General features: G+C 48.5%; 4 protein-coding genes across 4 annotated transcripts in view; 2 read left to right on the top strand and 2 right to left on the bottom strand.

Moving 5' to 3' along the window:
- Nucleotides 1–1,477: 1,477 nt before the first annotated feature.
- LOC123035060 (zinc finger protein 436-like) lies at nucleotides 1,478–11,391 on the bottom strand. Its single transcript, XM_044452901.1, has 6 exons — nucleotides 10,894–11,391; nucleotides 9,400–9,508; nucleotides 7,694–7,776; nucleotides 7,321–7,447; nucleotides 2,362–3,490; nucleotides 1,478–1,496 (listed from the first exon to the last, which is right to left on the bottom strand). Exons 1-6 carry the CDS (start codon nucleotides 11,389–11,391, stop codon nucleotides 1,478–1,480), a joined length of 1,965 nt encoding a protein of 654 aa, XP_044308836.1.
- A 7,612-nt stretch (nucleotides 11,392–19,003) lies between these two features.
- Nucleotides 19,004–41,325, top strand: LOC123035047 (endothelial zinc finger protein induced by tumor necrosis factor alpha-like). The gene is made up of 9 exons (XM_044452886.1): nucleotides 19,004–19,066; nucleotides 20,487–20,565; nucleotides 23,597–23,728; nucleotides 25,703–25,792; nucleotides 26,666–26,812; nucleotides 30,497–30,586; nucleotides 31,806–31,828; nucleotides 34,217–34,350; nucleotides 35,882–41,325. The coding sequence occupies exons 2-9, from the start codon at nucleotides 20,524–20,526 to the stop codon at nucleotides 37,312–37,314; spliced, it is 2,091 nt and encodes a 696-aa protein (XP_044308821.1). The 5' UTR covers nucleotides 19,004–19,066; nucleotides 20,487–20,523; the 3' UTR covers nucleotides 37,315–41,325.
- Nucleotides 41,326–50,421: 9,096 nt separating this feature from the next.
- Nucleotides 50,422–62,035, top strand: LOC123035043 (tigger transposable element-derived protein 1-like). The gene is made up of 5 exons (XM_044452879.1): nucleotides 50,422–50,533; nucleotides 53,204–54,090; nucleotides 56,284–56,404; nucleotides 57,484–59,228; nucleotides 59,852–62,035. The coding sequence occupies exons 2-4, from the start codon at nucleotides 53,322–53,324 to the stop codon at nucleotides 59,225–59,227; spliced, it is 2,634 nt and encodes an 877-aa protein (XP_044308814.1). The 5' UTR covers nucleotides 50,422–50,533; nucleotides 53,204–53,321; the 3' UTR covers nucleotide 59,228; nucleotides 59,852–62,035.
- Nucleotides 62,036–69,713: 7,678 nt separating this feature from the next.
- Nucleotides 69,714–69,740, bottom strand: part of LOC123035052 (zinc finger protein 239-like) — a 5,437-nt gene continuing 5,410 nt past the window's right edge. The window contains exon 2 of the mRNA XM_044452893.1: nucleotides 69,714–69,740. This exon is cut by the window's right edge and continues 1,741 nt beyond it. The gene's annotated coding sequence lies outside the window, so the exon portion shown is untranslated.

Raw genomic sequence — 69,740 nt, forward strand, 5'->3', positions numbered from 1 at the left:
TCTCAAAGCCCCCCTCCTCTCCTCCCTGTACTTCTGCGCTAGTCGTATTTGCTCTTCCGGGACCCGGGACCCTCAGGGAAGAATTTTGGCATGGTAGCCAGCGGGAGCGAGGAATGGGAATCCATTCCATCAGTGATGCCCATTCAGTTGCTGGAAAGCTGGTGCTGGATTTCGCCCAGTGCACTGGCTCCGGGACACGTCTTCTGTGAGATGCAGGAATCTACACGGAAACCAGCTAATTCCCGGGAATCCCCACTTCCTATCCCATTCAGCAGGACTTCCTTCCTCTGAGTAACATTTTCAGGAGGCTGGAGGGACTGCTAGAAGGAAAGGAATGATGAGGCCCACTTCCCACCTTTATAAATATTTTCCACAGTGGCTTGATCAAATCAGTTTAGATACCCTCATCCTAATTTCAGTATTTTGCCATGTTTATTTTTAGCTTTAAAATACAAAGGGAGAGAACAGTGAAATTGAACCACCGAGGACAAAGGAAAACCTACATCCCTCACATGGAAAATCCTTCATCTTCCCACAGGTTCTGTACAGCATACGTAGCCAAAAATCTCCTAATAGATGCTCTTCTACAGAGAATTTTACACTGGCTGTATGAAGTGCGTCGTGCAACATCTGGAGCTCATACACTTCCTGTTGTTAGTCTATTCCAAGATGGACAACCCATGGGCCATTGAGTACATTTAGCCGTCGACCTTGTCCATGTTTTCCCCCACATGGGAGATGGGAACCCACAGCAGCCTGACATGGAGTCTTCCCTACAGCAACATAGTGGTTAAGAGCACGGGACTGGGACTCAGGCGATCTGGGTTCCAGTCCCCGCTCAGCCATGGAGCCAACTGGGTGACTCTGGGCCAGTCACAGACTCTCAGCCCAACCTACCTCACAGGGTTGTTGTTGTGGGGATAAGATGCAGGAGGAGAGATGATGTAAGCTGTCTTGAGCCCTTTGTACAAAAAAGGCAGGATATAAATCAAAAAAGAAATAAATATAAATAAATAAAAACGGCCACGCTCTAAGGTTTCTTCCTTAAGAATCTTGTTCTTGAAAGAGGAAGCGCACAGCACCCTTCCAAAAGTTGTCTGTGCGCATGTGAAACTATGAGCAAATGTTATGGGAAATCCATCTGAGTTGATGAACACTGAGGACTGAATGTGTGGGCTGTGAAGAGGGAGGCAGTGTGTGTGTGTGTGTGTGTGTGCATGCATGAGAGAGAGAGAGAGAGAGCGAGAGAGAAAATGGGAATGGTGGAAGGGGCCAGAAAACCTGGCAAAAAATACCTCTCCCAGTATGACCCTATCCATATATTATAACCACTAACTGCTTCCTTCGAGAGGTTTGGAAGACGGGACCATCTCAATAGTAACCCTGATTGTGCCACGCGCTCCTCAGTGAGGTCCACCTGGCACCAGTGTGGTCATCTTTCCATGCCTGGTCAAGGTTTTCCTTCCATAAATGTCACTTAGATGAACTTCTTTAGTCTTTTCAAAAAAAAAAAAAAAAATCACCTTTAATGGAAATGGCAGTTGGCAACTGCTTTTGAATCATGAACCTTGGATGTTTCATAGATGAATCTAGAACTATCTTCTTAGATGAAAGGCTTTGAGACTTATCTAAAATAATCTGGGTTTCTTTCATTTGTGAACAATCGCTATTCATCAACAAAGCAGAATCTGTTTTGATATCAATTACAGTTAATGAATTAATTCGACCCAACAACGATTCTAGATCAACCTGTAGCACCTTCCTCCACTCCTCTGATGTTATTTTCTCTATTTTTTTCTCTATTTTTTATTTTCTCTAGTCATTCTCTATGTCCTAGATTACCATATATATTAACATCAGTTGTTTCTTTTATTATTTCAATATCTTTTCATAACAAAAGGTCATCCAATGCATTGTTACATACTGTCAAGTTGTTTCTGACTTAAGAATTAGTGCCTTCCTTGACAACCCTGCTCAGCTCTTGTACAAGGTTGTGGCTCCCTTTGTGGAATCAAGCCATCTCACATTTGGATTTAATGAATTATTGATATCTCTAATTTCCTGATTAATCAATTATTTTCTCTGAAGTTTTCATTACTTTTTCTTCTACCATTGCCAGACCTTTATCTAAATTCTTTTCCGCTTCTTTAACCCTCTTTACAGTTTCTTGGTATAGTCCCATCAGATTCTCTCTGCCAGAAAGTGGATTCTTTACCCTGTAACAATATGAAATCTCTTATCAATGTTGTTTTTCCTTCCTACGGAATGTGGTGCTTTCAAGAACATTGACTAGAATTATGCCCTAAATGTATTATTTGATGTCTAATGAATGCTTTTTTCTGAAGGAAGCTTTTCCCACACCCAGGGCACTCATAAGGTTTCTCTTCAGCATGGGTTCTTTGATGTCTGATCAGAGTATCTCGCCGAGAAAAGTTTTTCCCACAGTCAGGGCACTTGTGTGGCTTCTCTCCAGTGTGGATTTTCTGATGATCGATCAACCTGCATGGATGATTGAAACTTTTCCCACACTCAGGACATTCATAAGGCTTCTCTCCTGTGTGGGTTCTCTGATGTTTGATCAACGTGTCTCTCCGAGAAAAGTTTTTCCCACACTCGAGGCATTCATGGGGTTTCTCTCCTGTGTGGGTTTTCTGATGTTCAATTAAGTTACATGGATGATTGAAGTTTCTCCCACAATCGGGGCATTCGTACGGTTTCTCTCCTGTGTGGGTTCTCTGATGATTTATCAAAGTATCTCTCCGAGAGAAGCTTTTCCCACAGTCGGGGCATTTGTGTGGTTTCTCTCCCGTGTGGATTTTCTGATGTCTCTTCAAATGCAATTGCCACCTGAAGACTTTCCCACATTGCGAACACTGAAAAGGTCTTTCTCCCGTGTGGATTCTCTGATGACTCATCAGGTTCGTTCTTTGGCTGAAGCTTTTACCACAATGAGAACATTTATGTGGCTTCTCCTCAGTATGGATTCTCCGATGTCTCATTAACGTTGCCCTGTAGCTGAATCTTTTCCCACACTCCGGGCATTGATAAGGTTTTTCTTCCATCGGACTATTCTCACGGCCATCCCAGATTTCTCTTTGAGGAAAGGCTTTCCCACTCTGAGACCTTTCATATGGTTCTTCTCCTGTGTGGATTCTCTGGTGTGCAGCAAGGTAACATTCTTGCTGGAAGCTTTCCCCACACAGAGAGCATTCATAAGGATTCTCTTCGGCATTCAGCTTAAGTCCCAAGCCGTACTGGTCAATCCTTCCATAACTGGAGAGCAACGGCTTTTCTGTCCCGATGACCATTGTGCTTTCATGAACTGGAGCTGTAAGGCCTTCCGAATGGTCACAGCATTTGCTCTCCCTCTGTTGTCCTTTGGACTCAAATCTTTCCTCTGGGATTTCGGTCACCAGAGAAACATTCCCTTGAGAGATTCCATCCGGCCTCGTTTGATGAGAAGTCTCCATCTTGATCTCTCTTCTGTTACCTGGAGAAAGGGGAAAAGAGAATCAAGATCCAGAAGTGGTATCCGTGTTCTGGCCACCTTTTCTAGGATATGCTGCCACTTATTCCCGTTGGCTTTCTTTCCTGCCATATCTTTCCCCCAGCTGATTCATGCAGCTTCTTTAGGCTCATCTCTCTTATCTAGGCTTAGCTCCGTGTCGTTCTCGTTTCCGCTTCAAGATTCCAGCTCTCAGGCTTCAAGGCTTCATTTTCCATTCTGTAGGGACCCAGGAAGCAGTCCTGACACTCCTCCCGACTGATGGGCCACCTCAGGACTGGGGGCAAAATCTGGCCCTCCTCCGAAACACAAGGCCACAGTCCTTTCCTCCACCCACCACCTCTCCCCCAGCTACTGACCACTTGGGGGTTTCTTGTGCAATTTGGGGTGCAGTTCTTTCAAGGTGATCATAAGCCTTTGATTTGGGAGCGCACACACTTCCGATCTAGGGCAAGAGGAATAGCAAAAATGATTTTTGGCTCCCCACTCCTCCCAGGTTGCATTTTTGTTAGACAGCTGTTTCCGGGATCCAGAGATGGCCTCTTGAAAGAGCATGGAAGGAGGCTGGGGCAGCTTCATGATGGCTTCTGCCCTGGCCACTTCAGTCTCCTTCCCTCTCTGGCTCCCAAATGCCTTTTTACCCCTCTCCAGGGATGCCTTCCTGACCTCCAAGCACAGCTCCTGTACCTCTTTCTGCCCCAGAAAGGGCAGGGGGTTGGGCCCGATACAGTTTGGAGACCTCGACATCCAAACGCCGATGTACATCAGGGGGTGTCACATGGGGGTGGGTAGAGACCTGTTCTCCCTTACAGAGGAAGGCAGGACGTGCTCAAACGGAGCAAAGCTCAGGGAACCGAGGTTCAATTTAGATGCCAGGGAGTTCTTCCTGATAGTTAGGGCCCCCAGGGTATGGAACTGGCTTCCCCAGGAGGTGGTTGAGGCCCCATCGGTGAGAGTGTTCAAGGATAGGCTGGACATGCACATGGTGGGCATGTTGTGAGTGGAGCCGGCTGGAGCCGGGGGTCAGATTAGATGGCCTGGGAGACCCCTTCTGACTCACTCTGTTTCTATGTTTCTATGTCCCTTCCTCAGGCAATAGCTAAGGTCAGGGGATTGTTCCCTTATTTAATAAATATGCTAACATTCCCCAGAATCCTGGTTTCCAGTTGTGTACGAACATGGCTAACATGGATGCCATGATGGATTGATTTTTTATTTTACAAACTATCACTCAGGCTTCCACATTTAAGATCATCAAAAGCCATTCAGAGCGCTCCAGTCCCCAGATCAAGCATTCTTGCTGCTGTTTAGTTAAGAAAAATAGGGGCCTATAGCATTCTCTGAATTACTTCAACACCCCTTCACTCGAAGCAATTTGAGGTCCCTGAGGTGTTATCCTAAATCGCTCTCTTTGCCTAGTAAGCCCTGTGCTCTTGGTAAACACTATCCAGATGCTACAGAAGTCCCCCAGGAGTAGCAATTACAATTATGCACTAATTAACACCCTGCTTTCTTTTCTTTTTTTGGCGGAGCAGCAACCCTCACGCGGAAGGAGGCACCCAAAGCTCTGAACGCACCGTGGCCTCAGGACTCCAATTAAACTTCCCACAAAGAACCACCTGATGATTCAACCAACTTCCACAATTAAGAGATGAACTTTGAGTTATCACTGATCCATACCAGCAATTATGTTTTACAAGCCTGGGGACTTGAATTATGGAGTTTCTTCCCTAGGGGCACTGCTAATATGGCAGATCTCCAGCGTGCCTCATTGCAATTTCACCAGTGAGACTCAGTTTGCTGCAGGCACAGTTTAGTCAAAGTTTTAGGTTGCTGCTCTAAAAACAATGGTTTGGACTTTCTTCCAAACCAAGGTAAGTGCCGGATATAAGGAGCTGTTAATTCTAAGCACTGGAGTGAAAGTTCCCTATTTCAAGGGAAAGGAGTCCCAATCCGGTGGCTTTAGGAGCCAAACATTACTGCGCAAAGTCCACCTGAATGTATACACACAGCTGGCATTTGTGGGTCCACCGGTCCACCAACCTGTCAAATATTCCCAGTTGTCTAGCCAATTATCAACTCTTTACACAGCCAAATATTTCACAAAGTCACAGGACAGATAGATGCTGGTCTGCCACTTACTTTGCTTTAATTTTCTCTTTATGCCTATTTTAATTTCAAGAAAATTAAAATCTTGTAACTGCAGGCTGACCCTGTGTATCAGGATAAAAAGCAGAGTGAATTTTTTCAGAGGGCCATGAATTTTTTAGCATTTATAGGGACTTTTGCTATCATGATAAACATCAACCATAATTCATTACCATTTTTCTTCAACAAAAAGGATTCCCAAGAAGGCCAGCCGGGGCAACAAAATTGGGGCAGCAAGACACATTCTTACTGATACAGTGCATTTCACATCCCAGTGCTCCTCTGTGAGGGCGCGATGGGATCTATTGGCCATCCCTGGGTTTGAAGGAACCTCAAATCATCACCCTCTATCATCCACCCAGGCTTTGGTGGCCTGACCTGGCCTTGCACCAAGCCACTCATTTAAATGCCTATAATGCACCTGAGTGAAGCTAAAGGGAAATGAAAAGGGTGGCTGGACCCATCTGCCCAGCTCTGTCTGGAATGCTGGTCGAGAAAAATCTTCTTAAGACAGGTCGGGCCAGTGGTCCGAGGAGGGCAGCTTCTGGCACCAGGCAGCCTCCCAGGGCTTTCTCCAAGGGGAAGCACCCGCAAGCAGATTTTGCCTTTCCCATTACCTGAATCTGAGTCCCGGAAGAACATCTTGTCCCCTTTTCCGGGATGAAAGGAAAGGTCAAGTCTGGGAATCAGAAGCCCCTCTTGGAACAAGGAGAAAGAACAATGGAATTGTTATTCAGACAATTCAGGTCTAAACAATGTAGATTGCTCTGGTTTACTGCCAGTTTTTCAAGGGACAATTTCATGGAACTTTCAACATTTCCCCCCTCTTAAAAAAACAACAACTAAGCACTTGAGAAAAACAAGACAAAATTAAATAGGCCACAACACAAAATTGATCTAGTCATGTTCATAAGCATTAAACTGGGACAGTGGATTTAAAAGACATATTATATAAATGGAAATGCACGCATACAAGCAATATACACATCACACACACGCGCGCGTGCGCGCGACATGATCTGACAAGAGCAGTGTGGCCAAAATGCCAGCATGTTTGTTTATTTATTTATTCATTCATTTTATATGCTGCCCCATGCTAGCCATAAGTTCTCTGGGTGACTCACGTCATAATAAAATTCATACATTATAAAGCAGCATAAAACTATACAATGTACAACATAGCAACTGCCAGTTACGAAAGACCAATAACAATAAAATCCATAAGTAAACACCCAGAATTAAATAAAATAGGAATAGCAAAGCAATAAATAGAATATATATTATAGAAAAACTCCAAAAATCAAATTTGAATCAATTGAAATTAGGTTATATCAGTATCTAGCTTTAAAACTTATTGAAAGCACCATATAATAGCATGAATAATTAAAACCAAGATCAAAAATCAAAAATTCACCTCTTAAAATAACTATGGAACAAATACATCTGAAGTTGGAGCCTAAAGGCCAGCAGGGCAGGTGCCTCCCGTTTCAGCCTAAAGGTCCAAGAAGCTAAGCCTTGGGGGGCATTGAAGCCTTTTGGAACAGGGGAGAAAAGTGCAAAATCCAAACCTCAGTGGTTGGGGAAGGCAGGTGAGAACCGGGGAAGGGAGCACTCCTCTCCGGGAAGGCTAGATCATGTTCCCATTTGGGCTGGATTTGGTAACCTACCCAAGGACGGTTCGTTCCCACAGGTCTCCTCTTTGACTTGCCAGAACACGGTCCCTTGGCTCGGATGCGCTGAAGCTTGCTCTTCCTTCCGGAAAGAGGTCACCTTCTCCTCGAAGCTCAGCAGCCCCTGGAATAGACACACACCCCTCACCTGCTTTCACTGCCTAGAGAGTATTTAAAGATTCGGGCACACTTTAACTCAGGACTAAGGTGAAGCAAGAACCCTAAACAACAATCACTGAAAACTGGGCCAGAGGGTTGCCGTGATTGCTAAGCGGAGCTGGCCAAGGTACTCTGCACATGCTCCAGTGTACTCTGGCTCTTTTGTTAGCTTTGCTCAGCTTGCCTCCAAGCAAAGCAACGTCCCACATACCTCAGTCAGGCCAGCTTCGGCCATTTCCTGTCGCTCGGGGGGAAGTGACAAACAGGTCCGGCTTGGGAACGCTGCTCCACTGGCTGCGGGGACAGAAGGGAAGAAAGCACGGCTGTGGGAGCGCACGGGCAGAAAGAACGGCGTAGCAGGGGACGGGGATGGACCTGAAGGGACTGCCTGCACTGCAGCTCTTCTCCCAAGTTGCTTTTCCACAAGACTTTATTGTTCCATATCTCCGAGTTCACCCGGAGCGAGGCCTCTTTGACACCCTGTAGACTTCCTCCTCTGTATTCCCCTTTCGTGTACACAATCCCTGCGGGCGGAGCACCGCGAAGACCAGTCCTTCGGCAATCCTTTGGCAACTCCATTTCCTGCCTTTGCTCCCCCTGTGTCAGGCAGGCCGCTCAGCTCATGCTGTGAGACACGTTCCAGCCCCCGTCTCCTCCTCTTGGTAGACTGGGGCTCCCATCAGCCCCGGCTGCCAACTCAACCTCCTGTTTTGCTATCTCTTCATTCCCACAGGCTGGTTGGACATCACGCTCATCATACCGGTGTGAGAGCCAGTGTGGTGCAGTGGTTAAGAGCATGGGACTGGGACTCAGGCAATCCGGGTTCGAGTCCCCGCTCGGCCATGGAGCCAACTGGGTGACTTTGGGCCTGTCACAGACTCTCAGCCCAACCTACCTCACAGGGTTGTTGTTGTGGGGATAAGATGGAGGAGGAGAATGATGTAAAGCTGCCTTGAGCCCTTTGTAGGAAAAAGGCAGGATATAAATCACAATATAAATAAAATAAATATAAAATACTGGACTGGCAACTCTTCCACTCATTCCCCAGACATTTCCTGACCCTGGTCTGATTCTGGGGCTTGCTGAGACTCCCCAACTTTCTCGTCTTCATTGTCAGAGCTCATCAAAACTATACTCTGGCATGTACAAGAGGGACGCTGCCAACCAGAGTGGGCGTAATTGGGCTAGACAGACAGATGCTCCAATCATATAGTTGAAGGGCTGTCAAAAATCAGCAGTCCCCAACACGGCACCTCCAATGGCACCCACAAAACTCTCTACAGCCTCCCCTCTTCAGGAAAGGTTATTAATAAAAACCTTGGGAAATGTTTCAGTATTTATTATATTTATAGTCCACCTTCTTTTCTTTCAAGGAATTCAAGGCAGCTTACATAATTCTCTTCCTCCGCTCAGTCCTATTACCCAATGAGCTTCATGGCCACACAAGGACTCGAGCCCAGACCTCCTGGATCTTCACGTCACCACCCTGCCACATTCCCGTCCTTTCTTTCTCCCCTCGTACCCTCGCTGGTGGCCCCACCTGCTCCTTGGGACACCCAAAGAACTCCGTCTCTGAGGTTGGTCTTACAAGCTCGGAGCCACAGGTCACATGCTGGCCAAGCAGATGAAGGGCAGACATGCCAAGTTCAGAGTCCCAGCTCTGACCTTGGACTCTTTCCAAGGCTGGAACTGGGAGTCCAGATTATGCAATAAGCCCATCGAGACACCCTCTTGAGGCCACAAGATCATTCCCTAAATAAATAAGACATGACCATTGCACACGGCTGCTGCAGACTCTTGTGAATTGCACAAGTCTGAACAGATCACTGATGCCCGGGAAGATCAGCCCACCAACTTCTTCTTTGCCTACCCCATAAAAATTCACCCCATAAGCATGAACGAAATATAAACCCTCACCCAGCAAATTCATGTCTCCGTCACCTTTGTGTGTCACATCCGTGTAGACGTGTCTCTGATGGATGTCCTTGCCCTCTAGGGAACTCCCGATCACCTGCTGCAACGGCACCTGAAATAACAAAGAGGGTCCAGTTCAGAGTGGGGCCGGACATTTTGTTTCACAACCTAGAACCAGGGACAAGCGGCAGGCAAATGTGTTGAACTTCAGTTCCCAGCATTCCTGACCATTGGCTGTGCTGGCAGGGGCTTCTGGGAGCTGAAGTCCAGAACATGTGGCGAGCTACCTTCTGTGCAAGAGGCTTTCTGGTGCGGTGGTTAGAGTGCTGGACTTGGTTTCAGAAGATCCTTGTTCAAATCAGGCACGCTCAGCTCTGACCAGTCATACCCCCTCAGTCTGGCCTACCTCACAGGGTTGTTGTGAGGCTAAAATGGACAGGAGGAGGATCAGGTACGCTTAGATTACGTGGAAGAGGAAAACAGGTGGGATATGAATGGAATGTGCTAATAAAGGGAATGCTTCTTTCTGTCAGTATTTCCTTCTTGCACCTCCTCCATGGAGGTGATAGCCACTTCAGTACTCCCCTTCCTGCTCCCTTACAACATTCACATGACAGCCCTGTGAGGTAGGCTGAGAGGTAGTAGTCACTGGCCCAAGGCTGAGCAGGTATTGAAACAGGTATTGACCCATCCAAGTTCAGCAGTAGAACCGCCCCTCCAGCCTTCCTAGTCTGGTGTCTTCTGGATCTTTTAAACTGCAGCTCAACATTCCTGACCACTGGCCATATTGCCTGGGGCTGATGGGAGTTGGGCATCAGGTTGGGGAAAGCAAATTTCAGGATTCTTGAAATGGCTATACCCACTAATTCCACACCTTTCCTCTACCATCTTTGGTGGTTCCCCAGCTTTTGTCCTGGGGTCCCCCATTCCAGAATATCCAGTGACACTCGGGGTTTTAAGCTAAAACTAGGGATGGTATTTTGGCTTTTGGCCATATAAACACCACTGGAATGTGGCCCCAACTCCCCGAGCTTCTCTCGCACAACATCCGCCAGAGCCTTGCATGACGTCTCGTGTACGACATCTTACACAGGTGCTCAGGGCCTGCAGGAGCACCAGGCACTGTGGGAGATGCAGTTCCCATGATGCATCAGGAAAATGCAACTGAGACGAATCCCAGGGAACAGTTCAGATTAAAACCTTCCTCAAAGACAACCAGCAGTTCTCAAATGAAACATTTCCTTAGGAGAGAAAGGTGCTTGCAGTTCTGACCTGCCACTTCCATGCCTCAGCCTTCTGGCGACTGAACAGGAAGTCTTCCACCAGGGCCACGGCTTGGGTGCAGTTTTCCGGTCCCCCTTCCCTGGCCCAGCTCTGCAGGTCATGAGGCAAGATGGCCAGGAACTGCTCCAGGATCAGCAGCTCCAGGATCTGCTCCTTTGTTCGCCTCTCCGGCCTTAACCACTGATGGCAAAGCTCCCGGAGTTGGCTGCAAACCTTTCGGGGGTCTTCGACATCCGGGTAGCGATACTGCCTGAAGTGCTGCCGCAGTGCCTCAATTCTCAGGGCGTCCTCCCGCAAGATGGCGGCTTTCACTTTCCCATAATTTCCCCGGTCCCTGACTTCCAGCCTGCTCAAGGCCTGTTCAACATCCTGGCTGAGTGCCGGCAGGAGCCGGCCCACCCACTCCTCGCTCGGCCACTGACAGGCCTCAGCAATCTGCTCGAAAGAGGAAAGGAAGGCTCTGACGTTGTCACACGGGGGCGTTTCCATCAAGAATACGTGCCCCCATTCCCTCTGCGGAGAATCGGGTGCCCTTGGAAGCGGCAGACACAGGCCTTCTCCAGGGTGCTGCAGCGCTTTGCGCGGTTCCTCGCCGGCCACTCGCCATGCTGGCTGCTGTGACAGGCTTTCGGTGCGCCCTGCAGAGGTGGCGTCCTTGGACATATCCAGCCCCCCCTCCAGTTCGGGGCCGGTGGGAAGGGCAGCCTCCATTTTCACCCCCAAGTACGTTCACAAGCAGGAACCACACAACGGGATGGTCCCGGATGGACCCACAGGGTTTTACCGTGCTGCTTTTGCAAGGAGCACTTGGGGAGACCGAAACTCTGCCCTCTTGGTCCACACGTTGGTTGAGTCCAAACAGCTGACGCTGCTCCAGTCTGGAGGGGCTTCAGTCTGTGATCTGAGCAGGGCTGGATTCCCAGATGGACAGGAAGATGGACTTCTCTCTGTATGAAACATACGCGGGATAGTCAATAAGAATACTAATTTAAAATTATTCAGGGTGGTTTGCTGGAAGCTAGTGTCACGCGGTTTTGAGAGTGCTGGACCTGGGAGATGGGAGATCCATGTTCGGGTCCTCACTCAGCCATGAAGCTCCCTGGGTGCTTTGGGCCTGTCCTGGACTCTCAACCTACCTCACAGGGTTGTTGTTGTGGAGATAAAATGGAGCTATGTAAGCTCTCTTGGGTGCCTCAGAAGAGGAAGCAAGGCAGGAAATAAATGCATTGTAATAATAGTAATAGTAATAATAATAATAATTTTCAGGCCAATTCTATGGGTAGGACTCCCTCAAGGCAAAGAAGCTTCTGCTAACTGACAGTATAAACATGTAATAAATACTATTCAAAATTATGCAAAATCCAGTAGGCAAGCAATAAATGTTTGATTAAAACAAAAAAATGGAAAATCCTGCAGCCCTCATAATATGGTGTAATTCCCAAACACTAAGGGAAAAATGGAAAATACATTACAGTTCACGAAAATGACAACTCATATACAGAACTGCACCGCAACTACTGTGGTAAACCAGCTAGAGAGCTTCAGCTATGGTGCAGTATAGACATTAAACAGTAATAACAAAACTATGACGGTGTACGTGTTCTGGAACTCCAGAAACCAAAACAAAGTCCCCACCCGGGTTGTAAAGGAGCTCTGTTCCTGAAATCCTATTTAAGTCGATTTTGTGTATAAGTCAGGTCACGTAGATAAAAATAATATAAAACACGTAAGAAACACTTCTATTTACACTGAAACATTTTAAACACAATACAGCAGTTTAATAATCATAATACAGTTATAATAAAGTAACTACAGGTACCAAAGGGAAAGAAAGAGAGTCTGTATGTATGTGTGCAGGTATACACTACAGTTGTTAAGATGGAAAGATAGGGAAAAGAATGAAAAGATTATTAAAAGGTAATGCTTCTTGAGCTAACAGTGAGCCTAGCATTAACTGGGTGATGGTGGAGATGGAACTGGCGTTGAAGAGGATGGACCCCAGAGCATGAACAACTACTGTAGTTCCACTGCTGCTGTGGAACCAGTTCTGACTTTGCCTCTTGCGGCTTTTCTCATCCCTTTCCTTCTTTCCTTCCTCTCCTCACCACATGCTTGCTGCCCGCGGGTGTCCACTTGCCCCTGAAGGGTGAGGTGGGACTTCCAGATTTGCTTGTTCATAAGTAGGGGTTGTTCTTAACTTGGACGTTTGTAACTGGGGTACTGGGTGCACTTAAAATAAAAGAAGGAACCATGCTGGAGATGGTGGTGGCATTGTCTGCCCCCTCATCATGACTGGGGACAGTCTGGTACAATCATGCTTGTTAATGATTACTGCGGAAGATGGAGGGTTGGACTGAGGGACAGCAAATGAGGATTTACTCAGAAGTAGACCCCACAAAGTTTAAGATGCAGGATGAGCTGGACTATGCCTTCCATCATCTCTCCAATCCACATGACAGCGGGAGGCCAAATAACTACTTACAAGGAACAGTCCTCCATCTGAAGGACTGCTGAAGGACACTTCGGTGTGAGGGCCCCTCTGTTTGATAGAGGGTCCAGCCCAAGCACGGTTTACAGAAAAAGTAAGACAGGAGGGACAAACAGGGGCAATGAATTCACCTGAGCAGGTACTAAGGTTCTTTCTAAGAGCAACCTTGGACCAGACTAGAGGTCCATTCAGTCCCACCTGGGCCAATCAGCTGCCCCTGGGAATCCACTCCTGCCCATGCTCCCCAGCAACTGGTGCACACAGGCACACTGCCTCTGATACTGGAGAAAGCTGACAGCGCTAGCGGCCGAAGGTAGCTGTCTCCTCCAGGAATGTGCCCAGTCCCCTTCTAAAGCCGTCCAAATTGGTGGCTGTCGTGACATCTTGTGGAAGTAGATTCCACCATTTCACTGTGTGGATGAAGAAGACCTTGCTTTTCCCTGTCCCGAACCAGCATACTTCCTGGGGTGACCCCGTTGGGTTCTAGTATTATGGGCCAGGAAGAAAAATGTTTCCTCCCCACAGCAAGAGTAATTCTGGCCCCCTTGGCATGCCTCCCCTGGCAGTGATGGGCAAGCAGCCAGCTAGCCAGGGAAGGCTGGTCTTCCAGCCACAGGCTTCTAATGATTTTGGGAGGGGAGGCTGGTTCATCCATCGCAGCCAACGCAGGAGTGCCTTGTGGCGCCTTCAGCTCCCTTCTCCGACCCGGTGCCCTCCAGAGGTTGGGGGACTACAGCTCCCAGCAGGCCCCAGCCTGGTTCTCGGAGACCCCACACCTCTGGAGGGCATGAGACTGGAGAAGAGTGCCTTCAAGGCTCACCATTTTAAGGGGCCAGCAAAACTTCCAGTACAGGCTCCTCCAAGACTACCTCCTCCTGGGTTTGTTTATTCCCATTCTCTCATGTAGACCGGATCCTGCCCTACTCCATCACTAAGTTGTGAGTACTGAAGATCTACCAAGGAGTAGCACAATCAAGCACTCCAACTTCCCTGGAGAGCAGAGAGTCACCTGGAGGAAAAACAGATCAGATTTACTGAAGGGATCTCTTCGGTTGTGAACCAAACTAACCCTCTCCTTTCCTTCCGGGGAAAGGGACCCTGAAACTAGCTGCACGGACCCCACATCCTTTACGGTGCGCGGGTCCTTTCTCCCCTTGCTGGCCTCATTTCCTGGCTCTCCATCTTACACAAAGGCTTGCAACTAAAAATTAAAAGCGGCACCAACTCACCTCTCCTGCGGCCATTCAAAAGCAAAATTCTCTCCAAGGGAGGAAGAAAAGATGGAAAGGGGACATCTCCACCCCTTTCGTAAATTCCTCCAGAAGCCAGAGGGTTAACCCCTTCAAGTGTTTCAGAAAAATAAACCCCTTGGAAACCGCGACCATGTTTGGAGAGAAAAAAAATAAATAAAGGGTCCCATCATGCGCCCTAATTCTCATCACACTGTGATTTTATTATTATTTTTTCCTGGCATGAAGATGAGCTGAAGGGAGAAAGGTGACGTTTTCCCGTTTCGCTTCTCTGTTTCAGGCTGCTGTTAAAAGGCACAGGAACACAGACTAAGGGAAAGTTGGCATCCCCTGGGATCCAGGAGGCAAAAGAGGATACTGGATTGCAAAAGGAAGTTGACCAGGGTCAGAATTGCTCCAGCTTTGATATTTTTGGAAGGTTTTCACTTACCTTCGCTGTCTAACCGATGCTACTTGTTGAAGGGAGGGTAAAAATTGTACCAGGTGTAATTCCCTAACAGCCCTTTGTCTTTCTTCCAAGAGGATATCCTACTTTACTGCTTTCTGATTTTATACTCTGTTTTATTCTTATTAATATGTTTTACTGGTTTTATCTTGTGATTGATTAAATTTGAATGGCTGCATATGTTTTTAAATTTGTAATAAATTGTAAACCAGCCTGAGAGCCATTGTCTAAATTGGAACAGTACAAAAAATCTCAAATTAATAAATAAAGCATGTTGTGGAAAAACAGTGAATCTGGTTGGAGAAATCTTACTGTTTATCAAATAAATATTTGAGAGTTCTGACTATTGTAATAAAGAGCCAAAGAAATGTAACAAATGAATATCTCCATGATTGGGAAGCATGCAATACAGACTAGTCCAAAACTTATCTGGGGACACTTGGAGCTTTAAAGGCTGAATTCCTCTTCAAACTTTATTGTAAACAGAGAACTGGTAGCTATTTCAGCATTCTGGATCTTGGTCCGTAGTTTTGTTCTCTCTCATTTCTTTTGAAGAAATCAAAAGAGGATGGATGTTTGTCCTGATAATATGAGGACAAACATCCATCCTCTTTTTATTTCTCCAAAAGAAATAAAATGCTGTTTAAAAATTCTATTTGATTTTCTTTTGTGTTTGATAAGCACAGAACTGACCATAAGCTATCCTTTGTTACTGCTGAGAAGAAAGTTTGATTGCATTCTATGGAGCTGATTCCCAGATAAGAATGGAGCCTAAGGGTGCGATTCTATGGAAAGTTTTGAGAGAAAAAAGTTCCCAGGACTGCAGCAGGCAGTGAGTTGTACACCCTTTTGTTATGTCAACATGCAAGGATTGCATAGTAAACACATTATTTTTTAAAGTCCTATGCAACTCAAATTAGGAACAAAAAATAAAGACGTGGTGCCGAATTTGGCGTGCCTTCCCTCCACCCTTACAAACTGGTGCAGTTCTTCCCATGCTGGCTGAGGCTTGGAAGTCACAAAGACAGGTTTGAAGCAGGCAGGGGAGAGGAAGAGAGAGGTTTTTGTGGGTTGTAAAGAAACCCGTTGGTGCCTCAGCCCTTCCGTGCAAGCAGAGTGAAAACATATAGACAACTGCAATTGGACATCTAAGAGTTTTGGACAGCAAAGGAAGCATGGAGACAATTCTTACCTCCCCACAGCTCTGACTCTCCTTCAGATGCATGTAATCCTCCAAGTTCAGAGGGTTATGAGTGGCCACATTGAATGGCATCGCCTGTACATTATACCTCTCTCTGATTCTTCCCTCTGCAACCATTGCTTTCAAAGGAGGAGAGATCTAGCTTTTTTCACTTCTGTGCAGCAAGGAACACATACTAAAATGTCCTCTTCTTTCTCCAAAATTATGGAAGGTCCATCTTGTCATCAACCTCTTCCAACCAACCCAGCCAAGAAAATCATGACCTGGTACCTTTTTCTGCCCCTCATCAAATGGAGTTAAAAGTACATACTGTTAGGGGTCAGGTGCTCAAGAAGGCAGAATAACCAAATTAGGGTTTTATTTAGTTAAAACTTTTGTACCCCACCCACCACTGGTGTCTCAGGACAGCTTACAATAAGAAACAAATAAAATAACAAAACAGACACAGCATCCAGCAGTCAAGATGAGAAAACCCAGTTAAAACCATCTGAACATTTAAATAATGGGGAAATTAAAAGGTTTAATTTAATGATGCCAAAAAGAAAAATTGAGTGAGGCTTTCTGGGGAGCACATTCCATAACTGGGGTGCCACTGCAGAGAACTCCCTTCTCTGGGTAGCCACCTTCCTGATCTCTTTCAAGGAGGGCTCCTGGAGCAGGACGTCCACCTCAGATCTGAAGGGGTGGGAGAATACATAGGGAAGAAGGTGCTTCTTCAGGTACCCAAGCCATTTAGGGCTTTATAAGTCATTATCAGCATCTTAAATTGCCATCATTTGTCAAAGGCACCTTCCTAGTGCCTTTAATGTGACCCCAAAGGCAGAATTAGGCTGGGCCTGATATTGACATAAACAAACTAGGCAACATTTCCCCTGCCAAAACACCAAGCAGTGTGATAGCATGTTTTCAAAACAGGAGCAAAGTCAGTCTGAATAACAGGAGCTCTGACCCAAATAATAAATATATCTGACAAGTTGCCTACCCTTGACCTACGTTTCTAAGCTAGCACCCTCCAGTATGTCAGACTATAGCTCCCATCATCCTCAACTGGCATAACAGAGTTGATGGGAGCTGTACTCCATTTCTGCAGGGCACCAGGTTTTGGAAGGCTGTGTAGATCTTTCTTCCTATAGTGTCCTTATGAGACACATCCATTATTATGATTTTTATACTGATAATTTTAATTTTATATTTGTAAATCAATGTATTTTTTGTATTTTTGTATTTAATGGTAATTTATTATGTACTATTGTTTTTCAATGTATTTTATCATGTTGTAAGCCGCCCCGAGGTTTTGGCAAGGGGCGGCATAGAAATGTTATAATAATAATAATAATAATAATAATAATAATAAATACATATAATGTATATGTATGTGCATATTTATTTATTTAAAACATTTCTATGCCGCCCCATTTGCCGAAGCCTCGGGGCGGCTCACAACATAAAATTAAAATATAATACATTCAAATATACAACAAAATTAACAATATAAAATATTGTTTATATTTGATCCATACACCTTTGTATACCTTACACGTGCCTTTGGGCGTGCAAGAGCTACTTCTGAGTAAACACATGCAGCTTTGCATGACTGCGAATTGGAGCCCTCGTTCCCTGCGCACACTCAGAGGTTCAAACCACCAGTTCAGGTTCATCACTCCTGCTGTTGAAGAACACTTCCTGCTGCTGCTGCTATTATTATTACTAATAACAATAATAATTTTATTTCTACAATACCCTACAGGCAAGACTGGCATGCCTGGGACCTACTTTTAGGCCTCCACATTTTTTGTTGCCTTTTAAACTGTAGTTTGAACTAGAGACATTTAGCAGATTAAGTTTCTTCTTTTTTCCCCATGCTGTGTTCATACTCCAAAACCCCGAAAGCATCCTAGATTTAAGGCAGAGGAAAGCTGGGTTTTTTGCTTTTAAGGGCAACTTTTGACAAGAAGGACTTGCTCATTTTGAGCTGTATCGCAACTAGAACTTAACATCCTTACTGGATCAGGCCAAGGGTCCTTCTAGTCCTGGATTCTGTTCATCCAGCTGCTACAAGAAACCCTAAGTAGAACACGAGCATAACAACATTCTCCTGACCCTAGGAAGTAGCATTTCACAATGAGGACTAGTAGCCCTTGATAGCATTCTCCTCCCTGAACTTGTCCAGTCCCCTTTGAAAGCCACCCAAATTGGTGGCCACCATTACATCTTGTGAAAGTGAGTTCCATGGTTTATCTCTGTACAGTGTGAACAAGTCCTTTTTTTAATCCCTCCTGAATCTTCCACCAACCCAGCCTCATGGGATGACCCATTTAGGTTCTAGTGTGGTGAACAATATTTATTTGCTTTCTCCACATCATGCAGAATTTTGCACACTTCTGTCATGACTCTCCTTACTCACCTTTTTTCTAAGCTAAACAAGCCCAGTTGTTGCAACCTTTCCTCGTTGGGGAATCGCTCCAACCTGTTGATCATCTCAGTCGCCCTTTTCTGCATTTTCCCCACCTCTACAAAATATCCCTTTTTGTGACCAGAACCGTGTCCACTATTTTCAGTGCACTATCACTATAGTTTTGTCTGAGATTGGCAACTTTAGTATCAGATCCGTTCCTAACACAGACGTTGCCTTTCTGATAACAGCTGCGCACTGGGTTGACATCTTCGTCAGGGTGTCCAACCCAAAGACCTCTTTCTTGGGCAGCCCTGGTGAACACCCGTGTTTCAGGAAGCGTTCACAAGCAAGAGATGCTCGCTGGAAATGCTCGTCTAATGCTCGGCCAAGAAAGAAAGAAATTGGCGTCAATCCGATTTGCTTTGTTCTTATTCGCTGCCCGGCACGGCTTTCTTCTCGGCTGCTATTCCTGGCCAGCAGAGGGCCCTGGCTACGCGCTGAGGGAAGGCAGAAGCCGTCTCTCTTGCATTTGCGGGCTCGGTGTAACAACGGCAGTCACGCTTCTTTCGACACCATATTCCGTATCCGGGCACTGCCCATGTGAACGGTGAGTGCAAGGTCCATGACCGGCCCCATCCTAACAGAGGGATGCGAACGAGCTAGGAAAAGTCCTGATTTCTTACTCGGGGGAAGTCACCTGCGCAGCAAGAGCTTAATCCGGTTTCAGACCGGATTGTGATTTGTGATTCCCCTTCGCTCCTGAAAGAGACAAAACTCCAGGACAGGAAGCGGGTTGTGTGTATGTGTGCTTTAAGACTGCAGCACCCGGTAATGAAGAATAAAAGAAAGCCCCGCTTTGGTGGTCTCTTTAAAGGCTTATTGTTCCGAAAAGTGGTTTCCAAGCCAGGCGTTCGCTTAGAGCAGTTGCATGCACCAGGCGTCGTTGCAAGGAATGCTGGGAAATGTAGTCTTGGGGTGACAGGAGACTTTCCAAAGCGGGATCCTTTCCTGGTAGGCAGAACTACATCTCCCAGGGTTCCATGTTAGGGGAAGCCCGTGGGTGTCTAACCGGTTTAAGTTTGCAATATAGACATTCCTCCTAAAGACCCAAGGATTATTAGAGGCTGGACTTACGAGCTGCCTTGAAAGATTACATTTTTGCCTCCCGATCTCCCACACACTCCACCTTCTGATTATTTTTTTAAAGAAAACCTTTCTTTGAGGAAAGAACCTCCTGCCTGGAAATCTCGTTCAGAGGTAAAGGGTGGGAAGGACGGCACTCTGCACATGCTTAGAGGCATTTTCGAACCTTGGTTGCCGCCCCAGGCATTCTTCTTTCCTTTTTGTCCAAGATGGGTGGAGGAGGGAGGAATCGTTCTGCGTGATCATGGGGGGAGGGGCGGTGGTGCCCTTTGCACATGCTCGGAAGGTTTGCCGTCTTAAGTGTTGCATCACCCTTTGCCTCGTGAAAGGCCTTCACTTCGCCTCAGCCTCCAGATGGGCTTGGGGGAAAGGCTTCGCTTCAGCATTCGCGTGTTGATGCAGGAGGAATACTTTTTGCACATGCTCAAAAGCTTCGCTTTTTTAATTTCCTGTCGCTCCACCCGTTCCTTCCTTGGCTGTGCTTTCTTCTTTTTCTGAAGGCTGAGACGTGCTGCTTTCGCTTTCTGGGGAGGGGGATTGCACTCTGTGTGTGTTCAGAGGCACTCTTTCCTTCTCAAAATAGCCCATGTTGAGGAGCTGTGGCCTAGCGCTTCAGGTAGGAACCCTTCTCAGATTTCAACCCTGGCTGATACAGATTGAGCCTTGCGTGGGAAGATGGAGAGAACAACCCTGCTTTCTCCCCGTTTTTTAAAGCTTTTAATTATAGCCTAACCAAGCAAAACTTCACACATCTCCCACACTATTTCTCCACCTCAGTGAGAGGATTACATTGCTGCCTTTTCCCTTTCTTTCCTCTTAATCCCTTTCTACTAAAACCTCTCTTGTTTTCTTCCACCTCCTGCCATCCCTTCTCTCCCAGCCAGATCACAGTATTTTCTCAGAGACTGTCACACCTGGATCATGGAAACTGGGCTTGAAAAGGCTGGAGAAGAGAAAATACAGGTAGGACCCATTTTATGGGTGGAGAAGTAGAGGGCTAGTGGATGGTGGAGGAAGGATTTCAGAGACCTGCAACTACAGCAAAGAGAATCTCCCATTTACTCTGTACCTGAAAAAATAATGATCATGCAGGCAGGGAGCAGAAAAAGTCCGAGGTGGAAATTCCTACTGTGCCCATTTTAAAGGAAGGAAAAGAAGGATTTTGGGTGGTAGAACTTGGACAGCTGCAATAAGAAGAGGTGGAGAAGATGTCGCTATGGCCAAGCCTAAACTGTTCCTCGGTGTTAGATTATCTACAACTCGCAACATTCTTAGAGCTGGTGTGTTGCAATGATTAAGGGTAAGGGACTAGGAACTGGGGAGTCCTGGGTTCAAATCCCCACTTGAAGCTCATTGACTTTCAGCCTAGCCCGCCCTACAGGGTTGTTGTGAGGATAAACATGGAGAGCAGAGAATCCTGTCTGCTATTTGCCTGGAGTACCTCAGAGGGAAAGATGAGACCTAAATATAACAAACAACCATTTCTAGGGGGCACAAGGCTGGGAAAGACCAAGCCTTGTGGTGCTTTTGTGTTGAGACCAGAAGCTGTGTTGGGTGGAGATGGCGATATTTGTGGTTCATGAGAGCAGATACATTACTGGAGCAGTAATGAGTTTTGATCTCTCTCCCATGTTTACCATCTCTCTGGGTGGTTTAGAAAAATTAAAAAGCATTAAAATACATTATTTGTTGTTCAGTCGCAAAGTCATGCCCAGCTCTTTGCAACCCCATGGACAACATTCCTCCAGGTTCTCCGCCATCCCCCAGAGTCCACCCAACCCCACACCCTCCTCTCCAGTGACCCCATCCAGCCACCTCAACCTCTGCCATCCCCTTCTCCTTTTAATTTATTTATTTATTTATTTATTTTTTCGATTTATATCCTGCCTTTTTCCTACAAAGGGCTCAAGGCAGCTTACATTATCTCTCCTCCTCCATCTTATCCCCTGTGAGGTAGGTTGGGCTGAGAGACTGTGACTGGCCCAAAGTCACCCAGTTGGCTCCATGGCCAAGCGGGGACTTGAACCCAGATCCTCTGAGTCCCAGTCCCATGCTCTTAACCACTACACTACACTGGCTCTCTTTTGCCTTCAGTCGTTCCAGCATCAGGGTAAAATACATTATATATAGCATTAAAAACCATTTACATATAGACTGACACGTGTGCGCCTGCACGCAAATACACATACATCAAAAGGGTTGGTGGAGGATAGGGCTATCAATGCTACTAGTCCTCATGTGTTACCTCCAGTATCAGAGGCAGGGTGCCTGTGTAGGCCAGTTGCTGGGGAACTTGGGCAGCAGGATGCCGTTGTCCTCGGTCCTGCTTGTGGCCTTCCCAGCTGGTTGGCCACTGTGTGAACAGAACGGGATTGCGCAGATCCTCCCTCTGATCCATCAGGGCTCTTCTTCACGTGCTTGCTTTAAACAATCAGCAGTAAGGATAAGAAAATGGGCCGGTGGTGTGACTTAAGGCAAGGCAGCTTCTGTGAATTTCCGTGTGTGCATCCAGAGGCTGGGTGGACGAAGAATGTGGCGCGGTCTGAGCCACCTTTGTGTGGATGCCGCAGCAACTGGCCTAGAGGTATCACACAGTGGGAAATTACAGTCCTGAAAGGGACCTCAGAGGCCATGTGGCTCAGTACAGGATCGATGCTGCAGCTACGAATTTGGCAGTCTTCCCAACTTGCCCTCTGCGTGCTTCGGACTGCAGCTCCTGGCTGTTCCAACCCTCAACCATTCTGCCTCCTGACGCTCGTTCCTCTGCGGAAGAGCTGCTGCTGTTAAGAGAATGTTTTAACCGAAATTGAAGTGCCCTCTGAAGCCATGGGAAACTAGTGAAGTGTAGCCGTTAGAGGATCAAGGCAAAAACAGCGAGACCCGGGTTCAAATCCTGCTCGGCCATGAATCTTGCTGAATGACTTTGGCCCAGACACCAGCTCTCAGCGTAATTTATCTCAAGGGTTGTTCTGAGGGTATCTTCTCCTCTGAGCTCATTATTGATGGAATGTTGGGATTAAAACGGAATAACACCCATTACCAACTTTCCCCCCTTGCGTTTAAGAGGCAGGAGTTCAACAGCTGAGTCAGCATACAGGTGCAGGGCTCAGAAAAAATTCTTTCTGTGTTTTGAAGGACATTGATTAAAGGTACAAAAATGACAAATCTGAGCTTTTTTATTTATTTTTCAATTTATAGACTGCAACTTACAGCCCTCATTAGGGCTGTCTAGGTGGCACACATTGCATTAAAATCAACAATAAAATGACAGATTTTATTGAAAATGAAACTGTCCCGAGACGCTAGTAATGGGACAATGTATAAAAGCTTTAAATAAATAAATAAATCTCCGATTAAAACTAGTTATTAAAATACCTAGAAAATAGAACAGTCTTTGGCACTGAAATGCTAGTAACGAAGGCCTCCAGGCTCCAGTAATGAAGGCTCTTTGGGCAGCCTTCTTCAGAGTTGTGGAGCAACCACCAAAAAGGCCCTCCTCCTGTTTGACATCCTCCTCACCTCTTTGGGGAATGACTCTTTAAGAACAGCCTCTGATTCAGATCTCAAGGAACGGGCAGATACACATGGGAGAAGGTCGTCCTACTTTGGGCACATCCTAAGAAGGCAAAACTCCTTGGAGAAGACAGTCATGTCAGGGAAAGTTGGAAGGCGGAAGTAGAAGAGGAAGGCCAAACTAGGGATGGATGGACTTCATAAAGGGAGCCCTGGCCTTGAATTTCCAGGAGCGGATCTGGGCTGTCCTAGATGGGCCGTTCTGGAGAGAATCTGGGTCAGCAGATGTCAGAGAAGACTTGATGGCACAGAACAACGGCGATAAGGTGGGGGGACGTGTGGGATGGGAGATTTAATTGGAGTCCTTGCAGAAAGTAATAGGCGAATGTCGGCTTTTTCCATCAGCTGTGTAAGAAATGAGGCTTCTTGTCATGAGCCCCTCTGGGGTACCCCACACGTGGCTTCGGCCTTCTTTTTGCAGGATGCGGCAAAGCAGTGTGTGGGCGATCTTACAAAAGCAAGCCATGGAGAAGGACCAGCGGAGCCCCGTAAAAAGGAGGAGGAGGAGGTCTTGGGAGATGCCACGGACGGCCCAAATGCAGCAGGCGATGAGGTAGCGGCTGGGACTTCCTGCCTTTTCTCCACTGTTAGCCCTGAACACGCCATGCTGCTTCCGGCATTCATCCTTAGACGTAAATCCTGCAGAAGTTTGGGAAGGATATTGAAGACCCTCTTGTTTTGGGAAGAGGGTCGCTGTCGCATTCCATCCGGGAGAAGCCAGGGTGGGTGGGCACATTCCAGGGATGCTTAGGGGCCACAGGCAAACTGGATGGAGCCAGAATACCCACCCATGTTGGCTTGAAGCTCTTGCTTTCAAGAACTAAGCCTTGGGAGAAGCCAGAAAAACCCCCGGCGATTGGGGCGATGGCCAGGGAAGACGGTGTGGCCATCTGGGGATTCCCTGTGGGGCTGGAATTGGGCAACGTGCTGTTTTGGATGAATTACAAGTGGGGCCAGCAGCCAGATCTGGCCAGTTGTAGGGCTCCCTTTTCCCTGTTCTGTTTTCCCACCTCCCCAACGCTCCTCATTCCTTAGGCTTCCCCCCACCAGCATGTTTTGTTCTGTGGGGTGTTTATATCCCAGATTTTTCTCAAGGAGATATGACATGAGTCTCCTCCTCTGCATTTTATCCTCTCAACAACCCTGTGAGGTAGGCTAGGCCGAGAATCGGTAACTGACCCAAAGTCATTTAGTGAACCTTATGGTCAGTCGGGGCCTAGAACTCGGGTCTCTTCTTTCCCAGTCCCTCACTGTTGCCACGCCTGCTTTTTCAAACTTTGTGTTTCTTCCAAGCTTCCTGATACTTCCCTCATGCGGTATGTGCTGTTTTATTTATTTCCCTTATTTATTTAAAGTCTGTATATTCTGTCCATTCATTGCAAAATCTCAAGACAGTTTACACGGGGGAAAAAAGATTTAAAACAATTATTACAATGATAAAACAGTTAGGAACTCCCAAGTGCCAGAACTTGATGCAATTAATCAAAACACCATTTATTGGTGGCGCAGTGGGTTAAACTGCTGAGCTGCTGGGCTGGTTGATCGAAAGGTTGCCGGTTCGAATCTGCACAACGGGGTGAGTTCCTGTTGCTCCGCCCCGGCTCCTGCCAACCCTGCAGTTCGAAAGCATGCAAATGCAAGTAGATAAAAAGGCACCCCTTCGGTGGGCAGGTACCAGCGCTCCGTGCACTTCGGTGTTTAGTCATGCCGGCCACATGAGCACAGAGACTGCGGACAAGCGCTGGCTCCCTCGGCTAGGAAACGGAGGTGAGCACCGCCCCCAAGAGTCAGGCATGACTGAACTTTAATGTCATGGGGAAACCTTTACCTCTACCTTTTACCATTTATCAGTTTAAAAAACTGGGAAAAGAAAAAGGGTTTGGCCTGGCACCAGAATGAATAAATTACCAGCACCAGGCGCAACTTTCTGGAGAGCAAGTTCCATAACTACAAATGCAGCTCTACTCAAACCCTTAAAATTGCAATAGCAGGACAATATTATCATTATCATCGTTTTTCCAAAGCTCTCTGGGCAGTTTACAGCAATCCATAAAACTAAACATTAATGCAATGAAAGCATGATAAAATCAGAAAAAAACATTTAAAAGGTCAAAACAGCTAAAACAGACAATAGCAAAGAAAGACTCTGCAGAAGATCTTGGATGGGTCATTCCTCTCAAGCCCCTGGTGGCCAAGTAAGTCTTTAAAGGTTTCAGGAACCAAGCACTGAAAGGAAGACACATTTGGGCTACAGCAGGGAGCTTGTTCCATAGACAGGGGCCACCACCAAGAAAGCCCGGCCCCTCGTTGCCGCCCTGCACCCTTTCCTCAGCGTGGACACTTGGGGGAAAGTCCCAGAGGCTGAGTTTAGAGTCCAGGTAGATCACAGCTGAGAGAGGCGCTCCGACAGGTATTGCCCCTGACAGGTATAGGGAAGAGTGTTAGGTGCTGTTACCTTAAAAATGAGTAAATTGATCTTCATTAGGACTGATCTTTGCCGGTGTTCTTTTTTTTTCTTTTTTCCCAGAGAGCAGAGAACTCATCCGGGCCTATCAGTCGGCTGATCCCTGCTTCCCACGCCTCTAATAACTCACCTGTGTCACCACAGGAGAACAAGGTAAGGATACAGTTCAGACGGCAGGCCTTGGGGAGATGGATGGGCGTAGAATCATCATAGGATAGTAGAGTTAGAAGGGGCCATGAAGGCCATCAGGTCCAGCCCCCTGCTGTTGCAGGACACCATGTTACACCATCCCCCTCAGATGGCTGCCCAGTTTCTTTTTGAATGTCTCCAGTGTGGCAGGGGGCTGGTTCTACTGTCATATTGCTCTGACTGTGAGGAAACTTTTCCTGATGTCCAGCCTGAGTCTGGCTAGTCACAACTTGAATTGATTATTCTGTGCCCTACGCTCTGGGATCAGCAAGAAGAGATCTTGACCTTCCTCCCTGTGACAGCCTTTGAGGTACTTCTAGAGGGACATCATGTCCCCCCTCGGTCTCTCTTCTCAAGGCTGAACATGCCCAGTTCCCTCAGTCTCTCTTCATAGTGCACGCTTTCCAAATCCTGGATCATTTTTGGATGTTACCATTTCCTAGAGAAGCCATGTTCCCACGCAGGGGAGCTCCAGATGTTGCTCCCTGCAGCCTGGGAACAGGCCCAGAAGCTGACCTACGTAATGCCAGATGTTGGCAGCAAACTGGTCTGTCCGTTGGGTGTTCCCCAGCTGGCTCCCCGAGAACTACAATGGCCATCAGCCTGTGCTCTTATATCAGGGGCATCTCCGTGCACCAGTCTCGAGGTGAACCTTTCCAGGGTCTGCCTCTGTTTGGGTAGCACAAGCAAGAGACCAAGACATGTAAGCAGGATCCACTTGCCGACCTGACCCTTTGCCCACGTGTAGCTCGCCGAATCCTTTAAGCCCTTGGCATCCCAGCAGGGCTCCGACCTGGAATAAGAATTCCAGGTGTGACGTTCTCTCCCCTCCCCCAGACCACTTTGCATCGTGGGGAACTGCAGAAGATCCCGTCGGATCCGCTGCCACTTGTGGGAGCCAAGATTAAAACTGAGCAGGACTGCAGCGGTGAGGGACTTCGGAGTAAAACTCCTAAAGAAGCGGGACACGGGAATAACGACAAGGTACGAGGAGGGTTTGGACGGCCGTCCACTGCAGGCTGGCAGTTGGATTTCATGCAAACCACGACGCCTCCAAAGCAGGGCTGTGTTGAAGCACATGGCCGTTCTGGGACTGCACCTTCCTAAGAGCTTTCGGGGGTGTATGTAGCACTGTCTTTCTATCTCAGAGCAGCCCTTGGAAGTGGGCATGCTGGTTTAGTGGGCTGGGTTGAGAGCCTGTGAGCAACAGATACTGCAGCTAAATGTGAATTTGAGCTCAGGCCTCTTGGGTTTCAGTCTGTCCGTTGATTTGCAGTCTCATGGATGGGGAGGGAATAGCCCAAGGAAGCTCCCAAGTGTTCCAAGCATCCTCTGTACTTTGCCCCCCCCGCATGAATATTAATTAGGATTTTAAAAATAAAATCCTAATTATCAATTGTTACTTTGCATTTATATCCCACTTTTCCCCTCTTGGGAAGAACTCAGGATGGCTTCCTTAGTTTGCCACCAGATCTTCCCAACAACAGCCCTGTGAGGTAGGTTAGGCCGAGGGCGAGTGATCGGCCCAAGGCCACTCAGGGAGCTAAATGGCTGAGTAGGGAGCAGAACCTGCATCTCCCGGGTCCCCACTCCAGCGTTCTCTCCATCGTAACAGCTCTCCAGTGACTCCCCATCGCTGCACTTTTATTGCTGGGGAGAGTTTTGCCCAGGGGACAAAATTACTTGTCTGATCCAGGGTTGTGCACACTTTGATGGGGGTTTGGTGGATTGCCATGTAAGGTTGCCAAATTTTTGAGACTGGGGCCGGCACATGTGTATGCACAAAGTTGTTGCCCAGTTCAGCAGCGAAGCTTCTGGCCAAGCCTTTCTCAGGAGCCAGCAGGAGGATTTCCAAAAAGTCGTCTTGCAGCGAGGACATTTTGGTGGGCGTGGCCTCCTTTAATCACCTCGCACATTTTGCAAAAAGCCTTGCTGTTTAGTCGTATCCCCATGTGTAAGCTGCCTTGAGCCCTTTGTAGGAAAAAGGCAGGATATAAATTGGAAAGAAAAAAAAACTTTCCTCCATGCTTTCCTGTCCTCCACCATCCCCCGGAGTCCACCCAAGCTCACGCTGAGTGCCCCAGTGACTCCATCCAGCCACCTCATCCTCTGCCGCCCCTTCTTCTTTTGCCATCTATTGTTCCCAGCATTAGGCTCTTCTCCAGGGAGTCCTTCCTTCTCATTAGGTGGACAAATATTTGTGTTTCATCTTCAGTATTGACCTTCTAAGGAGCAGTCAGGGTTGATCTCCTCTAGGACTGACCGGTTTGATCGCCTTGCAGTCCAAGGGACTCACAGGAGTCTCCTCCAGCACCACAGTTCAAAGGCCTCAATTCTTTGGCGCTCAGCCTTCCTTATGGTCCAGCTTTCACAGCCATACCTTGCAACTGGGAAAACCATAGCCTTGACTACACGCACTTTTGTCAGCAGGGTGGTGTCTCTGCTTTTTAGTATGTTGTCTAGATTGCCATAGCTTTCCTCCCAAGGAGCAAGCATCTTTTAATTTCTTGGCTGCAGTCCTGTCTCCGGTGATCTTGGAGCCCAGGAAAATAAAATCTGTCACTACCTCCATTTCTTCCCCATCTATTTGCCAGGAAGTGATAGGACTGGATGAGCCTGCATGATGACAAAAGTACTATCAGAATAAATTGAACAACTTTGCTAGCTTTTCATGACACCCCAAATTAGCTGCCTCCTCCTGCCTACTGGTGTCATTGCCCAATTGCTTCCCCTCCTCCTGCAAGCCCAGGAGTGGTGACAACGGCATTTCCTGGCCTGGTGCCCCCCACCCCAGTTGTGTGGATTACAGAGTTCATCAGCCCCAGCCCAGTGGTCATGGTGTCTGAGGGCAGTGGGAGTGGTACAAACGGAGGGCGGAAGGCTTGCGAAGCAAACTGGGAATGTGCTGGGGCGGAAAAGCAATGCTTTCCATCTGACCTCAGAATCTGGATTGTTGCTCATCCAACAAGCCTCGTTCCATAAGCCAACTTCAACCCTGGCTTTAAATTTCAGCTTGTTTGGGACTGACTTACCAAGGGACCTGGTGTGCAGCCATGACAGTAAGTTTTTCCACTCTGCTAAGTTCCTGGTTGGTTTTAGCGCTCCTGCTTACAAGGAGACCCAAGCCACAGAAATCGGGCACAGGGCACCAGCGTGTCAGTCTTGGATGAGGCAGCATTCTGGAGAAAGCTAGCTACCGTTTGTGCAAGTGTAGCCACTCTGGTTGAAGTAACAGCATAAAGTTCCCAATTGCTTTTTAAGTAGTCGAGAAATAGCTTTCTGATTTGAGAGAGCTGACCCAAAGTGCAAGGTTTCAAAGTCTCTAAACAGTTATTCGATGTTTACTTTGAAGAGACAGTGTGGAGTAGCGGTTAGAGTGCTGGATTGGGGGACCTGACGGATCTGGGTTCTAGCCCCTGCTCGGCCATGCAGCTTCCTGGGTTTCACAAGCAGAGGATCATCCTTCAAGCAGTCAAAAGAAACAGACCGTTTTCTTGCAAAACATTCTTGATTGCTGCAAAGTACAAATCACCCAGAACGGCTCTCTGAGCATGCACAGAGTGGCTTGTGGATCCCAGTCTCTAGGATTTACCTCCGGGAACTCTTCTTATGTGCCTGCCTGAGCCCCTTCCCCTTGGGAGGGGCTTCCTGTAGGCAGGCACGCCTCCCCTCCGCACACTGCTCCTTTCATTGGGCCTCCTGGCTCTGCTGACACCTCACCATGGCGCTGAGAGCAGGGCAGGCCTGCCCTGCGCCTGAGAATTCCTCATCCTCAGGGATCCCTCCTGCTGGCTGTTTATCTTGACCATTCTCAGAAGCTGCCTGGCTTGGCAAAGCGTCTGCCCTTGAGATCATCACCTCCGCCTCCTCTTCGCAGAATCTGGGCCTGCACAGTCGGCTCTTGATTGGTTTCACATTCTGGTTCCAAATCATTGGATGCAGCCAGCAGTCCGTGAGAAACGACCAGCCTTGTCAGTCCCAGCACTGGGTGGCTCCAGAGCCAGTCCGGAGACTGCAGCCTAACCTCCCTTGTGGCTGTTTGGAGGAAATGTGGGATAAAAATTAACAAATAAATACACAAATATCTCAGCTTAATAAGCTAATTTGCTTGTTCACAAGCCCCTCTCCCTTTCCGTTGTGAGCAAACAAACTAGAAAGCTTTCAATTAACAATTTCCTGTCTTGTCCAAACCAAGAAACTAGGATAATGAGGACCTTAAACCATAGATTGAACTTGATTTAATATCTCATTTGTTTGGATGTTGATCTAGTTTCTCATTTGTACAATGCATGGTTTGTTGTTGGGTTAAGACTCTTGAGTTTTTCCCTCAAGAAGATGTGCAAAACTTGGATGTCATAAACAACCCAGGAATGGGTTGTTTGCTAAACAGGATGTAAAGTGGAATTGACAAGCTGGGAGCACGCTTGGCTTGCATCCCTGGCCATTCCTGGGTTAATGAATTAAGCCACATCTAGTCCTTCCCTGTGAGCTGAGTCTCTGTGCTTCCTTCTTTAATTTGATTTGCGCTTTCTCCACTTTGAAACATCCTGACACTTTTTGGCTTGTGAAATACTATTTGGCATATCTTGATATTAAAAGAAGAAAATCAGTGGAAGAGGGAGACTGTCTTTCTTTTGATTAATACGAGCCCTTTTTCCTCACTGGAAGGTGTTGTCCAACTCACAGGTGATCAACCTGAAGAAGGAGAGGGGCGTGGAGGAGGATGGTGTGGGAGAAAACAGCAATGAGGAGATCGTGGTAGGTTTTCAGGACGCTCTCCTGACTCAGCTGACTCGAGTAAACAAGCCAAGCTGCCTCTTGTCTTGACATGGTTAAAAGAAAAATGACTAAGGCTACAATCCCATACATGTGGGGGTAAATCGCATTAAACTCAATGGTAGTTACTTCTGAAAAGACAGGCATAGTGTTGCACTAATATGGGTTAAACAGAGTCATTCCTATTCCATTTTCTTTTTATATTGCTTGTAGCCGAAGCTTTCTGGGCAGTTCCCAACATTTAAGTCACCCATCCAGGTTTCAAACAGGCCCGATCCTGCTTAGCTTCCAAGATTAGGCAGGCTCAAGCACTTCAGGCTATACAGAAGTGGCTGTTGTGTTTGTCATTAGAGGGGCAGATTTTTCTTTTACTTGGGACCAGCATTGAATGAAATGCAAATTTAGCTTCAACATTATATTATGGCTTATGAAGTATACATTCTATTTATTACTGAATATCAATTTAAATTTAAATTTGTATTTTGTGTGTGCGTGTGTATGGTTGAAATAGGGTTATTGCTCCTTGATTTTACTGTTTAGAACTTACAAGTTTTTACACTGCATAAATTTTAATTTTTAGGTCCACTGCCTTGAAATCCTCTTTGGGATGAAGGTGTGGTTTACCATGTTTTTTAAAAATAAAAAGATCATGTACACCTGTGTGGCAATGAGGAAGAGCATGCCCCTGCTTAGACAGGTGAAGGGGGCACCTGAGGTCCTCAAGAAGTTGCTGGACTCAGAGTCCCATCAGCCCCAGCCAAGATGGCCAATCACTGAGGATGATTGTCCGACCCCAGGAGAGCCTCTGGTTCTTCATCCTTGATCGAAACTAATGCTCACTATCCTGACTAGTAATCACATTATCTCTTCTGAATGTTTTTCTCTTCAGTACCATTAGCTTGCTTGATAAAGCTGTGGAGAGGTGAGGTGATTACCATGGTCCCAACTGAAACAAATCCTCTGTCTATTTATCAGGTTTCTTTTTTAAAAAATAAAAGAGGCACCACAGTGTCACAACGTCTTGTGACAGTGAGTTCCACAGTTCTAAGTGTGAATCATGTGGCAGTGAGTTCCCTCTTGTCACCTTTCAATCCGCTGCCGTTCAATTTCATTGCTCTTCATTGTCTGTTTAAAAAATGAACAGTTCTTCCCCTTGATATCTCACTGTGTGCGTGTTTTCTTCCTTTTCATTGCCCTGTAGGAAGCCAGAAGTATCGGAAGCCGGTAAGAATCAGGCTGTTTTGTGGCATTTGCCAGGGAAGCATCTGTTGTGCTGTATGCATCTAATTCTTCTCCTGTTCTCAGATGATCATGGGATCCCCAAATGTTTTGGGTTGGGGGCACATCTGGAATGCTGAGAGAACACTGTCAGTTCTGCCACAAAATGGCTGCCGTGGGGTGATGGCGATTACCCATTCATCAAGGGACTGTCGTGGTAAAGTGACAAACACCCTCATTTCCCATAAGGCAAACTGTTGGCTAACATAAGCAACCAAAATTAGAAACATAGAAACAGAGTGAGTCAGAAGGGGTCTCCTGGGCCATCTAGTCTGACCCCTGACTCCAGCCGGCTCCGCTCACGACATGCCCACCATGTGCATGTCCAGCTTATGTTTGAACACCCTCACCAATGGGGCCTCAACCACCTCCTGTGAAAGCCCATTCCATACCCTCGGGATCCTAACTGCCAGGAAATGCTTCCTGGCATCCACCTTGAATCTTGGTTCCCTGAGTTTTGCTCCATTGGAATGTGTCCTGCCCTCCACTGCAGGGGAAAACAGGTCCCTACCCACCTCTGTGTGACACCCACTCATGTACCTGTATGTCGCCAACAGATCCCCTCTGAGTCTCCTCCAGGCTGAAGAGACCCAGTTCCCTCAGTCTCACCTCGTACGGCATCCCCTGCAAACCGGCCACCAACCTTGTGGCCCTACGCTGCACTGACTCCAACCTGGCTATATCCTTCCTGTAACGAGGGGCCCAGAACGGAGCACAGTACTCCAGTTGCGGGTGCAGCAGAGTCGTATAGAGTGGTAGTAATACCTCTCCCGATCTAGAAGCCACACTTCTGGCTGTGCAACCGAGGGTGGCGTTCACCCTCTTGACCACCGCAAAATAAACATATCTAGGCCGAGAACCTAAGTACAAGACAGAGCTGCAACTGAGCTCCAAAGGACAAAACCAGGCTTTTGAATCCAAACAAACATGGCGCTCAGTAGCAGCGTTCTGGTTTAAACAATTGTTTTATGTGTGGTAAGTGTGCCATCTAATATGGCTGCCTGTAAGCCTCCAAACTGGAGGATTATGGGTATCTTGTGGAAGGTGGAAGGAGCACAGAGGCTAAGAGTGTGTCTGTATTCTGTATTGCCGTTGAAATATTGGATGATTTCGGCCATCATGCTAGGGAAAGCTGACAGCAGAAGGAGAAGAGGAAGACCAAATATGGGAAGGAGGGACTCCATAAAGGAAGAGACCCCACCTTGAATTCAGAACAGTTAAGCAGGCCGTCCGGGATAGGGCATTTTGGAGGACAACTAGCGTTTCACCTCTGCTCTAGAGGAGGGGCACTGCCAGGATCCCGCATTCCCTGGCACAGTCCCCCCACCGTCCCTGAAATGCCCCCCAGCTCTGGCTCCTGGAAAGACACACACCAGCTGCAAGGGTGGACAGAGGGTGCTTCAGCCTCTGAGTTCCCCAGCTCTGGAGTTTCCTGTGGCCGCCTAGGCAAGCGTCTAGTGGCCATCAGATTGTGCCCTAAGTATATTAAGAAATAAAAGTCAGGCAAGGCCAAGGAGTCTGTTGGGCACCAGAGAAGCTGTTGACAAGGCCACGTGCGCCACATCGGAAAGCCCAGCTAAGTACCTTAAAAGATGATTTCAAGGGTCTTACAACAGGATTAAAGCCTACAGATTTTAACATTGAAGCGTGGAGTCAGAAGGGGTCTCCTGGCCCATCTAGTCTGACCCCTGGCTCCACTCATGCCATGGCTACCATGTCCAACCTATCCTGATTTAAAGCCATCCACCGTGTTGGAGGATCCCCCTGTGAAATCATTGCTTGCGGTTTCACTTGTTAGAGAAAAGGGACTCCAAATCTTCAATCCATCTTGTAGGTTTGGAGCGATAGTCTCCAATCCGTAGGGCAGGTTCAGGCCCATCTGTCCAAGCTGCGCCCCCTCGAGCCACACACAGTTGCCAGCACAGCTCTGGCTATCGTTAGCGACTGTCGCACTTAGTCATCGCAACAGCAAAGGGAATGGAGGGGGGAACTTCGCAGACATTGGGGCAGGAGAATGCCAGCAATGTGCCCCCCCCCCATCTTGGTTGCTTACTGAGCAAAGCTCAGAGCTGCATCTGCAACCATGCACTGGGGGCTGGAATGACACGGATCGCAGGCACTCTCCATCCCTCTAGGAAGAGATGGAAATAACATAATTCTCTGGTTCCCATCCCACAAAGTGCGTCCTTCTCAGGAGCGGAGCCAGATCACCCCTGTGTTCTCAGCAGGGCCCCCACTGGTGTAAAAAGTCCATTCCCACTCTTAATTCAGACCCCTCTACGCAATTCCTCCCCTAATCTCTCTCTCATTCTCTCTCTCGAATCAAATCCTCAGGGAAGATGAAGAGTCTCCGGCACTGAGATTAGAGGAAATAAAACAGAGATATGGCAGTTTGTGTCAGAACAGCACCGTTTTCCAGGAGATGATGTTGCGGCTCAGAGGTCATTTTCCTGCATCGGTTTTGAGGGGTGGGTAGAGCCCTCGGGGCTTAAGACTGTAAGCCGGGCCTCTTCAGGCCCTGAGACCAGACGTCCGGCTCGGCCTCAGTCGGCGAGCACGTGTCTTGCGCATGGGAGTTTTGGGATCCAGTTCCTGGCATTTTTTGCCACCTCTTTCCTAATACCACAACCCAAAGAGGTCATCCCAGTCCGAGTGGTGGGAGACGGAGGACAGATGAACGGAAGGACTCTCACACAGAGCAAAATAGAATTGGGGCATTTTCTTGCACAAGAGGTGGCGAATCTGAATGGCCTTAAAGGGGCACTAGGCAAGTTCGTGGAGAAGGAGGCCATCAGTGGCTGCTAGTAATTGTTGTTCTCAGTATTAATATATGAGGTGTGACACAAAAACAACCTGATTAATTATAATAAAAAATTATTGATGAATTACAGCAGTCTGAACATTGTCACCTTCTGTTTTTCATTTATTTAAAATATTTATATGCCGTCCTGTCGCGAAAGCCTCAGGACGGCTTGTATAAATGAAATAAAATAAAATATAACATGAATAAATTATTGACTCTCACTGGCTGCAGTTAAAAACATACAGGACACAATATTAAAACTTATTAAAATACTACTGAAATAAAAAGGTCATAGCCTGGCGCCGAAAAACAAATGACGACGGCGCCAGGCGGTCCTCTCTGGGGAGCGCATTCCATAGGTGGGGTGCCACCACAGAGAAGGCCCTCCTCCGGGTACTCACCCGCCTAATGTCTTTCACAGGGGGTTCCCGGAGGAGGGCCTCTGCTGCCAATCTCAAGGGGCGGGAGGGCAAATATGGAAGAAGGTGTTCCTTCAGGTATCCAGGTCCCAAGCCGTTAAGGGCTTTGTCGATAATAACCTCTCCCTCCCGATCGCTACACCGCTCCATCTGTATTTTCCATTGATTGAAACAGTGCTGGAAGTCTTCTTGCGTGAGGCTCTTCAATAGGCTTGCCATTTCTGTCTTCACTTCATCCATTGACGCAAAACGTGTTCCCTTCAGGTCACTTTTGATTTTCGGGAACAAGTCAAAATCACAGGGAGCTAAATCGGGTGAATAAGGAGGATGATCAAGGACAGGAATGTTTCTTCCACTCAAATGCTGCTTTGCGGAAAAAGCATTGTGCGCGGGAGTACGATGTTGATTCACTGTTCGATTTTCCCCTCCAATATTATTGCGGCAACAAGTGTAACGAGTGTAGTTTGAATACTGACCGGGCTAGGATATACCGGGCTAGGATATATATGTACCTGTACATCATAGGATATACCTAGCCGGTCGGCGGTTTAATAGGGTTTGTAGGAGGAGATATAGTTCTATGATGTCCGTCTAGCCAACCTCCAGACGATTTTCCTGGAAAGCCCTAAGCGCAATTGGGTTATTTCTGTGTCTCACCTCGTATATGCGACTCTCTGTATTCAGTGCTGGCTTAAGCTCTCCCCCAACCTAGCTAGAATCTCTGTGGCCGTTTCTCATTTCGAGTGCTCTGAATCTTGATTTTTCTTCCCTCTGCAGCCGGCTGGAACAAGGAAGGGGAGCCTTCGCCGGTGAATTCGGAGCGGCTGCAGCTGAACCGGATGATGTGGGGGGGAGATGAGGTCCGTTTCCCCCAGGCTGAAGGCCAGGCAGGCGTCTTCGAGAGCCATGCGGGGCCGGCCGGCAGCTGCCCGCTGGAGAGCCAAGGGCCGATCTCGATCCCGTTTGGAGGGGGTTACTTCGACTTCAGCGACTTCGCCATCCAGCAGAGCTTCCTCCAGAAGAAGGGCCAGGAGATCTCCAAGAGCTTTGGGGCCAGCCTGAGCCCGGGCATCCAGCTCAGTGGGCAGGAGAAGCCGCCGCCGCCCCCGGTGGAGAAGCCCTACAAGTGCAACGAGTGCGGCAAGAGTTTCGGGAAGCGGTCCACCCTGAACACGCACGGACGCACCCACACGGGCGAGAAGCCCTTCAAGTGCTCCCACTGCGACAAGCGCTTCAGCCAGAGCTCCCACCTGCAGCTGCACGAGCGCACGCACACGGGCGAGAAGCCCTACAAGTGCCTGCTGTGCGAGAAGAGCTACAACCAGCGCTCCAGCCTCATCATCCACGAGCGGAGCCACACGGGCGAGAAGCCCTACACCTGCCTGGAGTGCGGGAAGAGCTTCAGCCAGAAGGCCACCCTGGTCCTGCACGAGCGGAGCCACCGGGGGGAGAAGCCCTACAAGTGCCTGGAGTGTGGGAAGGGGTTCAGCCTGAGCGCCGACCTCATTCGCCACCAGAGCATCCACACGGGCGAGAAGCCCTACACCTGCTCGGAGTGCGGGAAGAGCTTCAGCCAGAACTCCCACCTCATGGCCCACATCCGGACCCACACGGGCGAGAAGCCCCACAAGTGCCTGCAGTGCGGCAAGGGCTTCAACTGGAGCTCGGAGCTCATCGCGCACAAGCGCACCCACACGGGCGAGAAGCCCTATGTCTGCCTGTACTGCGAGAAGAGCTTCAGCGTCCGCTCCAGCCTCAGCAAGCACGAGCGCACGCACACGGGCGAGAAGCCCTACGTCTGCCTGCAGTGCGGCAAGGGCTTCATCCAGCGCTCCAGCCTGGTGGCGCACGAGCGCTCCCACACGGGCGAGCGGCCCTACATGTGCCTGAACTGCGGCAAGTGCTTCCGCGAGAGCTCCCAGCTCATCGCCCACGAGCGCACCCACACCAACGAGAAGCCCTACGTCTGCACCGACTGCGGCAGCTGCTTCAAGGCCAAGGCGGCCCTGATCCGCCACCAGCGCAGCCACCTGGGCCTGAACTCCTTCATCTGCGCCGACTGCGGGAAGATCTTCCAGTCCAGCGCCCAGAGCCCGGAGAAGTGCCCCGAGTGCGTGAACCTCGCCTTGATGTCGGACCTCTCGCAGGCGTCGGAAGAGGCCTATGTGGAAGTGACGGCCGAGAGCGAACGTGTGGAGACAGCCATGTGAGGGGCTTTGTTTCTTTCCAGTTGAAGCTTGCGCCCTCTTCGGAAGGAGAAAACGGCGTCGCCGGGAGCGTGCCACGACAGATGCGGGACTCGTGTTGCCGCTAAAGGAAACTACTGTGGGCTTAAATACCTCTTCAAAGTTAGTTGCAGACTAGGTTGTGTGGAAAGTGGTACAGTCCTCTCTCCCCTTCTGTACGGGCCACCTCCTTCCTTTCCCCACATTTGCTTTATTTTCTGCATCTTCATCAGGGCCCTCCAGATGGGTTGGCCTAACCAGCATAGCCGTGGGAACTACAGGCCAAATCTTCTTGCGGGGGCAGGCAGGCAGGCAGAGTTGCCCATCTGTCTACTTACAGACCTTTGTCTTCTCCTCCTCTCTCACTGTCTTGTGTTTCCTTCTCCCTTTCCCTTCCTCCATGGCGTTCTTGGCAAAGGGGAGTAAGAAGAGGAGTTGTGAGGATGTTGCCTGGATGTTGGCCATTCCGAATTCCTTCAGCTTCCCAGTGGCCTGGAAGCAGGAATGACAACCAAACTGCTTTCCTGCTTCTCTTTTCTCGATTAGACGTTTCAGGCCCCCAGGAAGGTGGAAAGCGGCTCGTGTATGTGTGTGTATCGCCAGGAGGTAGCAAAGAGAGGGAGCTGAACGTGGTGCGATGCAAAGGTGATGCCCTCTGCAGCATCTCCCTGTGAAATATTGTTTCTCATCAGCAGAAGAGGACAGTGTTGGCTCACAGCCGAGGGCTGGGTTGCCGCTTCGGAGGGGACTCGCCTGGCTGCTGCAAACCTTTCTATTGTGTGACCTCCAGTTTTCTGCGGCTTTGGAAGGACTCCCACCGGAACTTCCCAACGAATAAAGCGATAAAGAGGTTCCAGCCAGCGGGAAGAACGCCGCTGCACATACACCAGCCGTGCGTTCCATGCTCCAAATCGGCCAAGATCCAGTCGCTGGAGGGGTCGGTGCGTGGCAGTTTTGCCCCCGACGGAAGGGTTGGCCCTGGGAAATGGATCGGAGTGTGGCAGCTCGTAGGGTGGACTTCGGGATACAGCACAGCCAAGATAGACTGCATTGGACTGTGGGGAACGCATTCAGTTTCTGACTGGTTGGCGTTTGGCTTGGGTGGCGGCCTCAACCGGCTTGCGTGTTATTTATTTCGCCTCTCTGTTTGCCTATGTGTACTTTCCTTCTCTTCTCACGATTAGCTTGAGCGCCTTTGGTTTGGCTGAGCTGCAGAACGCCTGCTTTTCCTGGCTTTTATCCACTAGCCACGGGTCTACAGATGCAATGGAATGAGGTGGCAGGATCCGAGCTGGGGAAGCTACATTTGACGCTGTCCTGCTGGTTTTGTTTTGATTTCTTTTTTCGGGGGGAAAACCTCCCTGAAAGTAGAAAGTTAACTCTTCGGCAATCTGCCGAGATGAGCAAGACGCTCCAGATTCCAAGGTTCACTCCCATTCAGTGCACAATGGGGGAACTCTATGACCCTGTTTCTTCCACTCAGCATTTTCACTAGAGGGGCCATTTTCAGATTTTAGGCACGGTATCTCACAGGTCCTGGGAAGGAGGCTGCGCTGGCTTCAGGATAGTTCATGTTCTGGCCACCCAAATCTGGGAATCTGGACTATCTTATGGCCTGCCAGACAACATCTTGAGGCTGCGGGATCATTCCTTAAGGTTCTAGCTGTATTCCTTGCAAAGAATTTATGGAAGGGAGCATTTTAAAAATGGCATTTCTCCGCCTCATTCCACAGAGCGTGTGGACCAGGGCTGAGGTGACCGAATTCTGAACTGTGTCACTTCAGACCAAAGGTGGATGGGAATCAAGAATTTTTAAAAATCCTTCTCAAATAAAACCTCCCTGCACAAAGACCAGGTCCTGAAAAAACACACAGTCCCCCCCCACACACACACACATCTGGAGTAAACATTTTGACTTTTAAACATTCCTATTCTGTTGGTGCTCTGCACTTACTAAAGAGCACAGAAATTATTTTGAAAACGAAATAGTGCTCTGTAGCCTCTGCTGACACAATTATTTGTGGGGGGGGGGGGTTGGTGCTGTGGGGGTGTCCTGCCACTCACATAGACAGAAAAGCATATTGTGGAAAGGGTTATGCTACCCCAAACCTTAATGCTTTGTTTTCTACATGCAGGGAAATTCATTTTTTCCCTGATGGAAGCATGCCAGCCACCCCCAACCCATATAATACCCTTCCCTCCGAAGTGGTTACAGTCCAGAAGTCTAGTTTCCTCTGCACTGAATAAAACCCACCTTCATTTTAGGACAGGGCTTAAACCAGACTCGGCCCTGTTCCAAGAGTCCTGGTGCCTTCCCAAGGATCTGGGAGTTCTGTGAAAGGGGCAGAAAGTCTCCATCTAAGAAGCCTCATCCTGTCTGTGGAACTACAGTTCCCAGAGTCCTTTGCAAAGGGAGGTGTGACAGGAGCCCCCTGGAATCGATGCTACAGATGTGCCTTCCAAGGACAAGAGAAGAATTGGCCACGGGCTGTAGTGGGAGTCTGCTCAGCAAGCTCTTGGCTGTATGGCCGGGGTCCCCCTCTTCCCAGAGCCCCCTCTGCACACCCGCTGCTCCCATAGCGTGCCACATTCGCATGGCATGAACTGGTTGGATTCTGGACCGCACTACCTCCACTTCAAGGTGTGGAAAAGGGCTGTATAGAATCTGCACATGATGGGGCTGCATAGAGCAGAGACGGGGAGTTGGGGGCCCACGGGCATTTCTTAGGCAGCCTGCCAAGCTTCTTCCCCAGATGTTGCCTGCCTTCCCCACCTAGCACTGGGAGAGGAAAGGGGGTCCATTTTGCAGATCAGGAAAAACTCCCCATCCGAGGACCTGCAAGAATCCACTCAGAGGTGTCACAGAATTTTTTGTATGTGTGCATCTCTGTAAGGTTGGGAGTGAGAGAGAGAATTGGCAGGACAGTGCCAGCAGCACCCCAATTTACAGTGGGCACAGCCTCCCCCCCCAACATTTTAACATGGGGCCAGTTCAATGCATGGGTCAAAAATGGCTCCTGGCCTTGCCATGGGGGCCCCCAGAGGCCTGCCCTGAACTAAACCCGCCTCCCACTGGAGGTTCCCTTTTCCAAATCTTCCCTTTCTGAGCTGCTCGCCCGAAGGGGATGTTTTTCCTGAGCAGTTCCACCTCCTTGCGCCATCACAATCTTGCCTGAACGGGCTTGGTCGGAACCACAGTTGGGTTGAATGGGACGAGGACTGTTACGCTTGTGGGACTATACCACCCCAGACTGTAATATGGATGGGCGACATCCGGTCCACAGGCCACACGGGATCCCCTCCCCAAATTCCCTTTTTTAAAAAAAATATAGAAATGTTAATCCGTATTGAGTGCCCAGAGGGCCAAATTTAGTTCCTGTTTTATGGTAAGTTTGTGTGTCAGGGAGAGGGCTAGGTTAGGCGCCGGACCTGCAAGCGAGACAGGCGGGGAAAGCTCGTTTTCAGAACCAAAACAAAATGGGATGCCAGGTCCAAATGGGCACTGTTGCCCACCCCTATATAAGCGTTCAGGATGAATTCCAGTTGGGGGATGCCGTTGCCTTGATGGGACTGCAGCATCTGCGGAAAAGGTGGGCGAATCGCCTTTTTCTCTCTTCCTTACAGTGCTGCAGTATCTCTATCCGGGGCACCCCAATTTCCATAACGATTTTTGCATTCTAGGTTTATTTCAGGCTACGGGTGTGATGACTGGCAAGATTCTTGCCCCACTATGAATTATATTTGGCAGGAAAGGGAAGATCGGCCCCACTGCTCTCTTAAATCGTTGCTCCAACATCCAAATCAGCTCTCTCTACTTTTATTCCCCTTTTGCAGATTTCTTCCTTTACAGTGGTAATGTTCTCCCTGTCTTTTCTAATCTCTAGCTTTTTTGCTTTGAATAGACGTATGCTTCATTTTGAGTATCTTTCAGGCTCTTGGGTAGTTTTTCTCCTCTTCATTATTTCTGAAGCTTAATAAAATCTCTCCAAAACAGAAGGCTCCTTGCCATGGTCGCCTCGCTGTTCCTCTCTCGTCACTGGCCCGGTTCCTGGAACAAACCCACTCTGAGGAACGGTTGCAGCGTCTCCAAATGTGACAGAGGTGTTTATGCACGGTGGAGAGGGAGACATTTTTCTGCTGTTGTCATCCTAGACCCCAAAGGGTCATCCCAGGAAGCTGATGGGTGGGACCTTCAGGTCAGATCCAAGGAAGGCCCCTTGTCCTGCAGTCCATGGTTATACTCTGGAATTCCCTCCCACAAGATGTAGTCCTTGCCACCAACTGGGATGGCTTTCAGAGGAGATTGGAAAAACTAGTCATGGCTGCTAGTCCTCATGGCTATATTTTACCCCCAGATCAGAGGCTGTATGCCTGCTGGGGAACATGGGTGCTGTTACACTCCAGTTGTGCGTGCGGGTTTTCCACAGGCAACTTTTTGGCCACTTCCATACAAACAGAATACTGGCCTAGATGGACCTTCAAGTCTAAACCAACACGGCTCATCCTGTGCTTATTCCAGAGAACAGACCAACTTGGGCCTTCGCTCTGCTGCTTTCCCCCACATCCATCCAGTTCCAAGGTAGCGTTGAAGCTGGAAGTAGTTTCACCATAGGAAACTTAAGCTGCATCCCGTTTGCTGAACTAGCATATCTGGTACTAAAAGGCTGTAATTTACCAGCATTTTGAAGCTGAAGTGCACCTGGAGAGAATTAATGCTTCTTTATTAATTGAATAAAAGTGTTTATGATATGAAGAAATGGGGAGTGCGAATATCTCCCTCATTATTCTAGACCAGGGATCCTCGGACTTTCTGAACGGGACCAGTTGAAAGGTGCTGGCGATGGGTGCGGGCCGCCAAGGCGGTGGGGGGGGGGGGCGCGCAGCAAGGCAGGGGCAGGCGTGGGCAGAGATCACTTTCTCCGAGCGAGTTCAGAACGATCTTGCAAGCAAGCCAGTGTCTCGCCATGCGCATGCACGGCAAGTTCAAAACCTCTATGGCGGGCTGGATCCAGCCCATGGGCCGTAGCTTGAGGACCCATGTTCCAGATGCAAATCAGCCATCGCATGACGCTTTTTGGTGGGAGATGCAGGAAAAAGAAGAGAAGGGAAGCTGCCTATAGCAGTTCAGTCTCTCTCTCTCTCTCTCTCTCTCTCTCACACACACACACACACCCCTACACCTCCTTTCCAAGGTGATCTCTGTGATCCTTCATTTCCTCCTCATAACAACAGCCCTGTGAGGTTGGTTATGCCAAGAGCGTGAGTCATCCAAAGTCACCCAGTGGACCTTGTGCCTGTCTGGGGACTAGAACCCAGATCGCCCAGTTTTGCATTGCACCGGTTCTTCAGTATTCTCTGATTTTGGATTTTTTTTTTAGATTTCTCTTAAATGAATGTGAATGCACATTCATGCACCCCTTTCCTTCAAGGGGCTCGAGGCCACATACATCGTCCCTGCATCCCTCCCCTTTGCCTTCACCGTAATCCTGGCAGGTTTGCCAGGCTGAAAGAGAAAAGCTCCCTGCCATGCAGACCCCGGCTCCATCCCGCATTCTCCTGCTCCACCACCTTAGGATTGGTTGCTGAGAACGAAAAAGATCTGGGCATCAGGACCAGGAAATGAAGAAACCAGAACAGTATGGTTTGCTTGTACTAATTTCCATATGCGTAGGGGATGGTGGAGGATAGAAGAGCCTGGAGGAATGCCGCCCATGGGGTTGCGATGGGTCAGGCACGACTTCGCGAATAACATAACATATAATGTCTGAGAAGGAAGGACTCCCTGGAGAAGAGCCTAATGCTGGGAACAACTGATGGCAAAAGAAGAAGGGGACGGCAGAGGATGAGGTGGCTGGATGGAGTCACTGAAACAGTCGGCGTGAGCTTGAGTGGACTCCGGGGGATGGTGGAGGACAGGCAGGCCTGGAGGAATGTTGTCCATGGGGTCGTGATGGGTCGGACACGACTTCACGACTAACATAACATAAACCTGTCCCAGGGGTGCCATTTTGGATCCACATAGTCCAGTTCTCTTGACTCTGACTGGCACTCATGGTCGGGATTCCTCTCTCAGCCCCGCTGGAGAAGCTCCTCCATGAGCAGAGTTTATAATCTCAGAGTCTTCCTCACTTACAAGAGAGAAGACCTAGGAAAGAAAGTGCGATGCAGTGTTTAGAGGGTTAGACTGAGGCTTGGGAGATCCAAACCCCAGGCCACCACACCAAGCCATAAAGCTCACTGGGTGACTTTGGGCCACTCACAGACATTCAGCCTAACCTACCCTGCAGGGTTGTTGTACGAATGAAATGGACAGAAGATTATGTAACGCTCCTTGATCCCTTGCAAAAACTAATGTTCCTTAGGAACATTATGCATGCATAGAACTAAGAGGAGATGTGAGAGAGGGGTACAAAGCTACGACGAAGTTGTCTGAAGGTTAACAATGAAAGCACATCCAATTATTCTGTTGAGCATATCTCCCTTTCTCCAGTTCGTTGTTCAAAGCACAGCCTTGCTTTATACTTCCCTAAGCCCATTCTCTCCCACACCACTAGGACCCACTCACACATTATACAGCTGGAAACCTAGGTTTTGGGAGAGGGCAGGCGTTCTGATGATCCTTCCTGGCTTTGCGCCTCCACACGGACATTTTGGAAGAGGCCAACTTAAGCCCGTGTGACCATCCTGAAGGAGAGCGGACCTGGAGACGTTCTTGCAAACACTCACCCCTCTTGGAAGAAGTGGAGAAGTCAGCATTTATTTATTTATTTATTTATTTATTTATTTATTTATTTTTCGATCTATATCCTGTCTTTTTCCTACAAAGGGCTCAAGGCAGCTTACATCATTCTCCTCCTCCATCTTCTCCCCACAACAACAACCCTGTGAGGTAGGTTGGGCTGAGAGTCTGTGACTGGCCCAGAGTCACCCAGTTGGCTCCATGGCTGAGTGGGGACTAGAACCCAGATCGTCTGAGTCCCAGTCCCTCACTCTTAACGACTATGCCACACTAGCTCTCATTTAGTTAGGGAAGGGCGGCAATGACGCCATTTTGAAAAAAGGCCGACCGGAGTCTATGCAGGACTACCAAATCAGTCAAAAGATTTAGCAAGCTCTTTGCTGGTATCTGTGTGGGGAACACAGGCTGGTGCTCGCATGTGTATGCTTAGTGGTTTTCCTGTCCAGAGATGCCCAAAAAGGCCACAATTAAAATTGGAAATCAATTAGGACATTGACAAGACGAAATAATATGGTTGAGACTAAGAACAGCTTAAGATTTAAGATGGGACCCTGATCTGATCAAGAGAATTTGTTGCAAGTCCCCCACGCAATACACTTTAAATACACAAAGATTTGCCTGTCTGAAAGTTCTTCTTTTGCTTCTGGCTTAATCCATTCAACCCTTTTTCGCTTTACTCTCATGTGCCTCTAGCAAACTGCCCCGGCACTTACCAAATTTTAAAGGAACACACTCATATAATTTTAAATCATTACAATACTGTTTTCAAACTGTCCATGCTGGGAGCCCATGGGCTGTTGTGGGTTTTATTCTGAGCACAGTCGGTTGTTTTATCACCTGCACATGGGGGGTGGATCACATGAAGTCCCACGTCCAGGAATTCACTCAGCAAAACTGGCAAGAAACCTCTTGCTGCTGAGCTATCCCTGGCTACTGCCTCACCTCCCAGGAGTGCCCAAGCAGCACTGGGGAGTGGCTGGCAGAGGCACCCCCTTCTCTGCGGCAACACAGAGCCGTTTCTGGCTGCCCAGTTCACATTTGGCGGGCCTTGAGCTAGTAGCTGCCTTTTCAAAGTGCCCCACTCACTCACGAGCTGGACTCCACTAATGAATCAGAGGTCTCTGGGGAGACGCCAATGCTACCATCTGGTCCAAAATTATTGGAGGAATTTCAATTATTGCGCCCCGATGAGGTGGACAAGGTGCTTGGACGAGTATGTCCCACCACTTGCCTATTGGATCCTTGCCCGTCTTGGTTAATAAATAACTCCAAGCACGGGATTGGGACCTGGATCTTGGAAGTGGTTAACGCTTCTCTGAGGGAAGGTCGAGTGCCTGCCCCTTTAAAGGAGGCGGTAATACGACCGGTCCTGAAGAAAGCGTCACTGGATCCAGAGATGGCCACTAATTATAGACCAGTGGCCAACATCCCATTTCTGGACAAGGTGTTAGAGCGGGTGGTGGCGGGACAACTCCAAGCACTCTTGGATGAGACTGATTATCTGGACCCATTTCAGTCCGGCTTCAGACCCAGGTACGGTACAGAATCTGCCTTGGTTGCCCTGTACAATGACCTGTGCAGGGAGAAGGACAGGAGGAGTGCGTCCCTGTTGGTTCTTCTGGACCTCTCAGCGGCCTTCGATACCATCGACCATGGTATCCTTCTGGATAGGCTAGCGGGATTGGGGGTCGGAGGCACTGCTTTGCAGTGGTTCCGCTCCTATCTCAACGGCCGATTCCAGAAGGTGGTGCTGGGGGACTATGGCTCTGCGCCATGGTAGCTATGCCATGGAGTACCGCAGGGGTCATTTTGTCCCCTTTGCTGTTTAACATCTACATGAAACCGCTGGGAGAGGTCATTAAGAGGTGTGGGCTGCGGAATCATCAATACGCTGATGATACCCAGCTCTACCTCTCATTTTCCACTAATCCAGGTGAGGCAGTGGCTGTGCTGAACCGGTGCTTGGCCGAGGTAAGGGAATGGATGAGGGCCAATAAACTGAAACTCAATCCAGACAAGACGGAGGTCCTGTTGGTTGGCGGATCGGGTTTCGGAGAGGGTGGATTTGACCTGGTCCTGAATGGTGCAACACTCCCTCTTAGGGATAAGGTCCGCAGCTTAGGAGTACTCCTCGACCCGGAGATTTCTTTGGAAGCTCAGGTGACAGCGGTGGCGAGGAACGCCTTCTTTCAGCTTCGGCTGATTAATCAGCTGCGCCCCTACCTGGAGTACGACTGCCTGGCGACGGTGACACACGTGCTGGTGACTTCCCGCCTTGACTTCTGTAACGCGCTTTACATGGGGCTTCCCCTGAAGACGGTCCAGATACTTCAATTGGTTCAAAATAGAGCTGCCAGGTTGCTGACGGGGACGGGGCGTTATGCTCACATGACTCCAGTCCTCCGTCAGCTTCACTGGCTTCCCATTGAAGCCCGGGCCCAATTCAAGGTGTTGGTTATGACCTATAAAGCCCTAAACGGCTTGGGTCCTGGCTACCTGAACGAGCGCTTACGTCCATATATGCCCGACCGCCCTTTGAGATCTGCGGGAGAGTCCCTTCTCCAGGAACCCTCCATGAAAGAAATTAGGAGAGTAAGTACTTGGAGGAGGGCTTTCTCTGTGGTGGCGCCCAACCTATGGAATTCACTCCCCAAAGAGGTCCGCCTGGCACCGTCGTTACTGGTTTTTCGGCGCCAGGTAAAGACCTTTTTATTTAAACATCATTTTAATTGTTAAAACATATGATCTGGCCAGGGCAACTTCTTCTTCCTTCTCTTTTCTCCTCCTATATTTTTATTTACTTATTTTATACTGATAATTTTAATTTTATATTTGTAACTCAGTGTATTTTTTGTATTTTTGTATTTAATGGTAATTTATTATGTTCTATTGTATTTCAATGTATTTTATTGTGTTGTAAGCCGCCCCGAGGTTTCAGCAAGGGGAGGCATAGAAATGTTATAATAATAATAAATAATAATAATAATAATTGGAGCGGTTCCCTCCAGAAAGGTGCTGAGAGCTTTTCTCAGCATGCCCCATAAAGGTGGTGAGAGCTTTTCCCAGCATGCCCCGTAAAGGTGGTGAGAGCTTTTCCCAGCATGCCCCGTAAAGGTGGTGAGAGCTTTTCCCAGCATGCCCCGTGTTGATCCAGCTGACAAGAGGCTTAGCTTGCCCATTCCAAGAAGGAAGAAGGGACCAAAGTGGGAGAAACCCCAGAGAAGCAGTCTTTGTGCTTGGGCTGTGGTCAGAGGAGGAGCTGTCTGTGATTTCTGCAGAGACCCTCATTTAATAGCTATTGCAATATATTAATTGCGTATATTAAATGAATAACTGAGAACATTTTAATTTACTATATGGAACTTGTGTGATCGCCAGGTTCTGTGTCGAACTCCTCATGCGGCCCTCAAGTTATGAAAAGCTGGACCACCCTTTTATGGACTAACAGGTTTTCAAGGGATTTTGCTTTTGTGGGTTAGAACCAACTTTGCCAGACACATGAAGAGAGCCACACAGTCCTCACAAGTGCACACCAGAAGGCTCGAAGTTTCTTTGCTGCTTTTGTCAATGGGGTTCAAGATGGCTCATCTCTGCCCGCTGGATGAATTTCAGCAGGTAGATCGCCAGCCTTGAAGAACTCAGGAAGGGTCTGCTGGATCAGGCCAGGGCCCCTTCTGCTTCCTTCTGCCCACAGGAACACCCCTTGTATGCAGCAGCACCCTCCCACCCATGTTCCCCAGCAGCTGGGGCACATGGCTGCCTGCCTCCGAGATGGGACGCAGGGTGGCCACCAGAAGTAGCCCCTGATGAGCCAGGCTCCGTGGATCTGCCCAGTCGCCAGAGTAGCAGGGAAGGTCACTGCTAGATCGGGCGGACGGGAGACCTCACACTTTCACGGCGAGCGCGGTGGAGAAGTCCTCCCTTTCCTCATCAGCTCCATGGGGGGGACCCTTGGCGGTGCAGCGGATTAAGAGGCAGGGAATGCTGGGAGTTGTAGGCTTTTTTCCCTGCCTAAACACGGACGGGATTGTTTCCTTTAGCCATGGAAGGGGGATCTGAAGACCAACTCAGAGTTGGGCCGATCCCCTAAAGGGAGCCACAGCTCCGAGCCCGCAAGAGCTGCCACGAAACGGGCCATTTGGAGGGCGCTCGCGCAGAGGGTCGCCATGAGTCGGAGGGGACCGGCGGGCACGTGAGAACCGCCTGGGATGGGCGCCGCGGCTGAGGGGCGCTGCGGAGCCGCTTCGCATTCCCAGGGAGAAGCCCTCCCTTGGGAAGGGGTGCGAGCCGCTTCGCGTGGAAATCGCGTGTGCCTTTCCCCGCGGGGAGGCGCGCCTGTGCCGACGCGGGTGCAACGCCAGCTGGGCGGGCTGAGCGAGGGAGCCCAGATGCCCCTCCGCCCCCTCTGCCTGCCCTTCCTGCCCCTGCCCTGCTCCTGCCGCCGCCACCGCCTTGCGCCTCCCCTCCCGGTGCCGGGCAGCTTCGGGCTGGAAGCGCCAAAGGTCCGCCCGCCCCCGGAGACGCTCGCATCTTCGCAGGCAGCTTCGGCTTCCTTCCTCTTGCGCACCGTCCCTTTCCGCGTCGCAAACGCGACCAGGGGCACGTGCACGCGTGTTATTTAATCGTTCAGTCCCACCTTCCGCCAGCTGGTGGCGCTTGCCTTTTGGGGGGTCCGCACGCGGATCCTCTCGCCGAGAGCCCCCGTGCGTGAGAGCCCTCGTGCTCTCCCAGGAGCAGGGAGTGCATCTCCCTGCTCCTTGAGGGTTAAACAGAGCGAGTTCAGATTGCTAGAAGGGACGTGCAGCCCCCCCCCCGCACGTGCCAAGGAGGAAGAGGAGTGAGAATTTCCTGGTTTTTGCACGCCTCTGCAAAGAAGGTTGCAGGAGACTCTTCTGCGTCGAGTATCAGGCAAGTTAAAAAGAGAAGACCTAGATTATTGGACTACAGTCCCCAGAGTCCCTAATCATTGGCCAGGCTGAGTAGAACTGATGGGGCTTGAAGTCTGAATCGAAGGAAGGGGACCAGTTTGAGGAAGCAGCCAATTCACATGCTACAAAATTCTGATCTAGCTTCATGTCTGGTGAGGGGGCGGACTTCTTTGGTTGCCTTGGTCAGGACTGGTGCCAAAGGTAGGCATAATTTGGCACTTGCCAAGGGCTTGCAGCCCAAGTAGGCCCCCCCCCCGATGAGAACGGCTGAGGCTTTCTCTTCATTATCGCAATAGCGTATCTGAAATCCTTGCCATCTGCTGCAAATCAGAGATCCAGTGATAGATCCTGTCAGAGCCTTGGAATTCCAGTTCCAAGGAGTCTGTGCTCGGATTCACCGGGGGACAGATTTTGTTCCGAACCTCAGCAGATTTATTAGATTGAGCCCTCGGGTACCCTCTGCAGAGACAAACCTTGTGAACAGCACTGGCAGGTAGAGGTTGAAACCAGCTGCAAACTTCCAGAATATATTGTTGCTAGTCGCGAAGTCGTGTCCGACCCATTGCGACCCCATGGACAACATTCCTCCAGGCCCTCCTGTCCTCCACCATCCCCCGAAGTCCACCTAAGCTCACACCGACTGCTTCAGTGACTCCATCCAGCCACTTCATCCTCTGCCGTCCCCTCCTTCTTTTGCCATCTATTGTTCCCAGCATTAGGCTCTTCTCCAGGGAGTCCTTCCTTCTCATTAGGTGGCCAAAGTATTTGAGTTTCATCTTCACTATCTGGCCTTCAAAAGAGCAGTCATGGTTGATCTCCTCTTGGACTGACCGGTTTGATCGCCTTGCGGTCCAAGGGACCTCGCAGGAGTCTCCTCCAGCACCACAATACAAAGGCCTCAATTCTTTGGTGCTCAGCCTTCCTTATGGTTCAAGCTAAAAAAAACTTCTCTAGCTGCCTTATCAGCTGTTGCTCATCAGCAAGAGAACAGAGAAGGATTAACTTCCCTTGCAGCCTCTCAGGCGAGCTGGTGGAGTTCCAATCTCGTAAAAGTAACAGCAATGCTAAACAGTGATCTGGCTTGGAATTCTGCTACCTTCTGAGAAAGGGGTGCAGGTTTGATTTTATGAAACAAAGGCACATATAAGCAGCCTTTTTTCTGCCAGGATTAATCTGAATTTCCCAACAATCCCAATCCATTTACCACTGACCTCAGAGGATCTCTGGTTCTCTTTGGCTGGAGGTCTTCAGACATCCATCTGGCTGCATCAGAGAGGAAATCCAAATGGGGAGGGTGGATGAGAAGACCTAGGAGGCCCCCTCTCCAACTCTATAAAAATGATCCCCACTGTTTTTAACATTTTTTCTTGGTTTTTCTCACAGTACCCTGTCGTAACAAAAGCAGATCCGCATTGGAAACCACAATGAAGCATGTAAAGCAAACGGAAGCATCTGGAAGGCACAGAGTTCCCTGAGTCTGGCATGGAAGATCCCCTGTTTGGGGTCCCCGCACATGCTTCGGGTTCCTTTGTCCAAGGTGGTGGTGCTTTTTTTTAAGGGGCCTTGATCTGCAGTAGGGAGAAATGGGACCGCTTTTGGATTGAAGATACTCACAGTGGGCAAGGTGACCCTGCCCCCAGTCCACTGCATTCTGAAGGCTTTACTGGCTTGGGGATGGTGGGAGATGTAGTCTAACATTTCTGGAAGTGGGGGCAGATTGAGGAAGAGATGGCGCGGGGAGTCCCTACTTTACATGCAGAAGATCTGTTTCAATTTTGGATTCGCCAGGCAGGAAAAAAGCCTTCCTAAAATCCTGGAGAGCAGCTGCTGGTTTGTGTCAGCAACACCAGGCTGGAAGGATCCAGGATCCAACTCAATAGAAGGCAGTAGTCCCATATTCCAGTTTACCTCTCCCTTTGTTCAGAGCCATGAGGACTAGAAACTTACTTAATTTTTAGGTGAAGGATAATAGCTGAGTGTGATGGAGTGTATGCTGTGCATGCGGAAGGTTCCTGTTCAGCCTCCCACATCCCAGGCAGGACTAGGAAAGACCCACTGCCTGAATCCCTACGAAGCAGGGGTTGTCTGTATTGACAGTCCAGGCTGAGAAGGAGCAGAGATCTGACATGCTGCGAGGCAGCTTCAGTAAATAAATTCAGGTAACAAGTAATCTGTTGAACAAGGCCAGAACCACAGCAGTGGGAGAATGAAAAATGGAAAGGCTTTTTGTGGGGGAAGGGAGAGGGGAAATGAGCTGTTTGGGGTATGGAGAGAAACCGCAGGATTGGCTCTTTCTGGTTGACTTCAGCATTTGCCAACGTTGTGCAGGATCAAAGCAAAAGTGGGTGGGTCAAGGATCTCTCTCTCTCTCTCTCACACACACACACACACACACCATCTATCTATCTCCACCTTCTTATTTAATTTATTAATTTCTAGAATATAGTCTTCCCTTTCTCTACGAGGAATCCTAGAGCAATGTATGCATCCATAAATCTACTATTACACAGGAAAAAATAGACTCAAACAGCAATTCTTCAGCCAGCCAGCTGAAAGAAAACACAGCTGTCTTTTCAGTTTGAAATGAGCTTAGATCGAACATACGAAGAAACTAAAATAGCTGTTCGAATGCCCTAGCCAAATAAAGGAAGGTCATTTTAATTTGGCTGCAAAAAGAAAAGAACGTTTGGTACCAGTCATGTCTTTGAGAAGGCAATTGTAGCGAACTGGTCTTCCCTCTTTCTTTTCCTCTTGAGCTGACACAGAGGAAAGGAAGCACAGTCTGTTTATTAAAACTTAATGACTGCAGAAGAATATAAATCAGGGCACGTCCTCGAGATGTGGGGAAAAGCATCAGTACGGAGTTGAATCCAAACTGAAACTCCCTCCTTCCTTCCCTTTCGGGAATGATTCTGACTGCACCCTCAGGCTTCTTAATTCTTACCTGCCCACCTTGCTTCTCCTGTGGCCCCCTCCCAGAGCTGAAAAATCTCCTTTTTTCCCCAAGGCAGTCTGGTTCTCACACTTTGCCTGAGATTGACAAGCCGTCTGCCCATTGCTGCACCTCTGCTTTCTCCCTAGCCCTGGAGGGAGCTGTCTGAACAGACCGTGATGTGTGAGAGCTTAAGTCCCCTCTACAGCAATCCAAAATCGGTGCCACCACAAATAAGACCCTGCCCCATGTTATGGCCTTACGTGTGAATCCCTGTGGTAGTGATTGGAGAAGGCCCTCTCTGAAGATCTTGGTGCATGGGCAGAACAGCATGGAGGAGGTGGTTCTACAGATATTTTGAGCAGATTTTATATGCCCATCTCTCTCGCTCTCTCTCTCTTTGTCACTTGCTTGTGAAGTCTTCCCTGCCTTCCCCTGGGGAAGGGCTCTTTATTTTATTCATTTTTATTTAAAGTTTTTATGTGCAGTCCAACACCAGAGTCTCTGGACAGCTTACAAAAACAAACAACATACCAACAAACAACACACCGCATCTGACCATTAATGATAAAATCAAAGATAAAACCGATCGAATGTTGTTTAATTGGATGCATCCAGGAGGCAACTGGGCAGTCATCTGAGTGGGAAGCTGTAACTTGGAGGCCTGCATTAGCAGCAGGTCAGGCCTGGGGGCCTTGGCACCTTCCAATCCTACTACAGTGGTACCTCGGCTCACAAACGCCTCAGTTCACGACCAAATCAGGTCGTGAACAGAAATTTCAGAAAAATTTTGCCTCAGGTCACGAACTCCACATTGGGTGATGATCACCGTCGTGCTGGGAGGGAGGGGAGATGGCTGCGATCTTTGCTGTTCTTTGTTACTTTGTTGTTCTTTGTCACTTGGTTTCAAATTTTTGTGATTAAAAAAAATGGTTACAGAACTGATTAACCTTATTTACATTGAACCTTATGGGGAAATTTGTCTTGGCTCAGGACCAATTTGGGTCATGACCAGAGTCGTGGAAAGGATTAAGTTCGTGAGCCAAGGTACCACTGTTTTCCATGATTCTTTGAACTGCTACTTAAAGGTCTCCTGTTTCCATCTCTCACTGCTTTTCCCAAGGGGTGAAGGTTCAGAAAAAGGTGGGGCTTTGGTGGGCTGGATGGGAGAGCCTTGAGACCTGAGGTTTGGATGGGGTGAGCTTGATACGGGTCTCGGGCCTCCTAATCTTGTCTCTCTCTTTTTTTTTTTTACACGTTGTTTTCTTCCCTTAGGGAAAAGTCTCTCTCAGTAATCTGGCATCCTAAGCTCCCCATCCATCTGAGTGGAAGACGATTCTCTCCACTTCTCTGTTCTGAGCTGGCTGTGCCAAGTCAGGCTCTGCGAGGGAAGATGGCCGAGGAGCGGGGAGACCTGTCGGCACTGGGAGCCCATTTAAAAGCTACCTGGAAGAATGGCATGAAACTGGAAGAAGTGGAGCCACCATGCCAAGAGGCCAGAAAAGGCCACATTGCCATCCAGGCAGGGGACACTAGAGGATTCTGGGAAAGAACTGACCCTCAAGAACTTAAACAGGAGCCTGATGAGCGCCAACAGTGCTGGGAAGCCCAGCTTCAAGGGTTTGTGCGAGCCCTCGAGCTCCCTCATTTGCACGGGGTTGCACAGCCAGCGCAAGAGTACCATGGCGTGCCCGTCCCGTCTGATTCGGGGGAAGCTACTGACCCTGCATGGCAGCCCACAACAGAAAGGAAAGTACTCCCAGGCCTCTGTGTGGAATCACATGTAATCCTCCCGGGCAAAGAACAGCCAGGCTGTGGGTCAGTGAAAGAAGAAGAAATCCCGGACAGGAAGACCCCTGTGGCAGAGCTCCAGCGCCAGCGCTTCCGGCATTTCTCCTACCAAGAAGCGGAGGGGCCCCGAGATGTTTGCCAGAGGCTCCAGGAACTTTGCCACCAGTGGCTGATGCCTGAAACACGCACCAAGGAGCAAATTGTGGAGCTGGTGGTCCTGGAGCAGTTCCTGGCCATCCTGCCAAGGGAGATCAGGAGCAGGATCAAAGCTTTGGAACTGGAGACGTGCTCCCAGGCCGTGGTCTTGGTGGAAGGCTTGCTGCAGCAGAAGCAACGGCAGGAGGAGGGAGACGGGCAGGAGACTGCCAGAGGTAACTCATTCAGGAGCATGGAGCAGTGGCTCTCTCTCGTTGGGTGCAGGACAGGGAAGTCTCGGCTGTTAGGCAGTATAAAAATGCAGTAAATAAAGCAGAAGGCGGCTCATCCCGAGTGTCAGGATCCGCTGGACCAGCTGGGTTGGGAAAGGAGGCCCTGAACCCTCCAGAGTCAGATGATCGAGGGGACTACAGAACTTAGGAACTGAACTCTGCGTTCTGTGATAGTACAAATCCTTTTCAATATTTACGCCCAAATAGTGCTGCACAACACATTGTTCCACCAACCGCAGCCCTCGTTGTGCAGATTTCTTGTACAAAACAAACGGCGTGTTTGAAAATCTGCCTGGGGCATGTGGGTAAATGCCCCAATTTCTTGGGGCATAAGAGCTGGCCTGGGTCAGACCAGGGTCCATTCAGCCAAGATTCTGGTCCTGCAGGAACTTACCAGCTGCCCTCAGGACAGCCACAAGCAGGACATGAGGGATCAGCACCCTCCCACCCGTGTTCCTCAGCAACTGGTGTGTGTAGGCACATGCCTCTGAGACTGGAGGCAGCATGTAGCCCTCAGGACTAGTAACCACGGATGGCTTCTGAAGAACTCCCCTCAGAATTTCTCCAGTGCCCCAATCTGCCCAAGATTGGGGCATTCGCTCCAGGAATTTTTCCAGCCCCCTCTGCAAAGGTGACTGTCACAACATTTTGTGAAAGTGAGTTCCATGGTTCAGTGCTATGCCATGTAAAGGAATCCTTCCTTTGATAAATCCTGAGTCTCCCATCCATCAGCTTCATGAGATGACCCCTTTGGGTTCTAGTGTTACAGAAGGAGAAAAAGATCTCGCATTCCACTTCCTGTACACCAGGCATCATTTTGTACACCTTTCTTGTTCCTGTCCCTGCTTCCTTCCCCTTTTCCTGCCCCTGTGCACCTTGGGCAGGTTTGGCCCTGTCGGTCACCTGGGTGGGTGGCAGGCCCTTGACAGGGCCGGCTCCATATTTCAAGGGTCCCTTGGGCTTCTCCTGAGGGTTTGTCACGCCCATGGCACCATCGTGGGGTCTCCGTGGCCTAGGTTCTGAAGGTGACGATGACCTTGAGGACTCGGCGATGGGGGTTGTGGAAACTCGGGGAGAGGCAGAACCTGTGCAGGGCCTTCAAGGTCGCTGCCCGTGGGCTCCCAGGCTGACCAAGAGAGCAGAGATCTTCTGAAAGGGATGGGAAAGGTCGAAGAGGAGGAGGAAGAGTGTTGCCTTGCTAAGCCCCTGGCCCCATGAGGAGGCACCGGGAGAGATGAGCTGCCCAGATAGTGTCATGAGGCCAGAGCACTCTTCCTAGTTACTCACACAGGAACAGGCAATAAAGGTTTAAAGCCTTGTATTCTAAACAACTTCAAAGGAACGCAGGCAATGAGTAATGCAGGAGCTGTTAATGGCAGTTCCAAGCAGTTGCCCCCTCCTTTCTGACCTATCCCAGATTTATGAGCGCCCCTCCGGGCTAGATAAGCCCCTCTGCCTCCTCCCTTGGCTTTGCCTCTCTTCTAATTGGCTCAAATGCCAGTCTTCTCAGCTGGGCATTCTCCATGGCAACAGGCCATCCCACAGCGTTATCTCCATGAAGAATGCGGCTCTTTCTAGCTGGAGAAAAACTTCGTCAAAGTCAGGCGGTGGGGGCGGTGTTTGTGCAATGGGCACCAAGTAGAAATCTTCTTGCTCTAAGGCCTGGCTCTCGCTGGGAGCGTCTTGTTCTCTCACGTGTGTCAACGACAGAGAGAAGGCTTGCGGTGTCCCACTGCCTGGCCCTTCTGCAGCGGGAGCCACCCTGTGGGGCCCCAGAGCTACCGAAAGGGAAGGGTTTGGGGTTCAACAACCACTCTTGACATTTGCAGAGGCTTGTCTTCTAGCTCCCTAGAGGGTTTGAAAGCTGCTTTGCCTTGTAGTGCCATAAAGAGCAGCTTCGCAAAGGGCCTGCATGGTGTCTTGGAGCTGCAGGGCCGGAAGGCAGGGTGGTGTTGCCTTGACTGAGAGGAGAAGCAATCCGGGGGGTGTTTGGAATGGGCCCCTGCTGAGTTTTGGACTCTGGGCAGGGGCCGGACCATGCGCAGCCCAGCGCTTGGGAGCAGAACATGTAGCACAAAGGCCTCCTGGGCAGGCAGCACGTGAGTTGAATAATTGGGCTTCTTGCTGCTACTCCAGGTGCCGTGGACCTTCAAGGAGGAGCCAGATCACCTTCCCCAGGTAGAGCCAGTGTCCAGGGGGCTCATGCTGGTCTTTCAGGCACTCAGAGAAGAGGAGCACAGGGGCGCACCTGTGCCAGGTAAGGATTCTTGTGCCTGGCTTTCTGGGTCAGCTGAGTTCCCAGCGGGGACTCCATCAGACCTCAGCTGGAGGACTGTGTCAGCCAGGCTTTGAACCATCAGTGTTCAAAGAGGTATTCGCTCAGGGTGTCCTGCACCGAATCGGGCCTAGGGGGGTGCGAGGCTCACCAAGGCGGTTCCCACGCTATCAGCTCGTGAGTTTCAAATTTGTGCTTGTAGCCCATGGGCAGACCGAACGACTCAGGCGGCACGTTTGGTCCCGGTATGGACACTTAAGCAGGGACAGTTCCTCTTTCTGGAGACTGATCCCAAGTGCTGGTTTTGACCCAGAAAGCCTTCCTTGGCTCAGGGCCACCAGGTCTGATGGGGCGCCTCTCTGGGCATGAGCCCATCCGTATCCTGCATTCGCTATCTAAGGTCCTCCAGGCACCTCCTTGGAGGGAGACCTGGAAGGCGGCAACAAGGGAGAGGGCCTTCTTCGTGGTGGCCCATTCCTTTTGAAGTGAACTCCCAAATTACACCCGCCTGGCACCAACTTTGTTGTCTTTTTGGCACCAGTTACCACCTTTGTCTTCTCTCAGGCATTTGGCGGCAAGTGATAAGGTTTTAATCCAGCCCTGGATGCCTCTTACTGTTTAAAAATGTCGAAAGTGTGCTTTCTGTTCATTTGTTTGTATATACAGCAGTGCCTTATAGTTGGGACGACTCTAACTTTGAATGATCCAGAGTTCGAACGCTAAAGTCGAGATTAAAAGTGCACCAACGTTCGAACGATGCTTCCATGTTCAAACTACATGTGCAGTGAAAAAAACACATTCACCACATAAACTAAATGTAATCTGTGGTGTGCCCAAGTCATCTCTTGCTTGTGTATTTTCAGTGCATCCGTTTACATGTGTGTTCTCTTTATTTTTTGCTGTTTTCTCTTTATTTTTTGGTTCTAGTACTGGCACGGACATGGTGAGATTGTTTTGTGTTGTATGCTTTTCTGTAGTTAGGATTAAAAAATGCCTTTTTTCCTCTTTATTTTTTGGTTATACTGTATTTATAACCCCTGCATATTGCCCATGGCATCCAGGAAGAGCATGGAAGCAAAGAAGCCTAAGAGGAAGGTTGTAATATCGACTATCGCAGTGAAAAAGGAACTTATCGCGAAGTATGAAAGTGGCGTGCGTGTGGCGGATCTGGCGGCCATGTTTAAGATGCCCAAGTCGACGGTGTGCACCATTCTTAAGAATAAGGAAGCGATAAAAGCCGCAAATGTGGCTAAAGGTGTGACGACGTTGACGTCCAGAAGATCACATGTTATTGAGGAAATGGAACAACTCCTCTTGGTGTGGATTAATGAAAAGCGATTGGCTGGCGATATCATTTCTGAGAAGATTATTTGCGAGAAAGCCAAGCAGCTGTATAGCGACCTTAAGAAATGCACGCCTGGAACCAGCGCTGAAAGTGAGGAGTTTAAAGGAAGCAGGGGGTGGTTTGCTAAGTTTCGGAAAAGAACTGGCATCCGCAGCGTTGTGATGCACGGGGAGGCTGCTGGTGCTAACGTGGGGGAAGCTGAAAAGTTTGCGAAAAGCTTTCAGCAGTTTGTTGAGCGGGAGGGATTTGTGCCTCAGCAAGTGTTCAACTGCGACGAGACGGGCCTCTTCTGGAAGAGGGTGCCTCGCGGGGCCTGCGTCACGGACGAGGAGGAGGCCGTGCCGGGGCCTCGGCCTATGGAAGACAGGCTGACGCTGCTGCTTTGCGGCAACGCCAGTGGGGACTGCAAGGTGAAGCCCCTGCTTGTGTACCACTCGGAAAACCCACGCGTGCTCAGGAAGCACGGCGTGATGAAGACCCGGCTCGGAGTGATGTGGAGGGTGAACGAGAGGGCGTGGGTCACCAGGCGGCTCTTCACTGAGTGGATTCACGAGGTGTTTGCGCCTTCCGTGAGGGCTTATCTCGCCGAAAAGAACCTGCCACGGAAGGCTCTGCTGGTGATGGACAGCGCTCCTGCCCACCCTCCGGGCTTGGAGGAAGAATTGGTGGGCGAATCCGGCTTCATCAAGGTGATGTTCCTGCCCTCCAACGTCACCTCTCTCATCCAGCCCATGGACCAGCAAGTCATCGCGAATTTCAAGAAGCTGTACACCAAGGCCATGTTTCAGAGGTGCTTTGAGGCGACCAGTGAGACAGAACTGACCCTCGGAGACTTTTGGAAGGGTCATTACAATCTCCTCGATGGCTTAAGGGTCATCGATAAAGCGTGGAGGGAAGTTTCTCTCGGGACAATGCAGTCTGCTTGGAAGAAACTCTGGCCGGATTGTATTTCAGCCAGAGACTGCGAAGACTTTGAGCCGGCGCCTGTGGTGAATGAAATTGTGGCTCTGGGCAAGGCCATGGGGCTGGAGGTGAGCGAGGAGGATGTGGAGGAGTTAGTGGAGGACCACAAGGCCGAACTCACCATCGAAGAACTTCAGCACCTTCACGATCAGCAGCAAGAAGACCTGGCAGAGGAAATTTCCTCGGAGGAGGAAGAGGGAGCCAAGAGGTGCATCTCCAGTGCTGAAATCAAGGAACTGTGCTCTGTTTGGGCTCGGACGCAGGCCATTGTGGAAAAGTGGCACCCTAATGCGGCAGTGGTGAACAGGAGCATTAACTTCTTTAATGACAATGTGATGGCATACTTTAGGAACATCCAGAAAAGTCACCAGCATCAGCCTCCATTGGAAAGCTTCTTCTCCGGAGAAAAAAGGCCAAGTGAAGCAAAGTCCTCAACCAGTAATGCTAAAAAGCAGAAGAGGGAGAGAACACCGGAAGACATCACCACTCCTCACTAAGGTACAGCAAATGCAATTTCCATTTTCTTATACAGTACATATTTACATATTTTATTGTTTTCAAGCTTTAATTGATAATTTTGATGTGTCATTGTGTTATTTTTACCTTAAATTATATCCATTTGCTCTTTACGCTTATCAAAATGGGTATTGTTTAGGGTCTGGGAACAGATTAATTCATTTTCCATTATTTCTAATGGGGAAAATTGATTCAGACTTCAAACACTTCGGAGCTCGAACGGCCTCCTGAAACAAAATAAGTTCAAAATATGAGGCACCACTGTAAATGGTTTTTATAAAGTCTTTTTAAGGTCCACATCTTTGCAAAGTGCCCAAAGAGCTTTGGCTATTGGCTAAAGGAATGTAACAAATGAGTGGGGTGGTGTCACGTGGTGTCCTGCAACGGCCGGGGGCTGGACTTGATGGCCTTCATGGCCCCTTCCAACTCGACTATTCTATGATTCTATGAATGGAAATGAAGAGATGCTTTATGACCTCAGGGCCCTTTGGGGTTTAACAAAAGCGTTTCCATGAGAATGCATTTCAAGGGATATGACTTTCTTGGCACAAAAGGGATATCTTGATCACGCTAGTTCAGAGAATCATTTCCTTCCCTTATTCTAGAAGGAGAGCAGTTCAAAGGAAGAGAAAATCCAACTAGAAGTCTCTGGGGACGTGGAAACCGATCAGACATCATCAGGAAAATTGCAGCAGAATATTTCCCATGGACATGATTGGTGGGAAGTCTCTGAGAGCCATCTAGGAAATCAGCCAGTGAAGGAAAGTGAAAAATCAATGTGTCATCCTCCATTTTAGCAGCAACTTGATGAAGTGACAGTCCAGCAGAGAACCCTTCAAGGTGGGAGACAAGCAGCCTGCACTGAATGTGGGCAGCTCTGGAGAAGTGGTACTGGCCTTCCTGAAGATCAGAGAATTTACTCAGCCAAGAAACCCTATGGGTTCTTGTACTGTGGGAACAGTTTCAGCCAAAGAGCTGGCCTTGTTAGCTACCAGTGGATACACATAGGAGAGAAACCCTATAGATGCCCAGAGTGTGGGAGGAGCTTCAATGAGGACTTGTAGTGATGAGAAACCTTATGTCTGCTCTGATTCTGGGAAGAACTTGACTCAAACAGCCAGCCTGATTACGCATGAGAGAATCCACACAGGAGAGAATCCCTACACATGCTCATGAGTGTGGGAAGAGCTTCAGCCAGCAATCAAACCTGATTTTACATAGGAGGACCCATACAGACGAAAGGCTGTATTAATGCCCAGAGTGTGACAAAAGTTCAGCTGTTGGTCTCACCTCCAGGATCATGAGAGAGCCCACACTGGAGAGAAACCATTCCAGCGCTCAGTCTTTGAGAAAGGGTTCAGCCAGAGACTGAAGCTTATCACACACCAGAGAATCCATACAGGAGAGAACCCATGTGAATGTTCAGACTGTGGGAAACACTTCAAGCCTGAACTGACATAAAAGGACCCATGACAGAGAGAAATCAGAACTCCCCACATGGCAACGAATTTTTAATGGAAATCATGTTTGGAAGTGAGCGAGGCCTGAGAAGCCAACAATACTGCCTGAGACCAATTACGTGCTCTTATTCAGAGAGCAAAAAGTGGTTCGGGTGTCCAATGAAGATTGCAGAGGGCCCAAATTAAAATCCTCACTCAGTCTTGACATCTCCTGGGCTATCCTGGGCCTGTCATTCTCTCAGGCTAACCTACCTCACAGGCTTGTTATAAGGTTAAACACCAAGGGTTGGGGAACCATATAAGCTCAACCTGTGAGCCTTTTGGAGAATGGGTGGGTTTAAAATACCTAAAGTAAATGTCTGAAACCAAATTAAGGATGGTGACATGGCTTTCCCATAAAATTTTGAATTGGAAAATTTTCCAGAAACTGTTTTGGTGCCTTAAAATCTGTTGGGATTGATTTATTTATTTATTTGGCTCCAGTTTAGCAAATAAATCTACCCCCAAGCCTCTGTCCTGCATCCACTTTATGCACTGTTTATCTGAGAAGCTTTTTACCCACTAGTGTTGGAAAAACGTGTTGGAACTGCTGTGCTTGACTGGGAGTGACAGAAAGCCTCCATAAAACAGACATGAAGTACAATATCCAGCGAAGCTTTACTCTGAAATAAATTCTGCTAAGTCCTGCTGAAATTAGGAGCTTTTCTTCACGAGGCTATTAAGTAACTGTATTTACTTTCAGTTTGATCACAGAATTTAATTCCAAGTGCTACATCGAAAAGCGTGCCCTCTCCTGCTTTTCTGCTACATAACCTCTAGATGGCACTATGGTATAGAGCAATAGAGCAAATACACAAGTGAGAAAACACGGTTTCTTTCACTTTCACTGATACCACATTGCCCTGCTCTAAAATGTTTGTCCGTGATCCTCTTTAGACATAGAAGGATAACTGGAAGGTCAGAGCATCATCCTAAGAACCTGTAGACAACTGTGAATAGGGAATGACAAGTGCGCAATCAATGCCTCATGTGGAAAAGCTCTTGCACATGGCATCACTGGTACCTATAGCAAATACCTTGTCAACAGCCCCTAGAACCTGTTTTCTAAACTTAAAAAGATACATGCTGAGCATATGGAATTTCACATTCTAAGCTCACATAAATCAAAGTACCACCGTGGCTGCCCAGAGAGAGTGGAGTTTGCTTCTGCTACCCTGAGATATGAAATACTGTTATTTGGGAATGAACACTATTTTGCTGGAGAAAAGGGTAATATATATTTTGAAGTAAAAATAATAAAATGGAAAGAGAAAATGAGTGACAACTTTATGTTTGGATACAGAGTCTTGTGCATCCGGGGTGCATTTTTTGTGTGTGCTTACTTGAGAGGATGCTGCACGGAATCCATAGTACGTCTATCGAGGGATTTACTGCTGAGTAAATATGTCGGGAAATGTTTGGTTATTGTGGCCTCGAATCGGCAACTCTTAAGGGGCAAGTTGTTTGCATTCAGACAGAAGAAAAGTCCTCCAACCCCCAGAATTTCCCAGTCAGCACCCCCACTGCTGGAATCTGGATTTTGGGCTAAAAGAGATTTTGCACGCAGAAAATTAGGTTTTGCCACAGAACCTCTTGAAGTTGCAGAGCATTTGGGGTGATGTTCCGGCTGTGCACTCGAAGGGCTGCTGGTGAGAACTCTTAGCAGGAGATCATGTCTTTTGCATGTGGATGGGTCCAGTTCAGCTCGCATCTGATGTTGCCGGAAGGATCAAGCAGGAGAACATGCGGGCGGGGGGGGGGGGGACCATGGAGAACAGTTGCCAGCAGGAACAATGCTTACTATTCTTAATTCATTTCGCTGCTTCTTGGTAGCCAAAGTTCTCACGGCGGCTCACAGCACTTCACAGAACACAAAGACGGATATAGTAAGATGCAGCATAAATAGAGCTGACCATGAAATACACATGAAACCCTACATGTTACCTACCCAACTGCTATTGGTTCAGAGGCCCTTCTTGAAGATCCATCCCTGAAGGAGGTGAAGGGGATGGCGAATAGGAGGAGGGCCTTCTTGGTGGTTGCACCTTATCTTTGGAATTCGCTTCTCGGAGTGGTTCGTTTGGCACCCTTGCTGCAGCCATTTCTGCACCAGGCAAAAACAGTTTTATAATCCAGCCATTTTAATAATGAATTGAATCATATTCAATTAATAAATTTGTAGATGGATTGATTTTATAATTTTTATTGATGGCTTCGTCTACTATCTTGGCTTAGGATAACTTTTGCTAAGGCACTGTGTAGGAATTGTAGTTGGACAGCCACCTGGGTGGGATGGTGTGAACTGGTGTCCTGCAACAGCAGGGGGTTGGACCTGATGGCCTTCATGGTCGCTTCCAACTCTACTCTTCTATGATTCTATTTTCAATAGATTTTTAAAGAATTTAAATATTAATTGTTTAGTTTATAAAAAAAATTTTAGCTGTTGGTTGTACACTGCTCAGGGAGTCCAGGATGAGACTGTTGGGTGAGGTTTATAAAGCCAGTAAATAAATACAGCATAAAATTTGAATATATGAAATTGAAAGCAATTTGAACAGCTAAAACCATTTCAGGACAGTCTGAACCTGGCACCACAAAGATGATGATGGTGATGCCAGACTGGCCTCTATGGAGACATCATTCCAAATTCAGGGGCCACCACTGACAAGCCCTTCCCTTTGTTGACACCCTCTAGACATCCCTTGGAGGAGTCTAACGCCTTCCAGGTAAATCCAATACCCTGGAGGGAAGTCCCCTCTTTGGAAGGTCGGAAGCAGCCGTCATAGCAAGGAACGCCATGGTCCCTCCAGCCCAGCAGGGCCAACACTGACTGGCAGCGAGGTTCCTGAAGTCTGGGCAGAATTCCTTCTTAGTCCTTGAAGATGTTTGAGACCTTCTGCATGCAACGTTCCCTTCCAGCCTGGAATTGCAGGCTACTAGTTATGCCACAGGCTTTTTTTGGTCTTCTGGCAGGAAAGGGACATGGAAACCAAGAAGTATGTGGAGGAGAATTGGACCTACCCATCGCTCCTGAAAGTTCTGGTTGCCTCTGGTCTGTTAGCAACAAAGCTGGTCTCACCACAAGCTCATCCTAGGTTAATTTACCTGTGAATTCTGGCCATTCCTTTTAAAATCCGGCAGGGTCTCACAGTGCTCAGTTGTGCCGTGCCAACAACCCAACCTGGCCAGGTTTGTATGACCTGACAATCCACGGGGTGCCCCTGCCACAGCTTCCACTACAGAGGGCTTTCTCTGCGGTGGCGCCCAATCTATGGAATGCGCTCCCCAGAGAGGTCCGCCTGGCACCGTCGTTATTTGTTTTTTGGCGCCAGGCAAAGACCTTTTTATTTAAGCGTCATTTTAATTGTTAATATTATTTGCTTATTTTACCTGGCCAGGGCGACTCATTTTATATTGTTATTTCTTGTATTTTAATTTTTTGTTGTGAGCTGCCCCGAGGCTTCGGCGAATGGGGCGGCATAGAAATGTTTTAATAAATAAATAAATATAAATAAATAGATACAGTGGTCCCTGTGCACCCCAAAAGGTGGCTTGGTCGCCAGACAAGCGATCTGCACACAGGAGCTGCCTCAGTTCACATGTCTCCCGCTTGTCTTCTTTGGACTCAAAGCTGTAGGGATTTAGGGTGGAGGCCAGGAAGCACTTCCTGATGGCTAGGTCCCCGAGGGTGTGGAATGGGCCTCCCCGGGAGGTGGTTGAGGCCCCACCAGGGAGGTTGTTCAAGGATCGGCTGGACATGCCCATGGTGGGCATGTCGTGAACGGAGCCGGCTGGAGCCGGGGGTCAGACTAGATGGCCCGGGAGGCCCCTTCTGACTTGCTCTGTTTCTGTGTTTTCTTGCCAAGGAAGGCCTGCTGGTGTGTCCAGGAGGCTCCTTAGACCATCTGTGGTTTGATCTGGATTTGATGCCATGGAACAAAATGGTGGGCAGCCGTTTCCTTGCATCTCTGCTTATCATACTATCTTATGAAGGGAAAATTGGGACAGTTCTGCTTACAGGCTTCTATGATTATGAGTTTTTCAAATGGATGACAATATGATTTATTTTTTAATTAAAAATTAGCTTAGGTTGCCTTTAAGGGCAGAACCCTTCAACAGCCTCATTATAAATAATATTATTTATTATTTATTATAATATTATAATATTATTGTGTTGATTATCACCAACCACCATAAATAAATTTGCTTCCAAATTACTAGGTACTCTAACGCAATGAACCAACTACACCAAAGAGTCTTGCCCACTAGCTTGCAATCTTATATAAGGCAAATGCCACAGTTTTAAGATATGAACTATGTGGGGGAAACAGATTTCCAGGGAAAAGGAGACCCTTTTCCCAGACAGCCTTGCCCTAGACCAGGGGTCGGCAACCTGCGGCTCCAGAGCCGCACGTGGCTCTTAAACCCCTCTGCTGCGGCTCCGTTGCTCAAAACACGCACAGCTGATCTGCGTCCTGATCCGCTGACTGAGCCGCTGATCTCAGGAATGCAGCGCTACTTAAGTAAACCGCTACATTCCTCTGCTAAACAAGCTTCCTGCAGGCTCTCATGTTACACGAAACGCTGCTGAAAGGATTCTCTTTGTCCCAATGTAATCTCCTTCCTCTGAATGTTAAAAGCTGCGCTTGGGACCTGTCACAATTCACAGCACTTGACTGTTTATCTGCTAATCAGTCACTAAACACACCTATATGATCTGCGCTGATTTACTGAGCTCCCCCTGCCCCCCTCATAGGCCAATCATGGACAAATCGAAGAAAAGTTTCTGAAGAAAACCAAAGGTGAGAGCCAGTGTGGTGTCGTGCTTAAGAGCAGGGGACTGGGACTCGGGCGATCTGGGTTCTGGTCCCTGCTTGGCCATGGAGCCAACTGAGTGACTCTGGGCCAGTCACAGACTCTCAGCCCAACCTACCTCACAGGGTTGTTGTTGTGGGGATAAGATGGAGGAGGGGAATGATGTAAGCTGCCTTGAGCCCTTTGTAGGAAAAGGCAGGATATAAATCACAATATAAATGAATGAATGGTACGTGGGTAGATTCATTTGCTTTTACTGCTGACGAACTTATGGGGTTTGCTGTTTAATGCATGCAGCCCTTTAGCACTGACCTAAACTCTTCAGGAAGCAGTTCTCCTATTCAAAATATATGAAAGGAGTCCTACTAGTTTATAATGCAAGATTAACAGTTCTTAGTGACTGAACAAGAGCTGCAGCTAAATCTTAATGAAGATATACATAGCATTAAGGTAAAAAACAATATATGAAGTGTTATCTTCATTTTAGCTGTCAAAAGGGTTTTGCGGCTCCCAGTGTTTTCTTTTGTGTGGGAAATGGGTCCAAAAGGCTCTTTGAGTGTTAAAGGTTGCCGAGCGCTGACCTAGACAAATCACATTTCCTTTCTCCCAGGCCTGCTTTTGTCGTTTCCAGCGCTCAGTTTGTGAGGGATTCGATGCTGTTTTTAACAGAGCGGTGCTGGATTTAAGCCTTGTTTTTGCTGGGTTTGGAAGCTGCCAAGGCAGGGAAAGCAGGTCACAATCTTAAATGAAAGGGAGAGAAACTCTGGGAGAGGCAGTTGTGACGGTGGCGGAAGAAGCCACCATCTGCCACCGTCTGAGTTTCTGCCTTCGATCTTCCTCAAGGACAGCAAAAACATGAATTGCTGAGCGAGGAGAAAGGAGAGCAAGCCACATGCTCAGTTCCCTGGGCCAACGGCGCAGTGTGTGAGATGGAGGCAGAACCATCTTTTTCCTCTTCCTCGAAACTCGCCTGTGCAGGAGACTCCCCGCTTTCTGCTTCAGCAGGATCCCTGCAGGTTTTCCGAGTCCGGTGTGTTTAAAGGCAAGCTGGGCAGAAGTTGAAGCTGCCTCTACTGGTGCTTTGGGGGGGGGGGGCATTTGCAGAAGATCAGCAAGTATTCCTGATTCCCAGTTGTTGAACAACAACACAAGGATTGCCCCCCTCCTTATAACTGTTGAAGCCACACAGAGTCTGCCTCTCGGTTGGACTACCGCTCCCACCATCCTTGTGTACAATGGGAGCGGCAGTCCAATCCCTCCAGAGGGTGCCCGCACAGGGGTGTTTTAAGCAGCCACCCTCCCACCCTCTGCTTGCATTGTACTACAGGTCCTATCATCCCCAGCCAGCACAGCCATTGCCATCCGGAGAGTGCAGGAAGTGGGGAAGTTTTGCCTGACTTTTTTTTTTTTTTTTTTAGAGCCAATTGCTGTGGCTGCTGCATAACGTTTTATGATCAGTGTGGTGTAGTGGTTAGAGCTTGGCCTGGGACTCGAGCGATCCGGGCTCTAATCCCCCCTTGGCCACAAAGTTCACCTGGCAATGTTGGGCCAGCCCCGACCTCTGAGCCTAAGTGAGCTCTCAAGGTTGTTGTGACAGTGGAGATGGAAAGGAGACAAAGGATTATATGCTGCACGGTTCCTTCCAAGAGGAAAAAAATCAGGCTATAAGCATCAGAGTATGTTTCTGAAACGCGCAGTTGGTAAACTGGAGAAGTTCATAGTGCTAAAACATGGTTTTGCTTTTTTTTAAGGCCTGTGGAATAGAAAGGTCTTTACCAGGTGCCTGAAGTCCCTACGTGGTCCTTTTGGAGAAGAGGGCCGGATCTTTTTTGATAGGAGTAGAATTGCTCCCTTTGTCAACCCACTGCTGCAAATGTTTCTATTCAGGCAAGACTCTGACATAGGGCCAGATCTGCCTCTGAAGGGTTTCTGCCATAGGTTGGCACTGCCTGTATTTGTTAAGGTTCTGTTTTTAAATTTTTTAAGATTATGTTTTAATTCAGACTATGTTTTTAATCCAAATTTTGTGGTTTACCTCCTCTAGAGCTGCTTTTGGGTGGAAAGTCAGGGTATTAATGAAATTTATGTATTTATTTAGAGCTTTTGTATGCCATCCCATTGCTTATAGCCTCGGGACAGCTCACATAAATAAATAAACATAATACAAAATACGTTTAACAATTAAAATCCGAAAACACCCTGGCTGCACAATTAAAACCTATAGATATTAAACGTTATTAAAATATTTTTTAAAAGAAAAAGGTCTTAACCTGGCGCTGAAAAACAAATAATGACGGCACCAGGTGGACCTCTCTGGGGAGAGCATTCCACAGATGGGGAATTCAATAAATAGGGAGGAAAGGCAGCCTTTCAGGGAAGCGGAGGACATTTAGGGCTTTCGTGGTTAAAACTAGATGGACCTTGGTCTGAAGCAGCAGGATTTTTATGTTGTAAGCAGAAATGCACCCCTTATCCCAAAACGAAATGAATCAGAATGTAGAGTCAAAGTTTTATTAATTCATGTATCCGCACATACATACATGGCACACTCAATTCTTCCTAGGTAATTTTTCCTTGCTAGCTCTAACATATATATAACCTTATGCCAAGCTTTAGCAAGAGACTCCCAGCAGTGGCTGGAAACTGGCAGCTACACGTAAGACTCAGATACCTTTGAATCTGCCACCTTCTTCCTCCGGGCCAAAAATCAGGATTTTTAAAAAGATGTCCTTGATTAGCTTGGATCTGCTACCTTCTTCCTCCAGGCCAAAAATCAGGATTTTTAAAAAGATGCCCTTGATTAGCTTGGATCTGCTACCTTCTTCCTCCAGGCCAAATATCAGGATTTTTAAAAACATGTCCACTGCTGGTCATGCAGGCAAAACAGCCGCCTTCCCCAGTGTAATGCCCTTCAGATGTGTTGGACCACCACTCCCATCATCCCCGGCCAGCATGTTATGCCTCCTTGCAGTGGGTCAAGGATTTGTTTTTTTTTAATCCCAAGGAAAGCGACATGGCAAGGCTAGCCTTGCTTACAGGTGGATTTATTGGGTAAATCCAAGAATTTCCAAAGCTAGTATGTTCCCAGTCGATCAGCAAGGCTGCTGTCAGCTGGAACGGGTGTTCAGCAAAACCTGCTGGTCTGAACAGGATGTCTGAACAAAGAAGGGTTGGGCCAAGGCCCTCGTTACGTGCTCCTTGCTGCTCATGCCATGAAACCTCGCAATCCAGTTCTACCAAAAACAGCACGGGCGTTTCTCCTCCTAGCAAGTTTGGTCTCAGGTAGGCAACCCACGGAGAGCTAGCAGATTCCCACAGGCACTGCATCCTCTGAAACAGAAGATCATGCGGTCCTGGAAGGCAGGCCATCATTGTTAGGGTCTCCGAGAGCAAACACCTGCTCATTCGCCATGTCCGTCCTTTGTCCATCTTCCAAGAGGCCTAAACGAGGCAGATGAGATGACGCAAGACGCTGCAGCCCAACACAGGCATCATGTTGGGGAAAGCGGCAATTCAGGTCTGGGAAAAGGACACAGACCTGACTTGGCAGAAAGCAAGGCCTTCTTCAGAATCATGAGGACTAGGAGCAAAGTCCTCTTTCAAGGGGCAAAGACAATAGCCCAATGCGAGAGCAGGCAAATGCGTGCAGCAAGCCCCAGGTTGGGAAGTTACTTGCCTAAAGTCCTGGGGAGCCATGGCCAGTGCTGGGCCAGATGGACAAAGGGTTTGAACCAGGATAAGCCCATTTCCTGTGTTCCTAAGACAATTTTGCAGGTAGGATAACATAAAGAAAGTCCTTCCATCCACCTCTGGAGTTAAAATCGCTACATGTCGTCCACACAGTCTCGTACGACCTCAGTTAATTGCCATGTGCTCACACATCCTTTGGGGACATCCTCCAGATGTTTAAACTACACTCCCTAGCCCCTGACCATGTTGACTGGGGATGATGGGAGTTGCACTGGAGAACATCTGGAGTGCACAAGATTTGCCTAGCCCTGCTCTACTTCACTCAACTTCACATGAATTCTTAATACTACTAATAGGCTTATTTATGACTTGACACACCCAGAAACATCCCCTAAAATATTTCCATAAAATTCCCTCTATTTTCTAAAAGGTCAGTTATTTAATAAGTGTATAGACCACTTCATTATAGCTAAAAAAGATACCTTGAAGT

The sequence above is a fragment of the Varanus komodoensis genome, unplaced genomic scaffold (genome assembly GCF_004798865.1).
Source record: "Varanus komodoensis strain SLA01 unplaced genomic scaffold, ASM479886v1 scaffold76, whole genome shotgun sequence".
NCBI classification, from domain to species: Eukaryota; Metazoa; Chordata; class Lepidosauria; order Squamata; family Varanidae; genus Varanus; species Varanus komodoensis.

Coding starts and splice junctions, on each gene's coding strand:
- LOC123035060 (XM_044452901.1), bottom strand. CDS start 11,391: ATGGAGGCTGCCCTTCCCACCGGCCCCGAACTGGAGGGGGGGCTGGAT. Junction 7,777..9,399: donor CGGAGACATGAATTTGCTGG/GTGAGGGTTTAT, acceptor CTGTCCCCGCAG/CCAGTGGAGCAGCGTTCCCA. Junction 7,448..7,693: donor CCGAAGCTGGCCTGACTGAG/GTATGTGGGACG, acceptor TGTCTATTCCAG/GGGCTGCTGAGCTTCGAGGA.
- LOC123035047 (XM_044452886.1), top strand. CDS start 20,524: ATGGAAACTGGGCTTGAAAAGGCTGGAGAAGAGAAAATACAG. Junction 26,813..30,496: donor GACACGGGAATAACGACAAG/GTACGAGGAGGG, acceptor CCTCACTGGAAG/GTGTTGTCCAACTCACAGGT. Junction 30,587..31,805: donor ACAGCAATGAGGAGATCGTG/GTAGGTTTTCAG, acceptor ATTGCCCTGTAG/GAAGCCAGAAGTATCGGAAG.
- LOC123035043 (XM_044452879.1), top strand. CDS start 53,322: ATGGCCGAGGAGCGGGGAGACCTGTCGGCACTGGGAGCCCATTTAAAA. Junction 54,091..56,283: donor CGGGCAGGAGACTGCCAGAG/GTAACTCATTCA, acceptor CTGCTACTCCAG/GTGCCGTGGACCTTCAAGGA. Junction 56,405..57,483: donor CAGGGGCGCACCTGTGCCAG/GTAAGGATTCTT, acceptor CATGGCATCCAG/GAAGAGCATGGAAGCAAAGA.